Below are 72089 nucleotides of genomic sequence, written 5' to 3' on the forward strand. Positions count from 1 at the left end.
CTGCAGCGATGCGTGCAGGTGAGGATGAGCTTGGTCACAACAAGGAATCAAGAGGGGAATTGAGGTGTTGTTGGGAATATTGAGCTCGAGTGGAAGCAATTTTGGTGGAGCGAGGGGATGGAAGGACATGAAAAGGGGATTAGTCAAGAGCTACGTTTTTGTTTTAGAATAGTCAAGAGCTACGTGTGAGTGAGCTTCAAAAAAACGATCCTGTGCGGTTTCCACCAGAAAAATGTGTGCAGTCGGTACATCTCCGTGATCCTGCTCGGCTTCCACCAGAAGAAAAAAACCATTGGTTTGAAGACAACTCAAAAATTCCTACTAATCAGACTGTGTACAGGTGGAGTTCACATACGTGTGCTCGGCCTAAATTATATACTCCTATAATGCATATTACATCACCCTAGAAAAAAAACTCGAACCGGTAACTATCATTGTTATTTGGACTATGCATATGAAAGTATCATTTCATGTCACCATCACAAACTATCAACACAGTCGTGCAGACGTATCTGGCAAACCCACGGCTACAGCGAGGCGCCCCCAAAGTATCTCTGCTCCTAATGTCTCAGTTGGTAGTCTCCGTTCCAGGTTTATTTTCGTCCCACCTCACACGGTTTTTTTTGTACATATTTTGGTACCTCCTCCCACCTCACGCTGACCCGCCACTAGCCGAAAAAACCACGTACCGAGTCCTCCACCAGCCCCCGCGCTCTTCAGGACGTAGAAAAAATCTACGACGATTAACCAGCGATAAAAAAACCTACGAAAAATAACCAGGGAAAAAAAACCCCGGACGTACGAGCGAAGTCGCATGCCCTCCAGCGAGAACGACTCGCACGCTAGACTCCCTGCCCTCGTTCGTCGCCGCCTTCATCCCTTCGCCTCCGCCGCCCTTCATCCCTTCGCCGCCGCACTCGGTCTCACATCAAAGGCGCCCCACTCGCGGGAGAGGATGAGCTGATCTCCATGGCCAGATGAGGGAGGAATACGGGTGACGGGATGGATTTGGATCTCAAGGCGGGGAGGCCAACGTAGCCGCCCCTAGCGCGTCGAGCGAAAGCGAAGGATTTGGATCTCATGGATTTGGCTGCGTCGACCAGCAGAGGACCGCCGCCGGCTCAGCTCCTCCACCACGAAGCAACCTCCTTCCACCCCATAGCCGCCGCCCAAAACCCTAGCAATCGAGCCCCACCCATGGCGCCCTAGGTCAGATCCCCTTCCTTCTTCTTCCTCCTCTGGTTTTCTTCCTTGTTCCTGTGATGCGTGAGTGAGTGAGTGATGTGCAGGCGGCTTCTTCTTCCTCTGACCCTGCGTGTCTCTCTCTTCACTTGTCTCTAGGTGGTACAGCGGCCAGAGGAGAGGAGAGGAGGTGGAGCAGCCATCGCCTGGACGTGAGGTGAGCTTCCCCCATCCAATCTTATCTACCCCCACCACCAGGTGGCTCACAATATCTAGCACCTGCAGCAGCATGCATGCATCCATTGAGGACATGAGGTGCACACCACATTTTGATTCAGTTTTTCCCTTCTTTATTATAATTATGCCAAGGACATCTTATGCCTTACAGTAGTATTCAGATTCTCAAGTTTGTTTATTTATTTTTAGTGCAATACTGCTCTCTTGTCTGCAGGAGATTGGAGGAAAAAATATCAGAAATCGGAAACATGACTTTTTGGATCAGTTCTGGATCATTTTCTTTTTTGGTTCAGTTTATATAAGTGGTTGTTGTTTTATGTTGCTGCTAGCCATCAGAAAACGAGTTCACAGTAGGTTTCCATCCTTACAATTCATTTTGTGTTGCTCTGAACTGAAAAAATAGAGGGGATATTGTTGTGCCTAGCGTGAAGTTCACAGTAGGTTTGGCATCAATCGAGCAAACTTTGTTACAGTTTTTAGTGGATGTTGTATGTATTACATTTTTGCTTTTTCTAAAACCACATGTATCCAATAATCTGATTGCTTTTCTTTGTATGAGCACCAGTTTCTGAGCTTTCCCTCCACTATTTTTTTCCTCTCTCTCTTTCTCTCTCTCTCACTCAATCTCAACTTGGCAAGCGATGGCAGCGGTGAATGGGCAGCGCGGGCGTTGAGCAGGATCATGGGGGAGCAGGGGAGGCCAGAGGCTGCTCACCATATACATCGCCATCCATAGCCGCCCTCGTCCGCCAAGAAGCTGAGGAGGGAGGCTGACCTCCAGTGACCACTCTGCACCGCTCTGGACGACACCCTCCCCCACCAGGTTCATCCTCCTAATTCGTTTTAATCATCCCAAATTTTTTTGTCTTACCACAGTTAAGAAATATGATTCATGTTTGCTATTGCATTTGGAGCTCCATCCTTACAACTTATGGATAATATGAATACATCAAGGTGTTTTGGTTCTCCCCATTCCGTATGTTCGCAATGGAGTGTATATATTGTTGATTTATGTCATGGTGATTGAATTTGATTGCAGAGAGAAAGTGCAAAAGCTATGGGCAATCCTATATGACTGGCGCCATCAGTAAGGATTTATTTAAAGCTAGCTTACTTTTGGGTCTAAGCCAAGTTTATTTCTTTCGCAGATTTATTCACCTTATTGGGACGGTGGGGTTAATATATATACATCAACTTTGAGCATCAGCAACGCATGAAGCTTGCTTCTGAGGCTGCAACATACTTTGCAATCCCCCTGTGAAACATACTTTTGTCACTATGCACATATGGTTATTCGAACAGATTGATTTCGATTAGACTATCTTTTTCCTAATTACTTGTTATATGATGTTCTTTACTATTCAGAGGTTGTTGAAGGGAGATGGGGCTCTTCAGGCCCCTTTGGTGCAAAAGCACAAGCAACAACATCTACAGCTGACCACTTATAGCCTAGGATGTCCTGCAGATTTGATCTATTTTGGATAGAGTACATGGAATCAAACCACAGGTAATCAATTTGCTATATTCATGTGATTAGCTATAAGGAATTTATTACCTCTGTTTTATTTGCAGGATACCCAAGCAGTGCGTACAAATTGTAGTGGTGCTTGTAGCTTATCATCAATCTGCCATTATTATTTGTATGTATGTGTTCAAAATGACCACCTAGAGATTCTTGATTTGCTCCTGGCTGCACCGTTGGGTTTCTCGCGGCTTTGTTTCGTTTGAGTTCTATTGTTCAAAATTGAATTTGTTGATGCTTAGAGTTTGGACTGGTCCGTTTGATACGTCTGCACTCGTGATGCGGAACATTTTCCAACATAGTGTGGGTTCAGAAGTGAGGAAAACAATTGGCTTGCAGGGTTCAGGCTACTTTCTTGTGCTTGTTTTGCCTTGTGATTACTTGAAACTGCAACCTGCAGGTTGAATGGGCGCTTTATATTTTAGGGCGGAAGACTGAAGCAATGAAAACTGCGGCTCTTTAGTATATCTTCAGATTTGCGGCTCTTTGAGCCGTGGTACATTTGATTTGAGACCCGGATGAGGTCGGTTAAATTAGGATTAAAGTCCGCACAATAACTAGGAACACTGAACAAGCAAGGCTATTCAGATGAAGTCTGCACTTAATACTATAGGTTTCTTTTTGGGCTCTTGTACAGCTTCGCTAGCATCATGAATTAATTGTGGGATATGATGCACAGTAGTAGCTTCTTCTGTTTATTTTAGAAATCTTAGTTTATAGGTTTCCTTTTCGTCTCTTGTACTAATGTTCAGGGTAATGGAAATCTTGTATGATAATCTGCACATAGTTGATACTAACAATAGAATGATGACATGTTTGTTTTTGGGCATAAAGTTATGTGCTGATCCTCTTGCATTTGGATTCCGGTCTTACCCTGACTATGCGGATATGCTATTCTATGTTGGTTTTACGTTTCTTATTGGAAGAGTGAGATGCCCAGGACAGAATCCAGTTTGTATCAACGCCTCATTGGTAAGCACGCTCAGGTTTAATGTTACTGCAATTTCCTCCCTAATTTCAGCCCTAGGAACTATACCAGATCATCATAAGGGTGTGTGAACTCGCACCTGGTCTTGATGCTATTTTTGCTGCATGGTAGTCATTATTTTCTTATGTCTTGCCTGATGACCTCTTAAGTTCCTATTTTATTTTATTTTATTTCTCTTAAGAGTGGTGTCTCTTGCAGAATAGAATCATGTAGATTCTGCTTCATACAAGCTTCATAAAGAAATAGTTTTAAGGGAGGACTTCAAAGAGTATTTTGCCAAATTTGGTAAAGTGCGGGTAAATTGATTTTTGGTTGTCCTTTTTCTTTACAATTGGTTCTCATACTATTACTTGCAATGTTTGTTTACATACTATCCACCACCGTCTTCGCCCCATCTTAGCTTCTCCTCATCTCCACTCTCTCTCGTCGGCTAGGGATGGAGGGCAGTCAGCATCCACCTTGAGGCAGAGGGGTGGGCAGAAGGATGGTCGGTGTTCAACTCTCTACGGTTCAAAACCAAGTCCATCCAAGCCTCAAAGTATAAAGAAGGCGCCTAGACACTCGATGGGTGGTGTAAACCGTAGGGTGTCCATTGGTGGAGCCACGATGCAAGCATCCAAAACAGACATATTGTATACGAAGAATGTTCATGCTGCCAAGAGAAGTGAAGACATTGCCCATTTGTCCCCTGGTAAGCATCTATCAAGTTTGAGAGCTATTTGTTGTGCTACATATATGTCTTTGCTACAAGTCTCGAGATTTACGTAGGTGGAGTATCAGAAAATTAGGGAACCAGTTTCTGACATAAACTCTCTGTAAAACACTGTATATTCAATATTCAGACATAGAAGCCTTGCTGTGGTAGAGATCACATCAATTAGAGATAAGGGAACTTCTTAATCATGCTTTAATTTCTTAAACAAACAAGTTTTCTTTTCTAATTTATATCCAACCATATTTAGTGGGTTTTAACTATAGTTAATTTCTGACAACCAGGCTGGTGTTACACTTTTGTTCATAATAGAAAAGGTTGTTGCTACATTTGCATCCAATCCAACAATGAATTAAAAAGCGTGCATGTTATTTGGTTATTGGCCTTTGTAATTAAAAGAATCATGTTTATGCATTTAAGAAAAGGATATGTGCATGGTACTGAACAACGAGAAAAACACTGTTGACCATATCTCAAATCAAGTTATTTGGTGTATTTCAGGGTGGGCGTGTAACTAGAGAACAAAACACTATGGCGGCAAATGAGACTATCGAACCGAACTGATTGTACTGAAAACTAGGACCTAAACTTGTGCTGCTGGCCAACCTTTTCTTCAGGGAATGCCAAGATATTCGCCAAACAAAGCCATAGGATGGTATGTTCAAACATACACCTTTTACTCATCATGACATGATATTGTATTCTGTTGTGCCCTTACTCCTTTTCTATCTCCCGAGAATACTTTCAGGTGCTATACACAGAGGACAACCTATCAGGTGAGAATCGATTCGTGGCTGTTTCTCTTTTTGAACTGGTCGTTATGTGGTTCTTGGGGACTCGCACTCTGTTTTGTTTCTTTTTTACCTCCTATTTATGGGCTCCCTTCTGTTAGGGAGTCCACTAATGACCAGATGGGTATCTTGTCGCTCATCTACAGGAAGTCGGGCTCCAGTGTGTTTGGGTCAGCGTCCACGGAGGAGCAGATAACTGACGGCATTTACGCTGCCGGGCTCACTATCCTCATCACACGTGACCACAACCCACCCAACCAACTGTAATTCTTTGTTCTTACATTTCATTGCAACCTCATGGTTGACTGCACATCTTGGTTGTGTCATGTGATGGGAACATATCTTGGGTATTTGTTTTGTCATATGATGATGATTTCTTTCCAACAAGTAGTCACACTAATTAAATTCAGAAATTTGTTGGACAAGTCAACTTTGTAGATTCATAGTGTATGATTAAAGTTGGCATTAGACAAACAAAGAATGTGATCTGCCTCTCTAAATTTCCTCTAATTCTAATGTGGCACCGAATCGAGACGGAGTTGATGTGCAATTAGCTTGTTTTTTTAAGTGTGCAGCGACTTCTAGCGCTTGATTAAAATGGTCATTTGCTATTCATCATTTATTTTCTATTTTAAATCTTATTATATCTAATCAGCCCACTATTTCTTTTTTCAAGATTCTATAGTTAACACAAACTTGTTTGGGACTAAAGGCTTTGTTGTTGTTGTCTATAGTTAACACAAAATCCAATCTTAGAGTTAGCAATATAGTATACACTACCAGTCTGATACAAGCTTTATGGTAGCTTGTAAGAGCGGGGATATGTGAGCATATACCGAGCCATTCAATTATGTTACTGAAATCATTCCAAGAAAATATGCAGATTTTTAAAACATGTAAAAAGAGAAGAGAGTTGTTAATAATGATTTATAGGAAATTGGATTGGATAGTGCCGCTAGCTCGGATGGCGCCACTGAATTAATGACACTAATGCAGAGGATTGAAGTAAAATTGCAGAGATTAGAACTTGCTCTCGCCAAAGCCCCTTAAGTGATAAGGGAGACAACCAGCATAGACAACCGGCAACCACTAACCGACAACGATAATGTGCTTGTTGGATTGGTGTATTGGAATGGCTATGCATTTTAGTAGTATGCAAAATCCTTTTGCATCTATATACTTTACCATTAGGGCGCGAAACTACTAAAGAGTAGTATTGGAAAGATGCATCTGACTAGCTTATTCTGGGAGAGAAAACAACTACAACGTCACTGAATCTGATATATGTTTCCTCATTTTTGTAGGTTACAATGGTCGTGGAGCTTCTTGGATTAAACTTGCAAAGAGTAGTACTGGAAAGCTTCATTTTCGTAAGATGCTCTTGTAATTCCGAGTAGAAGAAAGCAAAGCCAACAAGGGTCGTTAGAAATTATTAGTACTCTACAAAATTTGTAACACATCATATTAATTGGGAACTCAAATCTTGGTTGCAAAAATTAGATATGTGCTATAAATGCAGGCAATACAAAAGGTAGGAAGACCATACGAAGACCAATACAAAAAGGAGGATGCATGAGCTTCAGATCTGATTGAATTTAGTCAGAAGATGGAGACTTGAAGGAGGAATTAGTGGAGAATGGGAAGGTGGATAGAACATGGGAACAAATCAAATACGTGTAGGTATGACATGGTGCTTTTTTTAATCTCTTGCGTATGTCAATATTTTTCTACAGTTACATATATACAACTGAATCACAAAGGATTTTTTTTTGATTAGGTACACCATATAATAGTCTCACATCTTGGTTTATTTATTACCCTGTTTAAATATCGACCAGCATGCTTGTCAAATTTATAATTTGTTATTTGCTTGCCTCAAGGCAATATTCTCCCAAGATATATATATATATATATATGTGTGTGTGTGTGTGTGTGTGTGTGTGTGTATACACACACATATACATATACACACATATGTGCATGCGTGCGACAAAACACTCCCATACCTGAGGTCTCAGTTAATGTTAATGTACTGCTGTTGAATTCTTCTGTCACTTTTGATACAAAGCTATAGCTAGCTATACTTTCATTTGCCAAGAAGATAAAATTGGTTATATACAGTGATTTAGTTACTTTCAGATTTTGGTTTTTTTAGAAGTGCTCCACAAATATCAACAAAAGGAGCTTGTATTTGAGGTAATAGTCTAGGAAGTTTCCGTGTCAACGAAAAATAGTACTACACGTGTGAATAAAGGGCACCTATGACATACAAAGTACTGCAATAAAATTGGAGGGCTGGGGAAGTGTTGGACTGGAGCCTCGCCCCCATGCGGTATGCTCTATCCAAGTATGTGCTCCTGTTTGCCGCATCTATATATTGGATGAAACCTGCGTGCTAATTGTGAATTATGTGCAAGTCAGTATTGAACGCTCTGTATTTCCAGAGAAGTAAGTTTCAACAGTTTCCATGACATTTCATGTATGTTCCATGCAGTAGTGTAGGTGGGAATTATATTGATGATTTCATTTTACCTTCAGCCAGCCAGGCCCACGTCTGCCAAGACTCCATCGTCGTTCCCATACAGCTGCCAGCCCAACCAGCTGGGTAGGCACCTGTGTGGTGACGCGCGGCCTCCAGGCCAACTCAGCAAGCACCTACATGGTGACATGCAAATCTTCGTGAAGACTCTGCAACCGCGCCAGCCCAGCAGCCAGCCAACGTGGCACTACAACGCCTCATCAGCTCGGACGCGCGTCGGAGCCAGGCGAGGCGGCGACAGCTGGGACGAGCTTCCTTGCCGTCCCCGATAAAGCAAGAAGGGCATGCCAGCAGCGCATTAAATGCGTTTGTCCGACGGTGCCAGAGGATAGACTTAACCACTGTGTACCTTTCCACCTCCCGTATGCAACTGTGGTGACCCCTTTTGACTATAAAAGGAGGCCCGAGGCGTACTGGAGAAGGATTCGGATCTTTTGGACTACGCACGCACCACAGCTAGTTCGAGAGCTCAAGAACACTCAAATATACACCAAAGCAGGATTAGGGTTTTACGCATCCTTGCGGCCCGAACCTAGGTAAACGATTTTTGTGCTGACTACCAGACCCGCTCTTTGCACAACCCCGCGCCTGCCAACCGTAGAAGGGATCCCAGTGATTCCATAGGTGTCGTTTTCACCGACATCTTTGGCGCGCCAGGTAGGGGGCGCAGTTGTGAAAATCCGGTCTAGCAGTTAGTTTAGCAGTTCTTCATCGCCATGGCTCCCAAGAAGAAGACGATCACGGCGATCGGTTTATCGGGAGCCGAACGGCCCGTACCAGTGCAGATGAGTGGTGGGGCGGTCGCGGACGGAAGCCGAGGCACGGCCCGCGAACACCCATATCGCTCTGGTAGTCAACGCCTGGCGAGCAGCGTCGTTCGTGCGCGAGAAGACGGGCCGCGCGCCGCCAAATCCAAAGACGGAGCCGCCGCCCCCCCCCCCCCCCGCAGGCGGCGCGGGCCCTCCAAGGGTGGCGTTCTGCCACCCATGGGTGGCGCGGCGACTTCCAAGACGCCTACGCCGGCGCCCACGACGCGCTATTCCCAGGTGACCCTGGACACCGCCATGGGAAGAGTCCTGTGCCTCATTCGCGGGACGTAGAAGGCCAGCATGCACGCCGAAGCGCTGGCGTAAATGGCGCACAGCCGCAAGGCCGTGATAGAGCTTCTAACGTGGTTAGAAGTCGGAGCGCGCCACGTTCCACGCAGCTTTCGCCGCCACCCACGTCAGCAGAAGCTTTGGCGCGCGCGCAGTTGCTCCTCGACTTTCCTCCTGCTGCGGAAAAGCTCGACGAGTGGAGAGCCACCATCCGGAGCCTCGTCGGCGTTGCCAACAAAGATGAGCCCCGACCAGCGGGGCCCTCAGGCCGGCGCTCCGTCGAGCCACCGCATGCCACTGGTGGAAGGACCGGAGGTGTTGCGGCCACGGTGCACTCTCCTCCCCCATGCCAGCCACCGCGGATGTCGGTCCGTCGTGATGACGCTTGTGATAACATTTCCATAGCATCGTCCGACCCACGGACCCACCGCGATCAGCGCCATGTTCTTCGGGAGCGAACCCATGAAGATGCTCGAACCACCATCGAGCGCCGGCGCGAAGCACGCCACCAGTCAGATAGGCGGGCGGGGCCCACTATGGACCACCCAGCACCGGGAGGCTCTGGCGGCCTACCCTACGAGGTGGGTTGCCCAGCCTTTACCCGTGAGCTGCGGCAGTTCCAGTGGCCCTCCCACCGCACGTTCAAGCCCGACGTTGGCGAGAAGTACAATGGCAAGACCCACCCGTTGGAGTTCCTCAGCATCTACACCATCGCGATGCAAGCTGCTGGAGCTCGCGACGACAAGGTGCTTGCAAATTACTTCCCGTTGGCACTTAAACCCAATGTCATGTCATGGTTGATGCACTTGCCGGCGGATTCCATTTCCTCTTGGTCGAATTTGTGTCATGAGTTTGTTGGCGCCTTCACTGGAGGCCACCAAGCTCATGGCCAGGCAAGCGATTTGCATATCATCCCCCAGAAGGAAGGTGAAAACCTGCGCAAGTACATACAGAGGTTCAGCCGGGTGCAGTACAACATCCCAGATGTTCATCCCGCCGCCGTGATCAGCGCATTCCATCAGAATATGTGCAACCGCAAGATGCGTGAAGAGCTGGCGATGAACAAGGTCAAAGATGTGGCCGAACTTTATGTTCTGGCCGATAGGTGCGCTCGAGCTGAAGAGGGGAGGAAGTACCCTAGCGAGGACGCCAGTGCGGAAACCGACTCCACAGACGAAGACACAGCCGCCCTGACGAAGAAGGGTCGGCGCCGCAACAGGAAGCGCAAGGGCAGGACCGTGCTTGCCGTTGAGGGATTCGAGGACACCGGTGCTCCCAAGAAGGCCAAGGCAGACGACCCCGACAAGGAAATTGCTGGGTGCGCCGCTTGCCGGGCCTTGGCGGCTGCCGACAAGCCAGGAGGCTCCAACAAGCAGTACTGCAAGATCCACCACACTAAGGGCCACGACCTCCAGAATTGCCGACAAGTTGAGCTGCTTGCTGAGAAGCAAAAAGCTGAGTATGAGAGGCGGGACAAGGAGAAGGGTCAGGATGGTGCCGAAGGATCCAGCAAGAAGCGTGGCGGCCAAGGAGGTCGCCGTGGCAAGGATAACCAGCAAGAGAGGCCCGCCCGGGGCCGCGACAAGAAGCAGGAAGACGACGGTCATGACGAGGATGACGAGTCCAGCGAGCATGAGTTACATAAAGCTACGGAGGCCATGTGCGTCGACGGTGGCGCCTCGCTGCACACCTCTCACCGCCAGCTCAAGCAGTGGGCGCGTGAGATAGCAGCAGCGGAACCATCATTCGATGCTCAAAAGCCACTGAAGTGGTCCAGCACGCCTATCATTTTTGACACCGAGGACCACCCTGATCGCACAACTGCGGTCGGGTGTTTGCCGTTGTTGGTTTCGCCAACAATACGCAACCTCAAGGTGACAAAAATGCTAGTTGACAGCGGGGCCGGTCTGAACTTGATCTCGCCTGTTGTGATCAAAAGGCTGCAGATTCCTGATGGAGACCTCGAGGAGACGGACACATTTCAAGGGGTCAACCCGGGAAGGAGTCAACGGAAGGGTAAGGTCACGCTGCCCGTGACGTTTGAAGGCGAGTTGAACTACAGGACAGAGAGGATTGTTTTCAATGTAGCCGAGATCCCCTTGCCCTACAACGGGATCCTCGGCCGCCCAGCACTAGCCAAGTTCATGGCGGCCTCACATTACGCCTACAACACGCTGAAGATGCCTGGGACAATGACCATCATCACCGTCCCCTCCGACAAGAAGGATGCGCTGATCTGCGCTGACCAACTCTACCGGGAGGCAGTCGCAGAAACTGCCGCCAAGGCACTTGCTCCTGCCACTGAAGCCCCGGGGGGAAGAAGACCGATAAGACCTCTCGCACCCTCTCCGGCAAGCGCACCTCTTTGGAGTGTAGTGCTCCCGTCGAGGACGTGCCAGAGAGCTCCACCGGCAGGAGCAAGAAGTCCAAAGTTGCACCACCAGAGACCAAGAAGGTGTCCGTCAAGGAGGATGGCACGGGAGGGGCTTTCACCATAAGCTCCACCCTCGACAGCAAATAGGAAGGCGCGCTCGTCACTTTCCTGCGGGCGAATGTCGATGTGTTTGCGTGGCAAGCATCCGACATCCCCGGCGTTCCCAGGGAGGTGATTGAGCACCATCTTGCTGTTTGTCCTCATGCGCAACCCATCAAGCGGAAGGTCGGGAAGCAAGCTCTGGAATGGCAAGAGTTCATCACAGAGGAAATCGGGAAGTTGGAAGCGGCAGGCTTGGTGAGAAGGGTACTCCATCCGACGTGGTTGGCCAATCCGGTGGTGGTGCGCAAGGCAAATGGGAAGTGGAGGCTGTGTATTGATTACACATACATCAATAAGGCTTGTCCAAAGGACCCTTTCCTGTTACCGCGCATCGACCAGATTGTTGACTCCACGACCGGGTGTGACTTGTTATCATTCCTCGACACTTACTCGGGATACCACCAGATCTTCATGTCGAAAGAAGATGAAGAGAAGACAACGTTCATCAGCCCATGTGGTACGTATTGTTTCGTATGAATGCCTTTCGGGTTGAAGAGCGCTGGCTCGACGTTTGCGAGAGCAGTCCAAATTGGTTTTGAGCCTCGGCTGCATAGAAATATGGAAGCTTATATGGATGACATAGTGGTCAAAATCAAGGACAGGGCAACACTCGTACAAGATTTAGAAGAGACGTTTGCAAATTTGCGCAAGATCAACCTCAAGCTGAACCCTGAGAAGTGTGTCTTCGGCGTTCCGTCCGGCAAACTTCTTCTTTGTGTCATAGCGCGGGATCGAGGCGAATCCAGATAAGATCAAGGCCATTGAGCAAATTGAGGCGCCTAGGCGGATCAAGGATGTGCGTCGGCTCATTGGTTGCGTTGCCGCCATGAGCAGGTTCATCTCCAAGTCTGCTGAGCGTGCCCTTCCCTTTTTCAAAATCTTGAAGAAGGCGTGCCCAATGGAATGGACCCCAGAGGCCGAAGTAGCACTGCAGAAGAAATACCTCTCCTCTACACCGATACTGGTTGTGCCTAAACCACAAGAGCCATTGCTACTGTATCTAGCGACAACAAACCAAGTGGTCAGCACCGCGCTAGTGGCGCAGAGGGAGGTCGACGAAGAGGCAGTGGCAATGGCAGGACTGTCAGATGGCAAACCAGAGCTCCCCCCGGCAGGGCCTGGTGCCGGTAAGGCAAGGCCCCCGGCAGAGTCGGACGCTGGCGAAGCAGAAGCGACGCAACCAAATGAAATGGTGCAGAAGAAGAAGATGATGCAGCACCCGGTTTACTTTGTCAGCTCCCTCTTGCAGGGGGCTATGTCAAGGTACTCCGGTGTGCAGAAATTGCTCTTCGGCCTCCTTATGGCCTCGAGGAAGCTGCGTCATTACTTCCAAGCACACGAAATCACCGTCATCACCCGCTTCCCGTTGCAACGAATATTGCATAACCCAGACGCAACCGGAAGGATTGTGGAATGGGCCTTGGAACTTTCGAGCTTTGGTTTAAAGTTTGAAAGCACTTCGACAATTCAGAGTAGAGTCTTGGCGGATTTCATTGCGGAATGGACCTCAACGCCCGACGAAGAGATTCAGGAGATCGCTCTTCCTGGCAAGGAAACAAGTCACGACTGGATTATGTACTTTGACGGGGCTTTCTCGCTGCAAGGCGCCGGTGCTGGTGTGCTGCTCGTCGCACCCACCGGAGAGCACCTCAAGTATGTAGTCCAGATGCACTTTCCCAGGGAGATGTCAACAAACAACACTGCTGAATATGAGGGGTTGCTTGCCGGTCTCAGGATTGCGGCAGACCTCGGAATCAAGAAGATCATCGTCAGGGGTGATTCATAGCTTGTCGTCAAGCAAGTTAACAAAGATTATCAAAGCCCATTGATGGAGGCCTACGTAGATGAAGTGAGGAAGCTGGAAGAGTGTTTTGACGGTATACAAGCGGAGCATGTTCCCCGAGTGGAGAACGGCAACGCCGACTACTTGTCGAAACGCGCTACCTTCAAATTGCCTGTGGAACCAGGTACTTTTGTGCTTCGATTAACTCAACCATCTGTTGAACCATCGACAGGGCAGAACAAGCGGAGGAAATCAGGCCCCGACAAGTACTTTCCCGCCGAGCTCCCAGGAGCCGCCGGCAAGGATGTTGCCATGGACACTGAGCCTGCCATGGGGCAACAGACTCCAGCAGGGCGTCAAGCCCTGGCCGTAGAGACAACCGCTCCCATGGAAAAGAAAATGTATTTGGTCCTTTTCGTCGAGCCCCAGGCTCCGGCATGGGCACAACATACCGTCCGATTCCTCCAAACAGGGGAACTCCCTGAGGAGCAGGAAGAAGCGGAGAAAGTAGCCCGTCAGTTTGCCATGTATCAGTTCATCGACGACGTTCTGTACAGAAAAAGACCAAACGGTGTGAAATTGAAGTGCATTCCCCGGGAGAAAGGACTGGAGCTGTTGGCAGAGATACACGGAGGCATATGTGGCTCCCACATAGGGTCGAGGGCCCTTGCCGGCAAGGCATTTCGGCAAGGTTTCTTTTGGCCCACAACCCTCCAGGATGCAACAGCACTAGTAACCAAGTGTGAAGCGTGCCAGTTCCATTCAAAGAAGCTTCATCAACTAGCTCAAGCTCTCCAAACAATCCCTCTTTCCTGGCCATTCTTGGTCTGGGGGCTCGACATACTGGGCCCCTTTCCCCATGCTGTTGAGGGCTTTGAGTACTTGTACGTTGCAATCGACAAGTTCACAAAGTGGCCGGAGGTGGAGGCAGTGAGAAAGGTGACAGCACAATCAGCCGTCAAAATTCTTCAAGGGGCTAGTCTGCCATTTTGGTGTGCCAAATAGAGTCATCACCGACAACGGCACACAGTTCACGAGCCACGTCTTCATGCAGTACATCTAGGACCTCGGCAGCAAGGTCTGTTTTGCCTCTGTTGCGCATCCACGAAGCAACGGCCAGGCTGAGAGGGCAAACACTGAAGTATTGCGAGGCCTCTGGACAAGGACTTTTGACAGGCTACACAGGTGCGGACGACGCTGGATTGATGAATTGCCAGCGGTTCTTTGGTCAATCAGAATGACACCAAATCGAGCCACCGGCCAGACACCTTTCTCCCTCGTTTACGGGGCAGAAGCAGTTCTCCCCACGAAACTCATGTACGGGTCACCCCAAGTGCTCGCTTATGATGAGTTTGAGCAAGAGCAATTGCAGCAAGATGATGCAACGCTCCTTGAGGAAGATCGTCTTCGGGCGGCTGTGAGAGTAGCGCGCTACCAGCAAGCCTTGCGCCGCTCCCATAGCCGCAAGGTTCATGCCCGAAGCTTTGAGGAAGGTGACCTTGTTCTTCGGCGCGTTTAATCGGCCAAGAATTCCAACAAGTTGACGCCGAAGTGGGAAGGCCCTTATCGGGTAATACGAGTCACCAGGCCTGGCGCAGTCCACCTGGAGACCGAAGATGCTATTCCAGTGAGCAACTCCCGGAACATCGAACATCTTTGCGAGTTTTACCCATAAGGCGCGGTTGCCGGGCTCCCCGACAGACCACCTTTTTGTACAAGCCTTGCCGGCGAGGCATGCAACCCTTTGTAGAATGCCAGGCGCAGACCCTAAGTATAAATAAATGAAGCACTGGCACCCTAAGTTTTAACATGCATGCTAGGTTGAGTCTCTCCCTCGGTTAGGGTTGATAGTGCTCAGCGGCGACTAACCCCTAGCATAGAGGTCGAGTGTGCATCTCTCTGTTCCTTCCCGTCCTTTTTAGGTTCGCAGGGTACATGGACATGTCTGCTGAGATGTTTGGAGGAAAGAGAACAGGCCGGTGCCCCCGACCCCGGCAAGCCAAGGTTGTCGGGGGCTGCGGGTCCAAAGGTCCGACTGCGGCAAGCCAAGACTGCCGGGGGCTGCAACATCAGATAAGTTTTTCATTCCCCACTCCCTACTTCCGTATGAAACTTGAACGTACGAGCCTTCGCTCACTCTTATACCATCATGCTCCCTCTTTCCCATGTCCAAAAAACCTTACTTTGGGTCGGGACTTGGTCGTAGCGCGGTGGGAAGGGAATGGGCGAAGGGCCCAATCCTGCTTTGCCCCTACCTCAGCCATGGGCGTGAGTGTAATCGAGCTATAGTGCAGGAGGACGGCAAGGACTGTTGCCGGGTTACAATGTTTATCTTAAGATAATGAGGACTCGTCCCTTGGTGTGGCCCCCGCCCACGCACAAAAAGAAACCCGGCAAACACCCTTCTTTTCATTCATACGTTGTTAACAAGTACAATTCGTACGGAATGTATACACGAGCGAGGGGATTACAAGGTATAAATTCTACTAAGGCTCGTAGGCTTACAAACTAAAAAAAGATAAGTGCCCCGTGATCCCCGTTGTTGCCCCTTTCCTACCAGGTGCGGTAGGTGAAGGCAAAAAGGGGGCGACGGGGAATGCGCCGATGGAGAGTTTGACGAGGAAGGCCCTCGGTAGGGCGCGTGGCCGAGGGAGGGGCGACGCGGTCAGTCGGAGTCGGAGTCCCCCCGCTCGACGCCCTCGTCGTCACTGTCGCTGTCCTCCTCGTCACTTCCGCTTGAGGAGTCTTCGTCATCGGAGGAGCTCTCCATGCAACACTTTAGGCGAGTTCCAAAGTCCCCAAAGACCTTGATGGAGAGCAGGTCGTTCTCCATTAATTTGAAGTAGAGAACGAGCCCCTCCGTCAGGCTGTGGACATGAGCGATGGTCTTCCATCCACGACGAAGATACATGACGTGAGGGGCGGGAAAGTCGACATCAACCTGCGTGCCGCCATTCCTGCAGCCCCTCATGTGCAACCTCAGAGTCTGTGGCGGATCGAGCTCCATCTCCCGAGCGAATGGAGCAAGGAGACGAAGACGACGGCGCACTGGCCGGTGCAGCCTGATGAAGACTCGCGGGGCTGGTCCCCGATGTGGCCCTCCATTTGGGGAGGGACCGCTGGCGGAGGCGAGGCCGGTGCACCGCCCTGTCCTCCTCTTCCCCGAGCGCCACGTCGACCTCGGCCTCGCCCCCTCCCCCTTCCTCTTGTGGTCGGCTCCGCCGCCACGAGCTCTTCGGAAGGAGAGGCGCGCTGTCGAGCGGAGACCCTCGTCGTCACCGTCGAAGTGCCGGCGCGCCCTCTCGCCATAGCAGAAGAAAGAAAGGAGCCAAGGTGGAAGGAGATGGATGATGAAAGATTGAGGGGTGCCATCCCCCTCCCCTTCTTATAAAGGGGCGGGGTCGGGGCATGGCCGCCCCACTCAACCAATCCGGCCATGAGGGGTGCAGGGAATCGAGACCGACCCGCTGCTCCAATCAGCGGCGACCCAGTTTCCCGCCTCGTCATTTAACGCCCGTGCCCCCCGCATCCGCCGCCTACCATCTTTGAGGCATGGGGAACACGTGGCAAGCAAGCAGAAATCGAGGGGACGAGTGAGGCGACTGTTTTCCACCCCGTGATTGTAGGGCACGGGCGCCTTGAAGGCCACGATCCGAGTTCACTCAGTAAATGAGCCGCGCCCCTGCGTTTTTCTCTTTTTATGGGGAAAGCGCGAGCCGCCTCTTTATCACGATGTGACGCATGAGGGCAGGAACCGCCCCACGCACGACCCTCCACGTTGCGCATTCAACACGGGTCGTGGGGAAGCGTAGCGAGCGAAGGAGTTACTGCGGTAAAAATCCGCCCGCCTGCCCATGCACCGTTCTGGGCCTAGCCCAACAACGCGTTGCGCTTATGTGTGACCCAGGCCCGGGGGCTCCTGTCGGTGTACAAAAGTGGGGGCCCTTTTTGCACCCCTTTACTTGTGCACAGGCAGTCAGAGTTGCGCCCGCGGCCACACTAAGTAGGGCAGAGGAGGGAAGCCAAAAGCACAAGACGGGCAAAGCAACGCCAAGACCAGAGACACAAAGAGCAAGAGGACGAGGTGGACTCCCCCGGCAAGACCCTTGACGGGGCGGCCTCCGCAGCCCCGACAAGTGCCTTGCCGAGGCAGCTTTCCCAACGCCAGCAGAGCGCGCCACCCTTGAGCCCAAGGGTTCCAACACCACCAACCACATTGGAACCAAGGCTCGGGAGGCACCTCCATGGTGGCATGCAGATCTTTGTGAAGATCATAAGCACACAAGATCAGATGAGGACCAGAAGACGACGATCCTCGGCAAGATCCTTGCCGAGGAAATCCACGAGACCCCCGGCAAGATCCTTGCCGGGGACGACCGCGATGCCACGGCAAGACCCTTGTCGGGGCCCCGGCAAGACCCTTACCGAGGACACCTGCGGGGCCATAGCCAGGCCCACGTCTACCAAGACTCCAGCTGCCAGCCCAACCAGCTGGGCAGGCACCTGCGTGGCGACGCGCGGCCTCTAGGCCAACTCAGCAAGCACCTACGTGGTGACATGAAAATCTTCATGAAGACTCTGCCACCGCGCCAGCCTAGCAGCCAGCCAACGTGGCACTACAACGCCTCATCAGCTCGGACGCGCGTCGGATCCAGGCGAGGCGGCGACAGCTGGGACGAGCTTCCTTGCGGTCCCCGATAAAGCAACAAGGGCACGTCGACAGCGCATTAAATGCGTTTGTCCGATGGTGCAAGAGGATAGACTTAACCACTGTGTACCTTTCCACCTCCTGTATGCCACTATGGTGACCCCTTTTGTCTATAAAAGGAGGCCCGGGGCGTATTGGAGAAGGACTCAGATCTTTTGGACTACGCACGCACCACAGCTAGTTCGAGAGCTCAAGAACACTCAAATATACACCAAAACAGGATTAGGGTATTACGCATCCTTGCGGCCCGAACCTGGGTAAACGATCTTTGTGCTGACTACCAGACCCGCTCTTTGCACAACCCCGCGCCCGCCAACTGTAGAAGGGATCCCAGTGATTCCATAGGTGTCGTTTCCACCGACACAAGCATACGATAAAAATATCGTATATCTACTTTGTTAGTTATTTGAACTTTTTTCACTATAGATTGCACACATCTCTTATTATAGGTGTCTAATTTTTGTGCCCGGCTATCTCTACTACCTAAAAGAATCGTAAGGTTCCGTTTCCCGTCTTATGGTAGTCCCTTCGTCCGACTCTTCCTTCTCCCGATTTGATTTTTCCAGCTTTCCATCGTTTTTTAATGAAAACCATTAATGGGGCTTTAATTTGTCTCCGTAATCTCCTCCTTAATTTGCGCCTCATCCCCCCGTACACCATCCACTCGCCCACACAACCTGTCAAGTCATCTGGCTTGCCTCTCCTCCGCCATACCGCCTCCGCACGCCAGCTGCCTTCCCCAGCAGGGCCGACCCCTAGCTGCCTTCCTCCGATATGTCGCCTTTCCATCGGCGACCACCAACGTACTACGCCGCGGCCCGGGCGCCTCCCACCACGCCCCTCCTCTCCAATCACAAGTACCATCCCACGATCCAAAGTTTCTCTCGTCGCCGGCTTTGGACGGAGCCGCCGCCATGGGTGGGCATCTTCTTCTACAAGATCCTCCTATCTCGACAGTTTGGATCCACTCATGGATTCTTACACGTTCGTTTTCATTGATTCGTGGTCACATGCGCGAGCTGTGAAGCACTGATGACCCACAAGTATAGGGGATCTATCGTAGTCCTTTCGATAAGTAAGAGTGTCGAACCCAACGAGGAGCAGAAGGAAATGATAAGCGGTTTTCAGCAAGGTATTCTCTGCAAGCACTGAAATTATAGGTAACAGATAGTTTTGTGATAAGGTAATTTGTAGCGAGCAACAAGTAACAAAAGTAAATAAAGTGCAGCAAGGTGGCCCAATCGCAGACTAAGGCATAGCCTAGTGGTGGGAAGGGGCTGATGCCTTCCCACCCACCCAGGTTCAAGGCATGGTACTTGCAATTTGGGGTTGTTGCACCAATTATACTATAGGGGGTTCCCTTACAGTCTTTTTGTCAAAAAAGGTGGCCCAATCCTTTTTGTATCAAAGGACAAGCCTGGACAAACTCTTATATAGAGAAAAGCGCTCCCGAGGACACATGGGAATTATCGTCAAGCTAGTTTTCATCACGTTCATATGATTCGCGTTCGGTACGTTGATAATTTGATATGTGGGTGGACCGGTGCTTGGGTGCTGCCCTTACTTGGACAAGCATCCCACTAATGATTAACCCCTATTGCAAGCATCCGCAACTACAAAAGAAGTATTAAGGTAAACCTAACCATAACATGAAACAAGTGGATCCAAATCAGCCCCTTACGAAGCAATGCATAAACTAGGGTTTAAGCTTCTGTCACTCTAGCAACCCATCATCTACTTATTACTTCCCAATGCCTTCCTCTAGGCCCAAACAATGGTGAAGTGTCATGTAGTCGACGTTCACATAACACCACTAGAGGAGAGACAACATACATCTCATCAAAATATCGAACGAATACCAAATTCACATGACTACTAATAGCAAGACTTCTCCCATGTCCTCAGGAACAAACGTAACTACTCACAAAGCATATTCATGTTCATTCAGAGGGGTATTAACATGCATATAGGATCTGAACATATGATCTTCCACCAAATAAACCAACTAGCATCAACTACAAGGAATAATTAACACTACTAGCAACCTACAGGTACCAATCCCAGACTTGGAGACAAGAATTGGATACAAGAGATGAACTAGGGTTTGAGAGGAGATGGTGCTGGTGAAGATGTTGATGGAGATTGCCCTCTCCCGATGAGAGGAGCGTTGGTGATGACGATGGCGATGATTTCCCCCTCCCGGAGGGAAGTGTCCTCGGCAGAACAGCTCTGCCGGAGCCCTAGATTGGTTCCGCCAAGGTTCCGCCTCGTGGCGGCGGAGTCTCGTCCCGAAAGCTTGCTTATGATTTTTCTTCGGACGAAAGACTTCATATAGCAGAACATGGGCACCGGAGGGCCAACAGGGGACCCACGAGGCAGGGGGCGCGCCCAGGGGGTAGGGCGCGCCCCCACCCTCGTGGCCAGGGTGTGGGCCCCCTCTGGTATTTCTTCCGCTCAATATTTTTTATTATTTCCAAAAATGACTTTCGTGGAGTTTCAGGACTTTTGGATTTGTGCAGAATAGGCCTCTAATATTTGCTCCTTTTCCAGCCCAGAATTCCAGCTACCGGCATTCTCCCTCCTTATGTAAACCTTGTAAAATAAGAGAGAATGGGCATAAGTATTGTGACATAATGTGTAATAACAGCCCATAATGCAATAAATATCGATATAAAAGCATGATGCAAAATGGACGTATCAACTCCCCCAAGCTTAGACCTCGCTTGTCCTCAAGCGGAAGCCGATAACGATAAATATGTCCACATGTTTAGAGGTAGAGGTGTCGATAAAATAAAATACGGACATGAGGGCATCATGATTATTCATAACAGCAACATATATGGATAATTTCATATGATTTCTTATGTTCAAGTAATAATCTATTCACAATGCAAAGTATGAATCAGAAACATTATTGAGAACTAACAAACTATAATCTCAGTCATTGAAGCAATTGCAATTTATCATAACATCAGAAAGAGTCTATGTCAGAGCTTTTTAGCAAGTCCACATACTCAACTATCATTTAGTCTTTCACAATTGCTAACACTCACGCAATACTTGTGGTTACGGAGTTTTAATCGGACACAGAGAAAGATAGGGACTTATAGTTTCGCCTCCCAACCTTTTACCTCAAGGGTAATGTCAACAATAATAGCTCATGCTAACTTACATCCAATTTGATATATATATCAGGATCTTTCCAACATACTATGCTTGCCAAAGGATAAAATGTAAAAAGGAAAGGTGAAGATGTAACACCCACGATGCGGCTATATCTCCCACGTGTCGAGGCACGACTTAGAGGCATAACCACATTGTAGGTTTTGTCGCAAGAAGGGTCATCTTCACACAATCCCATGTAATGAACAAGAATAGGATAAAGAGAGTTGGCTTACAATCGCCACTTCACACAATACTTAAAAAAATCATACATCAATCAGAGTACACACATAGACCGACTACGGTCAAAGCCAAAAGAAAAGAAGATAACCCAACTGCTAGATCCCCGATCGTCCCAACTGGGCTCCACTACTGATCAACAGGAAACGAAACATAGTAACGACCAAGGTCCTTGTCAAACTCCCACTTGAGTTCGGTAGCATCACCTGCACTGGTATCGTCGGCACCTGCAACTGTTTTGGTAGAATCTGTGAGTCACGAGGACTCAGCAATCTCACACCCGCGAGATCAAGACTATTTAAGCTTATATGAAGGATGGGGTAATGAGGTGGAGCTGCAGCAAGCACTAAGCAAATATGGTGGCTAACATACGCAAATAAGAGCGAGAAGAGGAGCAACGCATCGGTCGAGAAGCTAGAAGTGATCAAGAAGTGATCCTGAAACTACTTACGTCCAAACATAACCCAAAAACCGTGTTCACTTCCCGGACTCCGCCGAAAAGAGACCATCACGGCTACACACGCGGTTGATGCATTTTAATTAAAACAAGTGTCAAGTTCTCTACAACTGGACATTAACAAATTCCCATCTGCCACATAACCGCGGGCACGTCTTTCGAAAGATAATACCCTGCAGGGGTTAGCCCATGATAAGCTCTCACGATCAACGAAGGATATTCCTTCTCCCGGGAAGACCCGATCAGTCTCGGAATCCCGGTTACAAGACATTTCGACAATGGTAAAACAAGTCCAGCAAAGCCGCCTGAATGTGCCGACAAATCCCGATAGGAGCTGCACATATCTCGTTCTCAAGGCACACCGGATAAGTCAAGCTACGAGTAAAACTAGGCCTCGAGTTTCCCCGAGGTGGCCCCGCAAGCTGCTCGGTTCGGACCAACACTTAGAGAAGCACTGGCCCGGGGGGGGGGGGGCTAAATAAAGATGACCCTCGGGTTGGCCGACCCAAGGGAAGGGGTAATAGGTTGTTAGGCAAATGTAAAACCAAGGTTGGGCCTTGCTGGAGGAGTTTTATTCAAAGCGAACTGTCAAGGGGTTCCCATAACACCCAACCGCGTTAGGGACGCAAAATCCGGGAACATAATACCGATATGACGGAAACTAGGGCGGCAAGAGTGGAACAAAACACCAAGCATAAGGCCGAGCCTTCCACCCTTTACCAAGTATATAGATGCATTAATTAAATAAGAGATATTGTGATATCCCAACAAAATCCATGTTCCAACATGGAACAAACTTCATCTTCACCTGCAACTAACAATGCTATAAGAGGGGCTGAGCAAAGCGGTAACATAGCCAAAACAACGGTTTGCTAGGAAGGGTGAAAGAAAGGTTAGAGGCTATCATGGCAATATGGGAGGCATGATATAGCAAGTGGTAGATAGCGCGTCATAGCAATAGAGCGAACAACTAGCAAGCAAAGATAGAAGTGATTTTGAGGATATGGTCATCTTGCCTGAGATCCCGCAAGGAAGAAGAACGAGTCCAAGAAGAAGACGAACGGGCGTGTCGAACGAATCCTCACAACTCCGGAACGAAACCAGTAACGAGAGAAGCAAACCGGAAAGAAGCAAACAACCTAGTAAACAACCATCACATAAACATGGCATGATGCGCAACCAAGTACGATGCATGTCCGGTTTAAAGAGGCATGGCATGGCAAAGTGCACAAACAATATTACAAGTTAAGTGGAGCACAATATGCAACGAGTTGCATATTGACGAAACACCACATTTCAAACATTTAGTTCACTCTCGTTTATGTACCCAACAATATTAAATGTTGTTAAACATGGCAAGAGGTGAAGCATAATTAAACTAACTATTTAGGCAAGTTTAAATGAGGCCGGAAATAAGAAACAACAATTTCGGAAAATCCTCATATGCATATTTCAAATTTGCTACTGTTCTGCCCTAAACCATATTTTAGAGTTGTTAAACATGCAAAGTAATGCCACCATGTTAAACTAGACATTTTTCCAAGCAAGTTACATATATAGTTTATTCAAATCCGAGTTACGGTTAATTAGTTATGAATTAAATCATTTTAACATGGCATTTAAGAAAATTAAATCAAACAGCACATTTAAACATTTTTAACATGGATGAAAGTGGCATATTATGAAACTAGATCAAATTCTAGGCATTTTACATGTTTAAAACATTTCAATCCGATGCACGGTTGTTGAGTTATTATATGCATGAACATGAGGGTGCAATCTGTAAACATGCAGTTTTCGGGATAATTGGACAAATTCGCAGCAGCAGAAAAAAATACTACGGGCCGAAACTGGCTGATCCAACATGCACATGAGAGGGGCGGGTGCTGCTCACCATGGGCCATGGCCCAGTCGGTGGAGAGTTAGGCCGGGCCTTGGCGAGGAAAGAGGAGTCCCCGCACGGGGAACGTGGTTCTCGTCCACGCTGGCGCTGGAACAGGTCAACGAGGGTGCGGTGCTGGTCTCCTCGATCGTGAAGCAGGGGATCTAGGGGTCGACGGCTGCGGCCGGGCTTGGCGACGCAGACGGCGTGGAGGCGAACGGATCCGGGCGGAGCCTCGCCGGAATGAAGCAGGAGCGGCGGCGTGGGACTTGAGGCGCAGGGGCGAGGCGAGCTCGAGCAGATCCGGCGGGTGGCACTGCTCGAAGGTCACCGGACGAAGCAGGACGACGCGGCGGCGCCATGGAGCTTGGGCGAGCTCCTGCTCGTTCCTGGGAAGGAGAGGGGGCCACCGTGAGAGGGAGAGGGGAAAAACAGGAGGAGGAGAGGTCGCGGGGTTGGCCTGGACCTTGTGACGACGGCTGCGGCTTGTCGTTCGGTGCAGGGTGAAGCAGAGGAGGCAGGAGTCGGGTCACGGCAGGCCAAGGCGGGGCACGACAGCATGGCGCAGGGGCGTCAGCGGAACAGGGTCGCGCCGGGGAAGATCGGGGGTACCGCGGGCGGCGTTCTCGTCGAGGTCCTCCGGGAAGAAGATGGCGGCGACGCTGTTACAGAGAAAAGAGAGGGAGTCCAGTGAGACAGAGAGCTTCAGCGAAGGAGGGAAAAGGGGCAGGGCGGTGAGGACGGCCTGTTGGTTCGAGCGAGGAACGGAGCAGCTCCGGCGATGGCGCTCGCCGGCGCGGGGAGGTGGTCCTAGATGAGGAGGCGTGCTGGTTGGCAGCGAGTGGAGGCCGAGGGGATTTGGATCGGGGGCGCAGCCACTGATTGGATGGGGATGGATTTTGGATCAGGGAGGATACCGATGTAGATGGTGGCGGCGCTAGGGTAGGATCCCTAGAAATTAGGTAGTTTGTCTAGGTTAGGTTAGGGGGTCTATATATAGCAAGTCGATTTTTGGATAAGGGCATTTGGTCCCTCCGATCTTAATCGGACGGGCCCGGATAAATAGGCTAGGGAGACCAAATAAGAAAACGGAGATGTTTTATAGATGTTTGGGGATGATCCGGATCCAATGGTCACGACTGAGCGGTTCGAGTTCGGGACAGCTTGACGCGCACGCAAGGGGGTCTATGCACTGTGCAGAGAGATAAGGCGGACAAAGAAGAGGGAAACAAGAACCCGGTTGGTCTCGAAACGGTCAACGGAGGCAGGGGACGCGACAACTATGAACGACTACGAGTTTTAAGAAAAGATGTGGATGCAATGCGCATGATGCTATGAGATGAGATGCAACAAACAAATAAATACACGCGACGATAACGAAAAACATGGAAGACGTCTGAAGCGTCGGTCTCGGGGCGTTACAACACTCCTCCACTTACAAGAGATCTCGTCCCGAGATCTAGAGATGGCACCGGAGAGAAACGAAAGAGGAAGAGGTAAAACAAAGTTACTTCTTTGACAAACGAGTGAAACCAAAGAACCTTGAGAGGTCGCAAAGCTTGAAGAAAAGACACGACGAAGGTGAACAAAATTTAAAACACTCCGTTCAGCAAGAGGAACAAGGAACATTGCGAGAACCTTGTAGGTTGAAGGACATGAAACAAGAGCTTAATGGACCAAAAAGAATATGAAAGCACACCGGTAGAAAAAAGAAGCAAGGAACAAGAATGACATAATTTGGACAGCACTCCGGTAGAAAAGAGAAGGAAAACTTGATAAGATGGAAAGAACTTGCAAAGAGAACACCACACTCCGGTTACATGGATTAGCAAGGAAAGAACATGATCTTGGCAAAACAAGATGATGAGTCGAAGAGAGTAACATCACAATACCTCCGGAACGAAAGAATGGAAGTTAGATGGTTGGAAGAAAAGAACGGAGAAGATAATGACAACTTTAACCGCAATTGAATTTGGAAAGCATCCTTGCAAGAAGGTTAGAGCGGAATTGTTGGAAAAACAACAACGAAAGGATATGATCCTCGTGGGCTTATGGAGATATCTCAAAACTTGAGGTGAAATCCTACCACTAACGAAAACAATTGCTTGCTTGAGATCAACAAAGAGATGAAAACTTCTTCCACCAAGAGGATAGGAGAAAACTTGGATCATTGATAAGAACCATAATAGCAACATTCCTTAGGGAATGCTTTAGGTGAAACATGACACAAGATAACTCCAACAAAGAAATTGGTGGATTTAAAATATCTCATTCTTGACAACATGTGGATCATGAAACATGAACTCAAATTGTTAAGAATGACATAACACCACCTCAAATGATAAGGTAGAACAAATTGTACTTCGGAATGCGAGATGAAGAATGCTTGAACTCCTCAAGACAAAACATGTGTTGAACACCATGTTTATTTTAGAGTATAACTTGGCGGATCTTAGCTTCGAGAGAATTCTTGAAGAACACTTGAAGAATGAAAGGAACCCTTGACGAACCACCATGTAGAGCCTCCATGAAGAACTCCGGTAATAAAGGATGATAAAAAAGAAAGAAAAGTTGAAAACACAAGGTGAAGCCTTGCAATGATTTAGATGGAGCTTCGCGACGAGATAATGCAGAAAGCTTGGAACTCCGGAAAAGAAAAAAAATGAAGCATCTTGAACCGAGAAATGTGACATGATGAACAACTCTGAAAAGAAGAAACTAGATCACTTGGATGAAACCATAACAAGAATTACGTTATGCATATCCTTCACCAATTTAAATTGATGACAAGGAACGGATTTGGCATACTACTTATTCTCGTAGAAAGGATTAAGAGAGATATAGCGCAAACTTGAGAAAATTCTTCAACGATCCGCCGGTAGGATTGGAAAGAACGAATGAATTGATATGATAACCAAGGAATAGAACTCTTGAACGAACCACCGTAAGAATTGGAAATGAAAGTAGCAAAGGCGCAATTCATCGGGAAGAATTAGAAAACGAATAAAGATACTTGACAGAATTTAAATACGTGAGAACGAAGAGATCACGAGCTGATTAAAGAAAACTTGAATGATGCACCGGTAAGATTTGGAGAACGGGAGCTGAAAGCTGAGAATGAGGAATTATGAAATGATGGCCTTCGGAGGAAAAAAATGGAAACAACTAATGAAATGCTCCGGATGGGTATGAAAAGAATTCTCGCAATAGAAAACAATTATGAGAGGATGGCATAAAGCTAGAACTATGAATCTTCAAGAGAACGGATATGATTTGGAGGAAGCTCTTCCTCGGTCTTCAAAATCTAAGAATGACGACGAGAAACACCACCATGAATTGTTGAGGCACTCTGTAATGAAAATTAGAAAGGTTGAACCAACGATGAAAAGAATATGAAAGCAAACTTGGAGGATACATTTGACTGATGAGAAATCATTCTTATGTCAAACTTTGAAAGAATTTGGGAATCGCCCTCCGGATAAATTAGAAGAGTCAGGTAAGATCCTGGAAAAGACTTGTGGGTTAGGGCCCACTCAAAAGATACACCATTGAACGATTTAGAAGAGAGATTACGCCGGTTTAATAAAATGGCTCAAAAGGGGTAACAACTTCGAGATATCTTGAACGGATTAGGAATGAAAACACGAATCTTCTGAGATATCTTCAACACTCCAGATAACATGAATAGCAAGAGGTGGATGATTAAGAGATGCACCGACATGAGAAAGCATTTGAAACGAGGAAAGATATGATCGACAAAGCTTGAATTGAATCCACCGGAGAAGAAAACGAATGAAGAATAATAAACTTGAAGCTCCGTTAGTATCTTCATGGGAAATCACCGGATAAGAACATTGAAAGAAAAGAATGAAGAGACTTCGCATCAATAAAAAGGATACATGATTGAGAAATCTGAGTCCTTGAAGAAAAGGGTGGGAGGGCGGGAAAACAAAGGCAACTTGGGCAGATGGAATGGATACCGTTGAGAAAACTTAGAATTGATCTTGCGAATGTTGGGATGACTGGATGCACCTGAAGAGAAGCACGCCGGTTGGAAAGAATTGGGATGACAATCTTGATGATCAAGAAGGATTGGTATTCACATAGAAGTATGAGTCCACCGCTTAGGAAAGGTAGGGAATCAACACCTGACAATGAAGCAACTCGTATACCACAACTTAAAACAAAACAAAGGATTGGCTCGCAGAATAAGCCAGAAACAAACATATGATAGAGATTTCGCCCAAAGTTTTCGTGATGAGGCCCCACGGGCACGGCGTACAACGGACGTCACGAATGACAAACAAAACGTCCCCGAATCGGCATAGCCAAGGATTCTTTAAGACGCCTCGCGACCACTGTAAATCGACCGTGAAAAGCGAACCACTAGACGTTGGACCCCAATCTCAAATCATACATCTGTCAAAAAAATATTCTAGGAGCTACTTGAATTCCCACCTATAAACTCCCGAAACTTTCTGGTTATGCAATCTGGTGTTGGGGATATAGGGGACGCAATATATCTCACCCAAACTAACAATCCCTAGATCCAGCTATATCCATCCGTCAACACATAACCAAGAAAACTCCGGAAATCATGTACCTCAACCTTCGAAAAGCATCCGTTATACGAGTTATGGCAATACTCCCAAACTCCCACCCCAGTACTGGGTGGCGTCGAGGTAATCTCACCAACAACTGCATAAAAGAGATTTTTTATGTCGGCGAAAAAACTCAGGTATTCCAGAACTGCAACGATAAAATTGTGATGACAACACCTCGGAGCTCAACTCCCCGGGACACTGCCACAACCCCTAAATGTCAGGAGGCACCAAGAACAATGTTCTCGTCACAAGAATATCGGAACGATCCCAAGATACCCGCGTGATCTAAAAAAAATTAGTGAAATTTGAGGAGAGGAAAGTCAAAACATCTACGTCAGGAGGCCTCACCAGAGCGACGAAGGGACTGACGAGTAAAAAGAATCCTACTCTCCGATATATATAATCCTAAGCCTCAAAACATAGACTCAACAACTTCAGCGATTCGATCAAGCAGGGGGCTCCTAAGTCGGGGATGGCTCTGATACCAACTTGTAACACCCACGATGCGGCTATATCTCCCACGTGTCGAGGCACGACTAAGAGGCATAACCGCATTGTAGGTTTTGTCGCAAGAAGGGTCATCTTCACACAATCTCATGTAATGAACAAGAATGGGATAAAGAGAGTTGGCTTACAATCGCCACTTCACACAATACTTAAATAAATCATACATCAATCAGAGTACACACATAGACCGACTACGGTCAAAGCCAAAAGAAAAGAAGATAACCCAACTGCTAGATCCCCGATCGTCCCAACTGGGCTCCACTACTGATCAACAGGAAACGAAACATAGTAACGACCAAGGTCCTCGTTGAACTCCCACTTGAGTTCGGTAGCATCACCTGCACTGGTATCGTCGGCACCTGCAACTGTTTTGGTAGAATCTGTGAGTCACGAGGACTCAGCAATCTCACACCCGCGAGATCAAGACTATTTAAGCTTATATGAAGGATGGGGTAATGAGGTGGAGCTGCAGCAAGCACTAAGCAAATATGGTGGCTAACATACGCAAATAAGAGCGAGAAGAGGAGCAACGCAACGGTCGAGAAACTAGAAGTGATCAAGAAGTGATCCTAAAACTACTTACGTCCAAACATAACCCAAAAACCGTGTTCACTTCCCGGCTACACACGCGGTTGATGCATTTTAATTAAAACAAGTGTCAAGTTCTCTACAACCGGACATTAACAAATTCCCATCTGCCACATAACCGCGGGCACGGCTTTCGGAAGATAATACCCTGCAGGGGTGTCCCAACTTAGCCCATGATAAGCTCTCACGATCAACGAAGGATATTCTTTCTCCCGGGAAGACCCGATCAGTCTCGGAATCCCGGTTACAAGACATTTCGACAATGGTAAAACAAGTCCAGCAAAGCCGCCCGAATGTGCCGACAAATCCTGATAGGAGCTGCACATATCTCGTTCTCAGGGCACACCAGATAAGTCAAGCTACGAGTAAAACCAGGCCTCGAGTTTCCCCGAGGTGGCCCCGCAGGCTACTCGGTTCGGACCAACACTTAGAGAAGCACTAGCCTGGGGGGGCTAAATAAAGATGACCCTCGGGTTGGCCGACCCAAGGGAAGGGGTAATAGGTTGTTAGGCAAATGTAAAACCAAGGTTGGGCCTTGCTGGAGGAGTTTTATTCAAAGCGAACTGTCAAGGGGTTCCCATAACACCCAACCGCGTTAGGGACGCAAAATCCGGGAACATAATACCGATATGACGAAAACTAGGGCGGCAAGAGTGGAACAAAACACCAGGCATAAGGCCGAGCCTTCCACCCTTTACCAAGTATATAGATGCATTAATTAAATAAGAGATATTGGGATATCCCAACAAAATCCATGTTCCAACATGGAACAAACTTCATCTTCACCTGCAACTAACAACGCTATAAGAGGGGCTGAGCAAAGCGGTAACGTTACCAAAACAACGGTTTGCTAGGAAGAGTGAAAGAAAGGTTAGAGGCTATCATGGCAATATGGGAGGCATGATATAGCAAGTGGTAGATAGCGCGGCATAGCAATAGAGCGAACAACTAGCAAGCAAAGATAGAAGTGATTTTGAGGATATGGTCATCTTGCCTGAGATCCCGCAAGGAAGAAGAACGAGTCCAAGAAGAAGACGAACGGGCGTGTCGAACGAATCCTCACAACTCCGGAACGAAACCCGTAACGAGAGAAGCAAACCAGAAAGAAGCAAACAACCTAGTAAACAACCATCACATAAACATGGCATGATGCGCAACCAAGTACGATGCATGTCCGGTTTAAAGAGGCATGGCATGGCAAAGTGCACAAACAATATTACAAGTTAAGTGGAGCACAATATGCAACGAGTTGCATATTGACGAAACACCACATTTCAAACATTTAGTTCACTCTCGTTTATGTACCCAACAATATTAAATGTTGTTAAACATGGCAAGAGGTGAAGCATAATTAAACTAACTATTTAGGCAAGTTTAAATGAGGCCGGAAATAAGAAACAACAATTTCGGAAAATCCTCATATGCATATTTCAAATTTGCTACTGTTCTGCCCTAAACCATATTTTAGAGTTGTTAAACATGCAAAGTAATGCCACCATGTTAAACTAGACATTTTTCCAAGCAAGTTACATACATAGTTTATTTAAATCCGAGTTACGGTTAATTAGTTATGAATTAAATCATTTTAACATGGCATTTAAGAAAATTAAATCAAACAGCACATTTAAACATTTTTAACATGGATGAAAATGGCATATTATGAAACTAGATCAAATTATAGGCATTTTACATGTTTAAAACATTTCAATCCGATGCACGGTTGTTGAGTTATTATATGCATGAACATGAGGGTGCAATCTGTAAACATGCAGTTTTCGGGATAATTGGACAAATTCGCAGCAGCAGAAAAAAAATACTACGGGCCAAAACTGGCTGGTCCAACATGCACAGAGAGGGGCGGGTGCTGCTCACCATGGGCCATGGCCCAGTCGGTGGAGAGTTAGGCCGGGCCTTGGCGAGGCAAGAGGAGGCCCCGCGCGGGCAACGTGGTTCTCGTCCACGCTGGCGCTGGAACAGGTCAACGAGGGTGCGGCAGTGGTCTCCTCGATCGTGAAGCAGGGGATCTAGGGGTCGACGGCTGCGACCGGGCTTGGCGACGCGGACGGCATGGAGGCGAACGGACCCGGGCGGAGCCTCGCCGGAATGAAGCAGGAGCGGCGGCGTGGGACGTGAGGCGTAGGTGCGAGGCGAGCTCGAGCAGATCCGGCGGGTGGCGCTGCTCAGAGGTCACCGGACGAAGCAGGACGACGCGGCGGCGCCATGGAGCTTGGGCGAGCTCCTGCTCGTTCCTGGGAAGGAGAGGGGGCCACCGTGAGAGGGAGAGGGGAAAAATAGGAGGAGGAGAGGTCGCGGGGTTGGCCTGGAACTTTTTTCGATGGCTGCGGCTTGTCGTTCGGCGCAGGGTGAAGCAGAGGAGGCAGGAGTCGGGTCACGGCAGGCCAAGGCGGGGAACGACAGCATGGCGTAGGGGCGTCAGCGGAACGGGGTCGCTCCGGGGAAGATCGGGGGTACCGCGGGCGGCGTTCTCATCGAGGTCCTCCGGGAAGAAGATGGCGGCGACGCTGTTACAGAGAAAAGAGAGGGAGTCCAGTGAGACAGAGAGCTTCAGCGAAGGAGGGAAAAGGGGCAGGGCGGTGAGGACGGCCTGCTGGTTTGAGCGAGGAACGGAGCAGCTCCGGCGAAGGCGCTCGGCGGCACGGGGAGGTGGTCCTAGATGAGGAGGCGTGCTGGTTGGTAGCGAGTGGAGGCCGAGGGGATTTGGATCGGGGGCGCAGCCACTGATTGGATGGGTATGGATTTTGGACCAGGGAGGATCCCGATGTAGATGGTGGCGGCGCTAGGGTAGGATCCCTAGAAATTAGGTGGTTTGTCTAGGTTAGGTTAGGGGGTCTATATATAGCAAGTCGATTTTTGGATAAGGGCATTTGGTCCCTCTGATCTTAATCGGACGGGCCCGGATAAATAGGCTAGGGAGACCAAATAAGAAAATGGAGATGTTTTATAGATGTTTGGGGATGATCCGGATCCAATGGTCACGACTGAGCGGTTCAAGTTCGGGACAGCTTGACGCGCACGCAAGGGGGTCTATGCACTGTGCAGAGAGATAAGGCGGACAAAGAAGAGGGAAACAAGAACCCGGTTGGTCTCGAAACGGTCAACGAAGGCAGGGGACGCGGCAACTACGAACGACTACGAGTTTTAAGAAAACATGTGGATGCAATGTGCATGATGCTATGAGATGAGATGCAACAAACAAATAAATACACGCGACGATAACGAAAAACATGGAAGACGTCTGAAGCGTCGGTCTCGGGGCGTTACAGAAGATCACCATGACTCTTGCATAAGGTAGAAGATAATAATAAAAGATAGGCCCTTCGCTGAGGGAAGCAGAGGTTGCCATGCGCTTTCAGGGTAGGATGCACAAAATCTTAATGCGAAAGAACGTCACTTTATATTGCCACTTGTGATATAGACCTTTATTATGCAGTCCGTCGCTTTTATTTCTTCCACATCACAAGATCGTATAAATCTTATTTCCTCCACACCAATCAATCATACATATTTAGAGAGCAATTTTTATTGCTTGCACCGATGACAACTTACTTGAAGGATCTTACTCAATCCATAGGTAGATATGGTGGACTCTCATGGCAAAACTGGGTTTAAGGGTTTTTGAAAGCACAAGTAGTATCTCTACTTGGTGCAAAGAATTTGGCTAGCATGAGGGGGAAAGGCAAGCTCACCATGTTGGATGATCCATGACAATATACTTTATCTCAGATATAAGAAAACATAACCCATTACGTTGTCTTCCTTGTCCAACATCAACTCTTTAGCATGTCGTATTTTAATGAGTGCTCCCAATCATAAAAGATGTCCAAGATAGTATATTTATATGTGAAACCTCTCTTTCTTTATTACTTCCTATTAGTTGCTACGATGACCAAAGCTATGTTTGCCAACTCCCAACAATTTTTAATCATCATACTCTTTCTATGTGAAGTCATTACTCTCAATAAGATCAATATGATCTCTTTATTTATTTTTATTCTTTTCTCTTTTCTTTTATTCACTCAAGATCATGGCAAAATAATCAAGCCCTTGACTCAACACTAATCTTTATTATATAGCTCACGGAGTCGATTACATAGAGGGATCATAAGGAAAAACTCAAAACTAGATCACACTAAAAACTTTATTCTACTGAATCAAGATACTACTAATAGGATCGAACTAAGAAAAATGGTAAAGATAGGAGATGTGGTGGTGATACGATACCGGGGCACCTCCCCCAAGCTTGGCAGTTGCCAAAGGGAGTGCCCATACTCATATGATTATATCTCTTTCTTCGGAGGTGAAGAAGATGGTGGTGATGATGGCTAGTCGCACATCGAGCGTAAGAGATCCTCCAACTTGTGGATAATGCCCTTGAGTGCAACGATACACTCCTTCAACAAAATATTTTCACGTGTGAGATACTTGTTTTGTATACGAGCTAACTCAATCATCTTAAAAGCTTTGATCTCAGTTGCAGTAAGAAGATTGTGATCAAATTGAAGGATGTCTTCTGTTGCCGGAAGTTGGTCCTTCGTGGCCTTCTTGATCCCTTCATCCTTGTTGATCTCCAGGGGTTCTTCCCTCTTCAGCTCTATCTTCATTAGCCAAGCATCGTTGTCACCATTGTTGGATGAGGGGGACGACATGATGCCTGGCCTTGACAACCCTGACAGGAAACAACTCGAAACAAGAACAGAGGACAATTGCGTGATACGGGAGTCAAAACCTTTGGGAGATTATATAATGAATTTTTGCCGACCAAAATACGTATCGTGCAAGAAAACGGAGTCCGAAGAGCGCACGAGGTGCCCACAAGGCAGGGGGCGCACCCAGGGGGTAGGGCGCGCCCCCACCCTCGTGGAGCCCTCGTGTCCTTCCCGGACTGCTTCTTATTTTTCTATTTTTCTAAATATTCCAAAACGGAGAAAAATTGCCTTTAGAACTGTTTTGGAGTCGGTTTACTTACCGTACCACATACCTATTCCTTTTTCGAGTCTGAAGCGTTCTGGAAAGTGTCCCTTATGTATTCCTCCGGGGTTACGGTTTCAATAACATTGGTTTCAACATTTATAGGATTACCTGAGATATAATGTTTGATCCTTTGACCGTTCACCACCTTCGGATTTGTGCCTTCGAAGTTGTTGATTTTTATGGCACCGTAATGATAGACCTCCTCGATAACATAAGGGCCTTCCCATTTAGAGAGAAGTTTTCCTGCAAAAAATCTTAAATGAGAGTTGTATAGCAATACATAATCACCTACATTAAACTCACGCTTTTGTATCCTTTTGTCATGCCATCTTTTAACTTTTTATTTAAACAATTTGGCATTCTCATAGGCTTGGGTTCTCCATTCATCAAGTGAGCTAATGTCAAATAACCTCTTCTCACCGGCAAGTTTGAAATCATAGTTGAGCTCTTTAATAGCCCAATATGCCTTATGTTCTAGTTCGAGAGGTAAGTGACATGCTTTTCCATAAACCATTTTATACGGAGGCATACCCATAGGATTGTTATATGCAGTTCTATAGGCCCATAATGCATCATCAAGTTTCTTGGACCAATTCTTTCTAGATCTATTAACAGTCTTTTGCAAAATTAATTTGAGCTCTCTATTACTCAATTCTACTTGACCACTAGACTGTGGGTGATAAGGAGATGCAATTCTGTGATTAACATCATACTTAGCAAGCATTTTACGGAAAGCACCATGAATAAAATGTGAACCACCATCAGTCATTAAATATCTAGGGACTCCAAACCTCGGAAAAATAACTTCCTTAAGCATCTTAATAGAGGTGTTATGATCAGCACTACTAGTTGGAATAGCTTCTACCCACTTAGTAACGTAATCAACAATAACTAAAATATGTGTATATCCATTAGAGGCAGGAAAAGGTCGCATATAATCAAAGCCCCAAACATCAAATGGTTCAATAACAAGTGAATAGTTCATAGGCATTTCTTGACATCTACTAATATTACCAATTCTTTGACATTCATCGCAAGACAAGACAAACTTACGGGCACCCTTGAAGAGAGTAGGCCAATAAAAACCGGATTGCAATACCTTATGTGCAGTTCTATCTCCAGCGTGGTGTCTTCCATAAGCCTCGGAGTGGCACTTGCGTAGGATCTGTTCCTGTTCATGCTCAGGTACACTACGTCCAATAACACCATCTACTCCTTCTTTATAAAGATGTGGGTCATCCCAAAAGTAATGTCTCAAATCATAGAAAACTTTTTCTTTTGCTGGTATGTGAAACTAGGTGGTATAAATTTAGCAACAATGTAATTAGCATAATCAGCATAACATGGAGTAGTTCGAGAAGCGTTTATGACATTTAATTGTTCATCAGGAAAGCTATCATCAATAGGTAGTGGGTCATCAAGAACATTTTCTAACCTAGACAAGTTGTCTGCAACGGGGTTCTCAGCTCCCTTTCTATCAATAATATGCAAATCAAATTCTTCTAGCAAGAGAACCCATCTAATAAGTCTAGGTTTAGCATCTTTCTTTTCCATAAGATATTTAATAGCAGCATGATCCGTGTGAATAGTTACTTTGGAATCAACAATATAAGGTCTGAACTTATCACAAGTAAATACAACTGCTAAGAATTCTTTTTCAGTAGTAGTATAATTTCTCTGCGCATTGTCTAGAGTTTTACTAGCATATTGAATAACATTTAATTTCTTATCAACTCTTTGCCCTAGAACAGCACCTACAACATAATCACTAGCATCACACATAATTTCAAATGGTAAATTCCAATCAGGTGGCTGAACAATAGGTGTAGAGATCAATGCTTTCTTAAGTATTTCAAATGCTTCTACACAATCATCATCAAAGACAAATGGTATATCTTTTTGTAATAAATTAGTCAGAGGCCGAGAAATTTTTGAGAAGTCCTTAATGAACCTCCTATAAAAACCGGCATGACCAAGGAAACTTCTTATACCTTTGATGTCCTTGGGACATGACATCTTTTCAATAGCATCAACCTTGGCTTTATCAACCTCAATATCTCTTTCAGAAACTTTATGCCCCAAGACAGTACCTTCATTAACCATAAAGTGGCACTTTTCCCAATTCAAGACAAGATTAGTTTCTTCACATCTCTGCAAAACTCGATCAAGGTTGCTCAAGCAATCATCAAAAGAGGATCCGTAAACGGAGAAATCGTCCATGAAAATCTCACAAATCTTTTCACAAAAGTCAGAGAATATAGCCATCATGCATCTTTGGAAGGTAGTAGGTGCATTACATAAACCAAAAGGCATACGTCTATAAGCAAAAGTACCGAAAGGGCAAGTAAAAGTGGTCTTTGATTGATCATCGGCTGACACAGGTAATTAAGAGAAACCAGAATAACAATCTAGAAAGCAAAAATGTGTATGTTTGGATAATCTTTCTAGCATTTGATCGATAAAAGGTAAGGGGTAATGATCCTTTTTAGTAGCTTTATTTAATTTGCGGAAATCAGTTACCATCCTATAACCTGTAATAATTCTTTGCGGAATCAATTCATCTTTATCATTAGGAACCACAGTAATACCTCCCTTCTTAGGGACACAATGGACAGGACTTACCCATTGACTATCAGCAACGGGATAAATAATACCTGCCTCAAGAAGCTTTAGTATTTCCTTTCTTACCACTTCTTTCATCTTAGGATTCAGCCGTCGTTGGTGATCACGAACTGGTTTGGCATCTTTCTCCAAATTTATTTTGTGTTGACATAGTGTGGGACTAATGCCCTTAAGATCATCAAGAGTATATCCAATAGCAGCGCGGTGCTTCTTCAGAGTTTTCAATAATCTCTCTTCTTCAAGCTCTGAAAGGTTAGCACTAATAATAACAGGATATATCTTTTTCTCATCAAGATAAGCATATTTAAGAGTGTCAGGTAACGGTTTAAGCTCAAACACGGGATCACCCTTGGGTGGAGGAGGATCCCCTAGGATTTCAACAGGAAAATTGTGTTTCAGGATGGGTTCCTACTTAAAGAATACTTCATCTATTTCCCTTCTTTCATTCATAAACATATCATTTTCATGGTCTAGCAAATATTGTTCTAAAGGATCACTAGGAGGCACGACAATAGAAGCAAGACCAATAATTTCATCTTTACTAGGCAATACCTCTTCACGGTGTTGTCTACGAAATTTAGAAAAGTTGAACTCATGAGACATATCACCTAGACCAATAGTAACAACATCCTTTTCGCAGTCTATCTTAGCATTAACTGTATTCAAGAAGGGTCTACCAAAAATAATGGGACAAAAGCTATCTTGTGGGGAACCAAGAACAAGAAAATCAGCAGGATATTTAGTTTTCCCACACAGGACTTCAACATCTCTAACAATTCCCATTGGTGATATAGTATCTCTATTGGCAAGTTTAATTGTGACATCAATATCTTCTATCTCAGCAGGTGCAATATCATGCATAATTTCTTTGTATAAGTCAAAAGGTATTGCACTAGCACTAGCACCCATATCACATAAGCCATGATAACAATGATCTCCTATTTTAACAGAAATAACAGGCATGCCTACCACGGGTCTATGTTTTTCTTTAGCACAAGGTTTAGCAATTCTAGCAGTCTCATCACAGAAATAAATAACATGCCCATCAATATTATCAGCCAAGAGATCTTTAACAATAACAATATTAGGTTCAACTTTAACTTGCTCAGGAGGTGTATAAGTTCTAATATTGCTTTTACAAACCACAGTTGAAGCTTTAGCATGAGCTTTTATCCTAACAGGAAAAGGTGGTTTGTCAACATAAGTAGTAGGAACAATAGGATCATTATAAGTGATAGTCTTTTCTTCAACTTTAATAGGTGCAGCTACTTTTACTTCTATGGGAGGATGATATTTAAACCACTTCTCCTTAGGGAGATCAACATGAGAAGCAAAAGATTCACAGAAAGAAGCTACTATCTCAGAGTCAAGTCCATATTTAGTGCTAAATTTACGGAAAACATCGGTATCCATAAAAGATTTAACACAATCAAACTTAGGTGTCATACCTGACTCCTTACCTTCGTCGAGGTCCCAATCTTCAGAGTTGCGTTTAATTCTTTCCAATAAATCCCATTTGAATTCAATAGTCTTCATCATAAAAGAGCCAGCACAAGAAGTATCGAGCATGGTGCGATTGTTATCAGAAAGCTGAGCATAAATTTTTTGAATAATTATTTCTCTTGGGAGCTCATGATCGGGGCATGAATATAACATTGATTTAAGCCTTCCCCAAGCTTGAGCGATGCTTTCTCCTTCGCGAGGCCAAAAATTATATATATAATTGCGATCACGATGAACAAGATGCATAGGATAAAACTTCTGATGAAATTCCAATTTCAATCGTTTGTAGTTCCATGAGCCCATAACATCACATAGCCTATACCATGCCAATGCATCTCCCTTCAAAGATAAAGGGAAGACCTTATTCTTAATAACATCATCAGGCACACCAGCAAGCTTAAATAATCCACAAACTTCATCCACATATATTAGGTGCTCATCAGGATGCATTGTTCCGTCTCCTGCAAAAGGATTAGCTAGCAGTTTTTCTATCATACCTGAAGGAATCGCAAAGTAGACATTTTCATTTTCAGTAAGTTCAGTAGGTTGAGGAGAAACTCTTTGCTCTACTGGTCAGGGTGAAGATACCCCGAACAAGCCCCTCAGAGGATTACTTTCCATAGTAACAAGTGACAGTAAATTTCAGCACACTATATAAATTTTTCCTTACCAAATTCCACCTACCAAAGGCGCTTCACTCCCCGGTAACGGCGCCAGAAAAGAGTCTTGATGACCCACAAGTATAGGGGATCTATCATAGTCCTTTCGATAAGTAAGAGTGTCGAACCTAACAAGGAGCAGAAGGAAATGATAAGCGGTTTTCAGCAAGGTATTCTCTGCAAGCACTGAAATTATAGGTAACAGATAGTTTTGTGATAAGGTAATTTGTAGCGACCAACAAGTAACAAAAGTAAATAAAATGCAGCAAGGTGGCCCAATCCTTTTTCTAGCAAAGGACAAGCCTGGACAAACTCTTATATAGAGAAAAGCGCTCCCGAGGACAAATGGGAATTATCGTCAAGCTAGTTTTCATCACGTTCATATGATTCGCGTTCGGTACTTTGATAATTTGATATGTGGGTGGACCGGTGCTTGGGTGCTGCACTTACTTGGACAAGAATCCCACTTATGATTAACCCCTATTGCAAGCATCCGCAACTACAAAAGAAGTATTAAGGTAAACCTAACCATAGCATGAAACAAGTGGATCCAAATCAGCCCCTTACGAAGCAACGCATAAACTAGGGTTTAAGCTTCTGTCACTCTAGCAACCCATCATCTACTTATTACTTCCCAATGCCTTCCTCTAGGCCCAAACAATGGTGAAGTGTCATGTAGTCGACGTTCACATAACACCACTAGAGGAGAGACAACATACATCTCATCAAAATATCGAACGAATACCAAATTCACATGACTACTAATAGCAAGACTTCTCCCATGTCCTCAGGAACAAACGTAACTACTCACAAAGCATATTCATGTTCATAATCAGAGGGGTATTAACATGCATATAGGATCTGAACATATGATCTTCCACCAAATAAACCAACTAGCATCAACTACAAGGAGTAATTAACACTACTAGCAACCTACAGGTACCAATCCCAGACATGGAGACAAGAATTGGATACAAGATATGAACTACGGTTTGAGAGGAGATGGTGCTCGTGAAGATGTTGATGGAGATTGCCCTCTCCCGATGAGAGGAGCATTGGTGATGACGATGGCGATGATTTCCCCCTCCCGGAGGGAAGTGTCCCCGGCAGAACAGCTCTGCCGGAGCCCTAGATTGGTTCCGCCAAGGTTCCGCCTCATGGCGGCGGAGTCTCGTCCCGAAAGCTTGCTTATGATTTTTCTTTGGACGAAAGACTTCATATAGCACAAGATGGGCACCGGAGGGCCAACAGGGGACCCACGAGGCAGGGGCGCGCGCCCAGGGGGGTAGGGCGCGCCCCCACCCTCGTGGCCAGGGTGTGGGCCCCCTCTGGTATTTCTTCCGCTCAGTATTTTTTATTATTTCCAAAAATGACTTTCATGGAGTTTCAGGACTTTCGGAGTTGTGCAGAATAGGTCTCTAATATTTGCTCCTTTTCCAGCCCAGAATTCCAGCTGCCGGCATTCTCTCTCCTTATGCAAACCTTGTAAAATAAGAGAGAATGGGCATAAGTATTGTGACATAATGTGTAATAACAGCCCATAATGCAATAAATATCGATATAAAAGCATGATGCAAAATGGACGTATCAAGCACGAAGCAATCGACCAAAGATGAAGTTTGTGTAGCGGCCGGCTCGTGCGGCGTCTCGGCTTCGGGGTAAAGCAGGTTTGGTTTCCCTCTCATGTCACACCCTCCCTTGTGTTCTTGGTACGATTCCAAGGATGGCCACATTACATGTGTGTGTGATTTCTTCCTCGTATCTAATCTTTCTATGTAGTAACGATAGGATCAGAAGATCTGCTCTTTTTTCTGTACATTAAGCAACCACCATATGGATTTTACAATGTGTTGCAGGAAAACATAACCCCTTTTGCTTTGCTCCTATTAATTTTTGGTATCCAAGGAAAATATGGTGGTAGCAAATATTTGTCTTGGATCCACCCCTGTTATTAATGTCTCCTATCTTGTACAACAAATATTTGAAAACATTGACATATTTTGCGATGGATGCAGAGACACAAGCCTCTGCATTGACATCTTAATTGCAAGTTGCAACAAATATTTCAAAACTGGGGATGTATCGCAAATATTTGTTGCACGGTAAGCCTCTGTATTTGAAATAGCTGCTATTTGTTGATAACTTTTTCAGCCAACAAGAGTGTTATTTCCTGTACAGTAGGCGTATGCATAAGCTTATACTTTCCTCCATGTTGCTGTCTCATATGGTTTTGTGAATTAGTTACTTCTCTGCGCATAAGAAATTACATTTTACATAAATCAAACAAAAAGAACCACATCTCATAGCATCGTCTCCATTTGGGATTCTAAAATGGGCATTGATGGTCAAGAAATAATCTTTAGAAAGTAGCAGTTTGATCAAGAGACACATATTCTAGAAGTTTAGGTGCTAACCTTTTCTTAACTCGTACTCGCATGCAGTCTAAAGTTTATGAAATAGGTGGTGATGATTGCAGAATTCCAGTCCTTGAGTGTGTCTACAAGTGGATTCAGATACCCTTTCAAAGCTAAACCATCTAGCGTAGTTTGCCATTTATAATTATTACTACCCACCGTTCCAAGTTTTTCTTCTATCTAAAATTGCAAATCGTGATATGGTGCCCATCCCACTTCAGTAGTTGAGCTCCATGATGTTAGAATGTTCTGTGTAGGCTTAGCCTGTTATACTCGGTCTTCAAACTAAATGAGAATGCACTGTTAATGTAATAGATCTGTCACCTTCATGTAGGATGCTCCTCTTCCTTCATTGGCTGCTTCTCATTTTTCTCTTAATGTATCTTATCAGGTCCTAGGAAGATTGGGAGTGACCTTAGTGCAAGAAAATAACAGCCTTAGGGGTGTAGGGTGGACCATTGGAGCAGGTTGTAAACACTAAATCCCTTCCAGTGAAATTGATAGCTTCGTGGCCAGCAAGTTTTTCTTGTGATGGTAGGACTGATTGCTCTGCCTACACATACCCTTTTTCAGTTGCTGGTATAGATTTGAGGAGGCAACTGAGTTTGATTTTTTATACTGGCTACTGTGTACAGAACCAATGTTGCATTATGGCCATTTTGTTCCATTATTGATTTCAAACGAGTATTTTTATGCTAATACACACTCATCCCCCTAGCTCCGGACATTGTGGCACATGTGCGAGTAGGGGCTGCTGCTTATTTCAATTGTAGGTATAGATTTGAGGAGGCAACCGTGCTTGATTATTTTAATACTGTCTACTGTATACAGAACCAATGTTGCATTATGGCCATTTTGTTCCATTGTTGATTTCAAATGAGTATTTCTATGCTAATACACACTCATGCCCCTAGCTGTCACCATTGTAGCTGTATAGATGGTCTAGCTAATGTTTTTGGTTCCTATTTACAAGAGATGTTGGGTATGAATAGTGGCAGAGCATGACGAGCAACTAGGGGGTGGCAGTTTTCAAACTAGAAGAGAAATATGCATGAAAAAGTCAAAAACAGGCATATCTCGCAACATATAATTACGAAAGATAATAATTGTTACCTGAAACAATAATTCAATAATTATTGTTGCTTCTCAGTTTCAAGTGTCTTTAATTGATATAACCATAATGTGGTTGACTGGTTTAACATCTGATGGTCTGAATCATGTTTCTTTAGTTTATACTTTACATAAAAATAACAGGTTAACCCGTGCGGCTAAAAAAAGTACAACAGGTTAACCCCCATGGGCCATGGGCCAACAATTAGAAACATGTGAATCAAGTTTCCATGGCAATCAAAATTCACATGTAGCTTGCTTATGTCCTTCGGCAGGATTTCACTTTTTAGTTGATCGGTCGTCATCGCCCTGGGCTTCGGCCGTGGTGTACAACACAACATCAACATGAGAAGGAAGCAACTCTTGCCTGTATATGTAGGCGCAACAACAAGCAACCGGCGTGATGGTTGGTTGGCAGTTCAAGACTCAATGAAGCAGTCCAGAAAGGAGCTAACACTGCTGGGGGAGAAACTGGACAGAGGAATTGGGACAAAACCTAGAGAATAAATCTCCATGGAGGTGAGTCGTCGGAGACACAATTTCTATCTATGTATTTGGGGGGAAAAGAGATGAGCATGAAAGGCTATGGCTGCATTGGTGAGAGAGGAAAGTTATCTATCCAAGAGGCTCCGTCGGTGGGTATGAACAACATATGGGTTGTTCAACTTGCTGGGGATTGAAGGGGGTTGGCCCTTGAGTCAAAATCCTCTCCAATTATTCCTAGACGGGATTGCAGGGGGCATTAATCAAACAATCACTCAAGAGTGAGAATTGTTTAAAAGGAGAGTGTGAATAAGTAGCAAAACAACAAAAAGATTGATCTAACGTTGCAAAAATAAGTTGACACTAGCCAAACAAGAAAAATAAAATAATGATCTCACGATACAATATATATGAGCAATGTTGCTTGACGTGCAAGAATATCCTAATAGTATATGTGGTACGATTGATGTTGTCCCGTGGCAACGCATGGGCAATTAACTAGTTTGAGGATAAAATATGTGTGTTCGCAATCACATCAACAACATCCAATATATCCATCGTCAGACCATAAAACGATGGTATAGACATTGGTGTGAACGTATCATATGTGGACAGATATGCCACATGCTGAAAAGAAAGAGTTAGATCATATGCATGGAGATGTGATCATCTTGATGAATCAATTCCTTTCCAATCTCCAAAAAATCGGGAGATCAGTGAGGTCAAAGCAATATGTGCAAAGCTGAACATGAATAGAAGAGTAAGGTTGTAAATAAAAAATAATTATTGTTGTAGTTGGATGACCAACATAGTCGTCTCATTCACTTCTAGGACACCCCAAATTTCCAATCATTTATATTATGAAATCTACGAGAAAGAATAAATATATGTACAAAAATTAGGCAGATTTTAGAGATTAAGGCTTTATTACTTGCCCATCCTCTCAAAGGCTTATGTTAGGTATTTTTGTAAATATTCTTCTATCACATACCCTTTATTTCAACAAGGAAAATAATGGTATAGGTGTTTTAATGCTGTCAAGAGTTAGCTTATAAACAAAAAAAATCTACACATCTTATTCAGGTAAATATAATAACCTTTGTACATTATATCCACATAAGACTATAATTTACTTCAAATCGAATTTGAAATTTTAAAAGCTTTGCCCGCGCTTCTCAAATTTTATCTTCATAAAATCCTAGCCCGCGCATCGAGCGGGCCACTCTGCTAGTTTTTGTATAGCTAAATACTACTAAAAATAAAATAAAACAGTAAAAGAAATATAAATAGAAAGATAAAATTAAAAGTAAAACAAAAGGACCCCCTTCCCCCGGGCCACATGGCCCAGTTGGCCGAAGCGGCCCAGCCGCCAGGCCGGCCCACTACCCCTGCCCCCTCCCTTAGCTGTTCATGGGGAGGGGAGTGGACACAACAGATGACCGCCACGACTGCGGCCGTCGCTGTGGCGGCCATCGACCGGCCGCTCCCGCCTATAAACCCGGCGCCCCTTCCCCCACGGCAAACTCTAGCTGACCCCTACCACTCCTCCTTGCCCCCTCTACCCCATGGACGCCTCGGTGCCCCGACGCCAGCGCTACGCCGCCCTTCGCCGCCTCGTGGTCACCCGTCGCCGTTGACTCCCCGCCTTTCCCTCGCCGGACCTCCCCATGCCTCGACGCCCCCTTCTCACAACGCCAGTGAGCGCCTCCCCTCCCCTTCTCTCTCCCATCCGCTCGCCGCGTTCACTGTCTAGCCCTGCAGTTCCGCTCGCCCTCGTCACCACGTCATCCACGTGCTGGCCTCGTCCCACCACGCATCGGCTCGTCGCCCGCGCCACTCCGGTCGCCTGCCCCATGTTACCCTGCTGCTGCAGCTTCTACAGCTGCTGCCACGCCGTGCCCTCGGGCCCCTCGCCGCCGCTCATACCCCTCTGTTCCTCCCGTGCGCCGCGCCGCCCCCGCTGCTGCTGTGGCCTAAGGCCACGGGCGCGTCTGCGCCGTGCTCCACCAACCGCAGCCGCGCCGCCATTGCGCAGCTGCTGCCCTCCTTCCCCTGCGCGCGCTGCTCTGTCGCAGCCCCGCGGCTGCTACCCTCCGCCACCTCCTGCCGCTGCCTCGAGCCGCCGCTCCACCTGCTGCTCTTGCTTCCCCCTCTGCCCCCACCATAGCCACTTGTTGCTTCCGTCGTAGGCCGCCATCGCGATTGATGCTCGCAGCCCCCTGGCGCACTTTCGCACCCATGCCCGCTTCGGCTACTACTGCACATCTCCGTCTCCACCTATCGGTGCAATAAACCCTGGGTATGTTGCCCTGACTGTGCCAGGCACGGGATCAAGATTGGAGCACCAAGCCAAGTCAGAGTACAAGAAATCAAGAGATTCGAAGGACCAACAAGCAGATCAGAGGGACCAAGACCAAGCCAGAGAAGCAAGATATCGTCAAGAGACAGGCCTCCCTTGCCGGGCAGGCGAGCCTAGCAAGGGGCAAGGCCACCCCTAGAAGAAGACAACCAAGGCGTCCCGGCAGGGCATGCCGAGACTCACGGAGGCCAAACCACTTTAGCAACCACTCCACCACGACCCACGTCGTCGATCAGTGCAGTGTCAAGCTGCAGAGTGACTAAGTGGCAGCCATTCGCCACATGGCAGCCTTTCCCTACACGAAAAACCCACAGGTGACACCCGTCCTGCAACGTGTCAAGCGAGCAGGCGCGGAGCTGGCAAGATAGCCCGGCAAGCCTTGCCGGGCAACCAGTGATGTGACATTGAGTGGTGCATTTAATGCGCCCCTGTCAGCCCGCAGAGTTAGGTACGATAGCACTGTTGCTATCTTATCAGTGCGTAATGACTACTTTGCCATTGTGGTAACCCCTTGATCTATAAAAGGAGGCCCATGGCAACCGTAGAGAGGGTTAGAAGGCTGGGTAACTCACACCCCCGTACGCGCGTAGCCACTGCCGCCCTGAGGCAACCCTTGTCGGGCAAGTGTACTACGCTCCACCACCTCATTTCCACCATCAATCCACCAAAGCAGTAGTAGGGTTTTACGCCTCACGGCGGCCCAAACCTGGGTAAAACTGCATGCGTGATCTCTGCCGTGCTGCCCCATGCTCGTCTGCTCTTTGTGCAACGCGACGTCCCCCTGCCGAAGCAGCAAGGGGCCTCCTGGCCCCATAAGTGGTCGTGGTTTCCCGCAACATCTTTGGCGCGCCAGGTAGGAGACTCGCTTGCGCGAACCTGAAGGCGTGTGCAGCACGTCATCTTCATCACCATCTTCTTCTTCGACGACGCCATCGACCATGGCGCCCAAGAAGAAACCTGGTCCTTCAGCTCACCCATCCACCTTAAAGGCTCCGCTGCCCGCGGCCTCTAACGCCGCAGGTGGCACGGAGACGTACGAGGACGTGGACGCCGCTGCGGATGTGGTCCGGGCAAGCGGCACCGTCACCACTTCCCCAGCGGCTGATGCAGGAGCAGGAGCACCGGAGGAGAGGATCATCAGCAACGTCCCGACGACCACGCTCCCCAAGGTACGGGTGAGGGGGTTACTCCATCTGCGCTCCTCTCTCCCATCGAAGGGCACAACCGCAGCAACGATGCTTGGACCGGGGCGAATCGCCGCCCTCCGGCCGCCCCCACCACAGGTATGGCCACGGTGCATGCACCTCCCCCGGGACGGGTCGACCAAGCCGCTGCACCCGACGGAGCCGCTGGCCCTCGAGCGCCTTCGCCGCACCACATCCAGGTGGTCGCCCTGCAGCAGCAGCAGGGGCACAGTGCTTCCACCGCTGGCACCGTCAGCAGTCGAGCGACGGTGGGATCGACTTCATCATCACCCATGCCAAATACAGCCTCGAAGGCCATGGCGCAGGCTCAGCTGCTGTTGAGGTTTCCGCCAGCGGCCGAGCAGATGGACGAATGGCGTGCCACCATCCAAAGTCTGCTCGGTTTCGCCGAAGCTGGGGGCTCATGGGGAGCTAACCCACCGCGGCCTCCCCAAGCGACAGTAACGGCTCGTGCTGCTGACCGTACAGAGGGAGCCGTCCCAATAGTGCAGTCCCAACCACAACAGTCAGCACGAGCGCAACAGAATCAAGATCCCGACAACGCCTCGATGGCCTCTTCTGACCCTCGAGCGCGTCCAGGCCAACGACGAGCCCCGGAGGATAGGCGGAGAGGAGACGCACGTGCCGTTGTCGAGCAACGCCGCGATGACCTCCGCCGAGCCGTCGGGTGCGACGGCCCCAACGTCCACGAGCTCGCGCTCGGTATTGGCGGGTGCCTATCTTTCGAGGTTGGCTGCCCTGCCTTTACCCGTGAGCTGCGGCAAGTCCGTTGGCCGTTCGTTCGCACGTTCAAGCCAAAAATACCTGAGAAGTACGATGGGAGGCTGAACCCGGCAGAGTTCCTGAGCATCTACACCATCACTGTTCAGGCTGCTGGAGGACGAGATGAGAAGGTGTTTGCCAACTACTTCCCTTTGGCCCTCAAGTCCAATGTGAGGTCTTGGCTGATGCACCTGCTAAAGAACTCCATGGGCAGACCTGTGCCACGAGTTCATTGGCGCCTTCACTAGCGGTCATCAAGAGCCCGGCAGGCCCAGCGACTTGCAGCTTCTCCAACAGAAGGAGAAACCCTCCGTAAGTATTTACAGAGATTTAGCAAAGTTCGTAGAAATATCCCAAATATCCATCCGCCAGCCGTAATAGCCGCCTTCCAGTCCAATGTGCGCAACCGCCGGGTTCGTTCTAAAATGAACGTGCGGTTCCCCAAGACTGTGAAGGAGCTCTACACGCTGGTGGATAAGTGTGCTCAGATGGAGGAGGGAAGGAAGTTGCCCAGAGAGGAAGATTGCATCAATGTTGATTCAGCGGATGATGATGAGTCAACCAGTTAGAAGAGCAAGAAGCGCAGCAAGAAGCGGAGAGATAAGGCAGTAATGACTGTTGAAGGATTGGGTACACCTAGTACCGGCAAGAAGGCCAAGGCTGAGGCCCCTGGCAAGGAAGCTGCCATGTGCACTTACTGCCGGGAAGCCGCTGCTGCCGAGAAAGCCGGGAAAGGTGATGGGCCATACTGCAAGATTCACCGGACCAAGGGCCACGACCTTCAAGAGTGTTATCAGGTTGAGCAGCTTGTCAAGAGATAGAGAGCAGAGTATGAGAAGCGTGATAAGGAAAAGGGTCAGAATGTTGCTGGTGGTAAGGGCCAAGGTGGTGAAGTAAATCGCCCCGGCAAACCCCTTCGGAACCAAGGAAAGCCCGCCAGAGGTCAAGAAAAGGGAACATGTGATGATGAGAGTGATGGGGGGGGATGAAGAGGAAACCATTGAGCAAGAGTTTCAGAAGGCCGTTGATGCCCTATGCATTGACGGGGGTGCATCCTTGCACGCCTCTCACCGTCACCTCAAGAGGTGGGCGCGAGAAGTCAATGCCGTGGAGCCAGCGCGGGAGGCCCGGAAGCCACTCAAATGATCTCGTACGCCCATCATCTTTGACGAGGAAGATCATCCTAGCAATACCACTGCGGTAGGACACTTGTCGTTGTTGGTCTCCTCAACAATTCACAACCTCAAGGTCACAAAGATGTTGGTGGACGGCGGGGCCAGGTTGAATCTGATTTCCCCAGTAATTTTCAGCAAGCTTCAGATAGCAGAGGAAGAGCTAGAGGTTACCGGCACGTTTCAAGGACTTAATCCCGACAGGAGTCATCCTAAGGGAAAGATCACGTCGCCGGTAACGTTTGGGGGAGAACTGAACTACCGGACTGAGAGGATTTTGTTATATGTGGTTGATCTCCCCCTGTCGTACAATGGGATTCTTGGACGCCCGGCTCTTGCTAAATTCATGTCGGCATCCCACTATGCCTACAACACCTTGAAGATGCCTGGGCCACTGGGAGTCATCACCATCCCATCAGATGAGAAGGATGCAATCATTTGTGTGGACAAGATGTACCGAGACGCGGTCACGGTAGAGGCAGCGGCAACATCAGTTCCCGCCAAGGAAAGTAAAGGAAAGAAGAGGGACTGTAGGAGCTCCGACAAAGAGTCCGGGAAGCGTGCCACCACTGAGTGCACGGCACCCGTCGACGACGTGCCAGAGTGTTCCAACAGCAAGAGATCCAAGGTCATTGCACCCCAAGTGTAGAAGTTCCCGGCAGGGCTGGCTGGCATTGATGGTACTTTCACGATCAGCGCCACCCTCGATGACAAATAGGAAAGCGCACTCGTTGCCTTCCTGCGGGCGAATATCGATGTGTTTGCCTGGCAACCATCTGATATCCCCGGTGTTCCCAGGGAGGTAATCGAGCACCACCTTGCTATCTGCCCACATTCCTGACGTGTCAAGCAGAAAGTCCGGACGTAGGCCTTGCAGAGGCAACGGTTCATTGCGGAAGAGATCAAGAAACTTGAGGCAGCTGGTTTGGTTAGAGGAGTGCTACATCCCACATGGTTGGCAAATCCAGTGGTAGTCCATAAGGCTAATGGGAAGTGGAGGCTTTGCATAGATTTCACAGATCTCAACAAGGCTTGCCCAAAGGACCCGTTTCCCTTGCCGCGCATAGATCAGATTGTGGATTCCACTTCAGGTTGTGATTTGCTCTCCTTTCTTGATGCATATTCTGGGTATCACTAGATCTTCATGTCCAAGGAAGATGAAGAGAAGACATCGTTCATCACCCCATGTGGTACGTACTGCTTTGTCCGCATGCCATTTGGATTAAAGAGTGCCGGATCCACTTTTGCAAAGCCACAGCTGCACAGAAACATAGAAGCCTATATGGATGACATTGTGGTCAAGACCAAGGATAGAGCCACCCTTATCCAGGATTTGGATGAGACATTTGCTAATCTGTGAAAGATCAATTTGAAGCTCAACCCGGAAAAGTGTGTATTTGGTGTTCCCTCTGGCAAGCTGCTTGGGTTCTTTGTATCCCATCACGGGATTGAAGCCAACCCCGACAAGATCAAGGCTATCGAGAAGATCCAAGCACTAAGGACAGTTAAGGATGTGAGGCGTCTGACAGGATGCGTCGCCGCGCTAAGCAGATTCATCTCCAAGTCTGTCGAGCGCGCCCAGTCGTTCTTCAAAATTTTGAAGAAGGCAGGGCCCATGAAGTGGACCCCAGAGGCAGATATAGCTTTGCAAGAGTTGAAGGCATACTTGTCCTCTGTGCCTACCTTGGTTTCTCCCAAACCCCAGGAACTGTTGCTGCTGTACTTAGCGGCAACCAACCAAGTGGTCAGTGCAGCCTTGGTAGCACATCGAGAAGTGGATGAGGCAGAGAGTGAGCAGAGGCCGGCAGAGTCAAACACTACTGGGGAAAAGCTTATAGGCAGACGCTTACTAGTAGGCGGGTTTATACCCCTCGCTACTGCTACTTACTAGTAGCGCGGGTTTTTACCCCTCGCTACTACTAAGTTGATAGTAGTAGCGCGGGTTTTTAACCCTCGCTACTACTAAGCGATATCTACTGTGCCCCCTCGGGACATGCCATTGTAGTAGCGAGGGGTATAAACCCGCGCTACTACTAAGTTGATAGTAGTAGCACGGTTTTATACCCCTCGCTGCAACTAAGTACGAGGTAGGTGAAGTCCTCATATCCTCGGCCGAATCCCTCCTCTCCCTCACTCCCCCTCTCCCCCACTCCCCCTCTCTCCATAGGCTCTCCCATGGTGCTCCTCCCCAAGCTCATCTCCTCCTCCATGGCGCCCAATGAGTCCGCCTCCTCGCGTCGCTGGCATCCAGGAGCTCGCCCGTCTTCCCCCTCGCCTCCACGCCACCACGATGGAGCACCTCACCACCAGTGACTAGCCCCGATGCGCCCTCCATCTCCTTCCCTTCTCCCTTGTTTCTCTTTTTCCCTCTCCCTTTGGTGTTACTCACCTCCCATGTCGATGCTTGCGCAGGTCATCGACATGGCTAACCAGGAGCTCTCCGCCTTGGCCGCGAAGAGGATCCTCACACTATCTTCTTGCTCTTCACTGGATCCGGTCCCTCTCCAACAACCGTCACCGGATCTGGTCTTCCACTACCCGTCTGCACCTCCAGCAACCCCTGTCATCGCTGGATCGAACCATTGACTCCATTGACAACATGCATGGGGTCGAGATTTTTTTTGGTTTTTGAAATTAATAGTAGTAGTGCGGGTCACAGACACGCGCTATAGATAGTTAGTAGTAGCGCGTGTGGAATCCGCGGTACTACTAACACATGTACTAGTAGCGCGGGATGAACCGCGCTACAACTACCGGTTAGCTGTAGCACTGTAGTAGTAGCGCGGGTACCCTCGCTACTACTAGTTGTTTAACCCGCGCTACTACTAGGCTTTTTCCTAGTAGTGAGAGAAGGATCAGGACAGCAGTAAGCACGGCAACGAGAGCAACCCCAAGGACACGGCAAGGAAGAAAGTGGTGCAGCGCCCAGTGTACTTCGTTAGCTCCTTATTACAGGGGGCTAGATCGAGGTACTCTAGTGTGCAGGAAGTTGATTTTTTGTCTCATCATGGCCTCAAGGAAACTGCGCCACTACTTCCAAGCCCATGAGATCACGGTTGTCACTCATTTCCCATTGCAAAGGATACTCCGAAACCCTGAGGCTACCGACAGAATAGTGGAGTGGGCTTTGGAGTTATCCAGCTTTGGTCTGAAGTTTGAGAGCACATCAACCATTCAGAGTAGGGCATTGGCAGAGTTTATTGCAGAATGGACGCCAACCCCTGATGAGGAAGTGAATGACACAGTTATCCCCGGCAAGGAATCGCCCCAAGAATGGATTGTGTATTTTGATGGTGCTTTTTCCCTACAAGGTGTAGGAGCTGGCGTGCTTCTTGTCGCCCCCTCCGGGGAGCACTTGAAGTGCGTCGTCCAACTACATTTTGCCCGTGAAGAAGCAGCCAACAATACAGCAGAGTATGAAGGGCTCCTTGTCGGGCTGAGGATTGCAGCTGAATTGGGAATCAAGAAACTGATCATTCGAGGAGATTCACAGCTTGTGGTGAGACAAGTTAATAAGGATTACCGAAGTCCATTGATGGAGGCATACGTCGAGGAAGTGAGGAGATTGGAGGAGCACTTTGACAAATTGCAAACAGAGCACGTACCCCATGCGGAAAACAGCATAGCTGATCATCTGTCAAAGTGTGCTGCATAGAAGCTTCCTATGGAACCAGGGACTTTTGTTCTCCATCTCACTCAGCCCTCCGTATCCCCAGCAACAATGGCGCGGAAAAGGAGAAAGTTGGACACCGGTAAGCCTCTCCCGGTAGAGCCGTCCGCTCCTGGCAGAGACCCAGCAGGCAACAAGTCCTCGCAGCCTGCTGGACCACCCCCTCCAGCCGGGCCCATGGACCCCGCGAACGATGCTTGTGCTCCTGCAGCAAAGGAGGTGCCGCTAGTCCTCGTTGCCGAGCCCCAAGCTCCAACTTGGGCAAGGCACATTGTCCACTTCCTCCAAACTAGAGAGCTTCCCGGCAACCAAGATGAAGCTGAAAAAGTAGCCCGGAGGGCCAGTATGTATCAGTTTGTCGATGACACTCTGTACAGAAGGAGGCCCAATGGTTTGAAATTGAAGTGTGTCTACCGGGAAGAAGGAAAGGAACTGCTGGCTGAGATACACAAAGGCATGTGCGGCTCCCACATTAGATCAAGGGAATTAGTTGGGAAAGCATTCCGGCAAGGATTCTATTGGCCCACAGCCCTCCAAGATGCAGTCGAGCTAGTCACGAAATGTGAAGCCTGCCAGTTCCATTCCAAGAAAACCCACCTGCCTGCCCAAGCTCTTCAAACAATCCCTCTATCATGGCCATTTTCGGTCTAGGGGCTCGATATCCTCGGCCCCTTCCCCCGAGCAATCAGGGGCTTTGAATTCTTGTTCATTGCTATCGACAAGTTTACAAAGTGGCCGACAGTTACTACTGTGAGAAAGGTGATTGCTCAGACATCTATCAAGTTCTTGAAAGATCTAGTGTGTCATTTTGAAGTTCTGTCAAGGATCATTACGAACAATGGCACCCAGTTCACCAGCTGCGCCTTCATGCAATATGTTCATGCCCTCAGATGCAAGATCTCATTTGCCTCTGTGGCACACCCCGGAGCAATGGACAAGCTGAGAGGGCGAACGCCGAAGTGCTGCGTGGACTCAAGACAAGAACCTTTGATACGCTGCAGAAGCACGACAGGCGGTGGATCGAGGAGCTGTCGGTAGTTCTCTGGTCCCTCAGAACGACACCAAACCGAGCTACTGGGCAGACTCCCTTCTCCCTGGTCTATGGGGTAGAAGTAGTTATCCCCACGGAAATCATTTACGAGTCGCCTCGAGTGCTTGCCAACGATGAAGTAGCGCAAGATCAGCACCAGCGTGACGACGTTGTGCTACTCGAGGAGAACCATCTCCGGGTTGCTACGCGTGCTGCACGCTATCAGCAAGCCCTGCGTCGCTACCATAGCCACAGGGTTCATGCCCGGTGTTTTGAGGAAGGTGACCTTGTCCTTAGGTGCGTTCAGTCCGCCAAGGGTACAAACAAGTTGTCACCGAAGTGGGAAGGCCCGTACCGGGTAGTACGAGTCACCAGACCTGGCGTAGTCCGTCTGGAGATCGGAGATGGCACTCAGTTGCAAAACTCATGGAATATTGAGCATCTCCGCAAGTTCTACCCGTAAGGCGCGGCTGTCGGGCCCTGCCCGACAGCCACCCTTTTGTACAGGCATTGCCTCAGCTGCATGTAACCCCTTGTACAAAGCTGGGGCGATGAACCCGTGCAAGAGAAAATAAAGAAGCGTTGTGGGGGGCGCCCGGCCAAGATTGTGCATGCATGAGCATTCCAAGATCAGTGCATAAGCATTTCATGAGCACTTGCATATGCATATAGATAGGATTGCATCCAGCATTCATTCTCATCCGCGTGAAGCTGCAGGTTCCTGCCATGAACTTGGCTTCGACAAGAAGTTGAGAAGATTGCTCGGCACTGCGATCCCCGGCAAGCCAAACAGATAAGTTTTACCTCCTGTCCGTTAGTGTTTTGTAAGCTATAACTTGTGCGTAAGAAAACCTCGCCACTCTTTTGAGACTTAGGTGCTCCAACCCCTGACTCGAACGTTGCTTCGAGCAGGATGGTTGTAGTGGCCTTTGGTAAAGAGAAGTTGGCGGGGGGCTGGCCCCTTTGTCTGTTTCCCGGCAGATGTGATTCTCCGGCAGACAAAAAGGGTGTCGGCAGGATAGCTTGCCGGGAAAACTCGTTTATTTACATTAAAGAGGCATCTCACCTCTGCATGGAGATACACGTGCACGGGTTCACTGGCAGGGTTCATCTTTTTCATTAATATGCTGATACAAGTACAAGCATTACAGAACACAAACATGGACTCGAGGGATTCCATTATTTGAATTAAAATTTGGCAAGCGCCTATAGGTTTAAGATTAAAAAAAGATAAGTGCCCCGTAATCACCTCTTTTTGTTTTCCCTCCTTCAGGCACTTCAACGGAAGGAGGAAAAGACGAGAAAAGGAGCACCCAAGCAGGAGCCCACCCCGGTCCCGTCAGGACCCGCTTGGCGCGGCCTGACAAGACTGGGAGTGGCGAGGCTGCGAAGGAGGAGTACGGAGGACGCGGCGGCGCTCTCTGGACGCCACCTCCAGAGCCAGCAAGAAGCCCCGGCTTGAGAGCCGGTGGAGTCATCCACCAAAGCTCAGCCGGAAGACTGCTGGATGGGAGGCGAAGGCGCCAAGAGAACATCCCTCCCCGGCTATCACCCTAGGAGGCTGGTGATGATGATGCCGGGGGGGAGTGCGGGAAGACGAGGCGGTAGGTTGCCGTTTGGAGGCGAAGGCATCCACACCATCGTACTCCGACCTGACCCCCTGCCACCCGCCTTCTCCGTCTTCCCTCGCTTTCTCCTCACTACCGCTGCTCCCGAGAAGCGCCAAGACTCCAGTCCGGCTCCTTACCCGGGAAGACGGTGAGCGGCCGAGATGGCCAGGGGGCTCGAGGAGCGCCGCTCCCTAGCGGGCAGGAAGGCACGCTTCTCGTCGACATCAGCCCCAAGGCTTCCGGGAGGGGCAGTGCTCACTCCCCGAGCGTCAGCACCAGCATGTGGCAACACTTGCACTGACCAAGAGCCCGAGGGCTGACCCCAGTCTCTCATCTTCAACATGACCAGCAGAAACAGAAGACAGAGGAGGAAAAATGCGAGGATGAGTGACTCCGTCCTCCTCCACCCCTCCTTTTATAGGGGAACCGGGGAGGGGAGCCACTCCCTCAACGGGCGGCCATCGTCCCCCTCCGCCAATTCAGGACGACCGGGCCCTCACCTTGATGCTCTCCCGCGCCACGCGCCTCCGTTACCTACCCCGTGCGATGCATGCAGCATATGTGGATAAGGATAAGGGCATGGTGGGAAGAGTGAATTTGCAGTTTCTACCCCGTGCGTTAAAGTCCTTCACGGGCCATTACTGGAGCGGCCCCACCACTATTGGCTTTACACGACGCGTGGAGAAACCAGAAACTGTCCCAGAATCAAGACTAATGAAGAAGCAAAGAAGACCTCAAGAGACCAGCCTCTTCAGCAACCCTGCCTGTGCACTTATTAGGCCCTACCCCGACGACGCTCGGCAACGCGTTCGGGGCAGGCCCGGGGGTTTCTATCGGTGCAACAAACCCCAGGTCTGTTGCCCTGACTGTGCAGAAGCACGTGATCAAGATTGGAGCACCAACCCAAGTTAGATTACAAGAAATCAAGAGATTCGAAGGACCAACAAGCAGATTAGAGGGACCAAGACCAAGCCAGAGAAGCAATATATCGTCAAGAGAAAGGCCTCCCTTGCCGGGCAGGTGAGCCCGGCAAGGGGCGAGGCCACCCCAAGAAGAAGACAACCAAGGCGTCCCGACACGGCCTGCCGGGACTCACGGAGGCCAAACCACTTCACCAACCACTCCACCACGACCCACATCGTCGATCAGTGCGGTGTCAAGCTGCAGAGTGACTAAGTGGCAGCCATTCGCCACATGGCAGCCTCTCCCTACAGGAAAACCCATAGGTTACACCCGTCTTGCAACGTGTCAAGCGAGCAGGCGCGGAGCTGGCAAGATAGCCAGGCAAGCCTTGCCGGGCAACCAGTGATGTGACATTGAGCGGTGCATTTAATGCGCCCCTGTCGGCCCGTAGAGTTAGGTATGATAGCACTGTTGCTATCTTATCAGTGCGTAATGACTATTTTGCTATTGTGGTAACCACTTGATCTATAAAAGGAGGCCCATGGCAACCGTAGAGAGGGTTAAAAGGTTGGGTCACTGACACCCCCGTACGTGCGTAGCCACTGCCGCCCAGAGGCAACCCTTGCCGGCCAAGTGTACTACGCTCCACCACCTCATTTCCACCATCAATCCACCAAAGCAGGAGTAGGGTTTTATGCCTCACGGCGGCCCGAACCTGGGTAAAACTGCCCGTGTGATCTCTGATGTGCTGCCCCACGCTCGTCTGCTCTTTGTGCAACGCGACGCCCCCCTGTCGAACCAGCAAGGGACCTCCTGGTCCCATAGGTGGCCGTGGTTTCCCGCGACACCACCACTCCGGCCACCCCCCGCTCGAACCATCGCTAACGGTCGACGAGCGGTGGTACGCCCATTCGAAAACCCCCGACCGCGTCCCTAGTGGACGCCTATGCAGCGATCCGGGGGCTCTGACGAGGAGCCACCATGAATCGGCTCGCCGTCACACCCCGGCGCCTCCGCCTACGTGTCATCGCCCGGGCCCGCCTCCAGTGACGTTGACAGCTAGGTCCCGCGGGCCCAGCTGGCCATTGACCCCCGGTCAGTTAGTTAACTGGGCAACACCTAGTCACTGCTAGTGGGGCCCGCACCCTTTTAGACAAAAAAATTAAAAAATAAAATAAATAAAAATAAATAATTAATTAATTTGCTGAATTAATACTAGATTAGGCTAAACAGTCAATGACAGGGGGGCCATGCCCTGTTGACTAGTCAAAGTTTGACTGGTCAACTGGGACCCCCTGGACCCACATGTCAGCCTCTGTGTACACTTCGGTGTACGCAGAGCTAGGTGCCCATAGCTATTTGCGTTTGTTTTTGAATAAAATAATTTTGAAAATGATTAATACTTTGAAAATTAATATATAATAATTCGTAACTTGGATGAAAATATTTTATACAGGAAGGTTGCTCAGAAAAATATGTCGATTCTGAATATGCCTTCCGTTCGTCCGTCACGTGCCTCTAGCATAGCGAACATGGAGCTGTCCCCTCCGATTCCTCTGTCCAAAAAATGTCAAACTTCGGGAAAGCATTCCCGGATGTTTTCCCTCTTCATCTGTATAACCTAGCACTGCATCTTGTCATGTCATGCATCGTGATGCATCTGTTTGCATTGTATTTATTGTTTCGTCCCCCTCTTCTCTCAGTTAGACACTGGGACTGACGTTGCTGCTACCTAGTACGACTAATGTGATTGACGACCCCTCCTTCTCAGTAGACCTTCGAAGCAGGCAAAACCCCCTGGACCATCCCAATACCGCCTACTCCTTCTCTCTACTGCTTGCGTTAGAGTAGTGTTACTGTTACAGTCTTTCCGGTTGATTCTATACTACTGCATAGCCTGTCCTTGTTACTACTGTTGTCTATACCTTACCTGCTATCCTAATTGTTAGTATAGGATGCTAGTATTCCATCAGTGGCCCTACCTTCTTGTTCATCTGCCACACTATACTATCGGGCCGTGATCCCCTCGGGAGGTGATCACGGGTATATACTATATACATATTATACATGATACAATGTTGTGACTATAGTCGGGTCTGCTCGTAAAGTACCCGCGAGTGATTCATGGACTGGGGGCTGAAAGGACATGTTTCCCGACGGCCCTCTAAGTGGATATTTATGGCATAATGATAGGCAAGGTTGAGACACCTAGAAGAGAGGTGGGCCTGGTCCCTGGTCGTGTCCGTGGTTATTCTTAATAAGAAGCCTAACGAGTTTGGATATTTGATCTGAGCTGGTCATTGACCTATATGCACTAACCACCACACGGGAACAAGTTGATATTAGAGCTGACCGCCTATAGGATCCCCCCTTTCCAAATCCTTGGCTGAAGTTAAGTCTAGCCCTTGAAAAACTTTTACTAACATTGTTGTGTGGCTCACGGCCCCACATCTCAATTGGGTGGTATTAGGATCTTTTATTCCTCGTATATATTCTGGGACTCTGATCTCTCTTCTACTCAGGTTAAATGATTTTGCTAACTCTAAGATTAGGTTCTCGTGATCACATCCATCCGAAGAGCTGGATTATCTGAAATTTCCGTTGAAAGTATACTGAATGATGCACACACTGTCATTTGACATCTTTGAAATATTTTTGTTTCAGATGCGTCCCGCAACGCAGGTCGTGCGCCATACCATTGCTATTGGGGCTACTGGGTTCCCGACCATTCTGGTCAATCTCTTGACCCAGCTAGGATACCGTTGGTATCCTTAGTACATTATGTATGAGGATTACCACGAGTTTGACCAGGAGCAGTATCGCACTATGGTCGACATTTATGATTGGCGGGATCGCTCCATCACTGAGTTGCACACCTCTGAGGGTGTTGGAGTGTCTGTTGAGATGGCAGTTCATGATGCTGCCTTTGTGGCTATCACCCGTCTTCATGGAGAATACCCTTTCTTGGAGGAGACTGGGTTTAGATACATTCTGTATGTCCCAGAAGGGGATGTGACTAGATTCTACCCTGTTATCCGCACCCCCTATGTGAGTCATCGTTGTGACCCACAGGTGATGATTCGGTACAATGAGGCTCTGGATCGCACCGTTCGAGCTTATGATTTTGAGATGTACGAGACTCATACTCGTCTCTACGACGCTCTGACACTGTTGCTGCCAGTAGTCAGGGCGAGGACACATCCAAAGTTCATCACTTACCCGCGCAGGACAGTGCTGCCGACAGGGCTTGATTGGTCTACTCTTGGAGGTAGTACCCCGGTACGTGGACCTCTTCTTCTGCCCCAGGACCAGCTCCTGCACCAGAGTCTCCACGGAGCGCAGGCCCCTCATATCGAGCGCCATATGCAGCTTCGTCACCTTCATCTACCGGGCTTCAGAGGTTTCCCCTGAGGTTGATGTAGAATATCACTATGTCGCATTTTTGTATCCCTCCACCGTGTGCCTGCGCGCCGCCTAATTGGTCTAGACTATTTCCCTTTCAGCACTTGTACATATGTATGTCGTGTTTGACTACTATGTTGTATCTGTCGTACTTATTTCGCTGTGCATGTTACATCATAAATTATTCCATGTCCTTGCAATTGCTCAATGCTAAACTACCCCTGTTGCGTTTAAGCAGGATGGTTAGACCCGCTGGTCGTGGCCGTGGTGCCCATGCTCCACCATCGCCTGAATACATGGCCGGAATGGTACAACAGTTTGCACTGAATCGCCAGTTCATGGAAGGAGTCATGGCTCAGTTCTTGTGCCCCAATATGAAGCAGTAGCTAACCCCAATAACTCTGCGGGACTTCATGCGCCTCAACCCTACCATCTACCGCAGCTCAACCCAGCCCCTGGATGTTGATGACTGGCTCCGTGACATCACCTATGAGATGGAGTCTGCTAATGTAGCCGCTGCCACCTATGTCACTTTTGCATCCTTCTTCCTCAAGGGCCCCGCTGCTCAATGGTGGGACAACCATAGGCGTACTCAACCCGCTGGAACCATCATCACTTGGCCGGATTTCCAAGCTAGCTTTCGTGCCCGCTTCATTCCTCACGGAATCATGGGATAGGAAGAAGCGCGAGTTTCGCAACCTCACCCAGGGCAGCAAGGCCTTAGATGCTTATCAGCAGGAGTTTCTGGACTTGTCCCGCTATGCTGAAGGGGACATTGCTACTAATGCACGTAGACAGGAAAAGTTCTGTCACGGCTTCAAGCTGATATCAAGCTGGCACTCCTTGTGCATGACTTGCTGATTTCGCCACCTTGGTGAACAAGGCCATTTAGGTCGAAACTGGTCTGCAGGAACACCAACGATCCCTCAGGCGCAACTGTGACACTGTCTCACCTTCGGCCCCGGCCTCGCAGAAGCGTTGTATTTGGATCCCCAACAACATGTACAGTCGAACTGCACTTGTTCTAAGGCAGTTCTATGTTGCACCTCGTCTACCTCCTCCACCACCTAGGCAGCCAAGACTTCCAGCTACACCACCTCAAGCTCCTGTTTCCAACCCCAATGATGGGTTGTGTTTCAAGTGTGGCCAACCAGGTCACCGTGCTAGAGAGTGCTACTAGAATCAGAACCAACCAACTCTGCCTTCAACTGGCCGTAGCAACGTCCGTGGAAACAATCAGCCCCGCAACAACAATGCCAGGCCTTATGGTCCTATTCAGGCCAACCACGTTGATCTGAATGAAGCTCAAGACCATCCTGCTACTATGATGGGTACACTCCTCGTTAATTCAATACCTACATTTGTTTTATTTGATTCAGGAGCATCACATTCTTTCATGTTAGAAGATTTTGCATTCATGCATGGCATTAAATGTGAGGACATGAATGCTTCGCTATTAGTACACACCCCTGCGGGCCAATGTCGAACCTCCATGGTTTGCACCAACGTCCCCATTGAAATCGAACGATTGGAGTTCCATGTCTCTCCCATCGTACTGAAGTCTTGTTGCATTTATCTCATTCTGGGAATGGATTGGTTGAAAGCACATACTCCTTCTATCGTTTGAGCCACTAAAACAATCCATCTCCTAAACCCTTCAGATGAAATAGTAAGCTACCATGCTTGTCTGGTTCAAAATGCCGAGGCATGACTTTATGCCTTGAATGCGTTGAACGCAGCACCACTTGAGGGCATTGAAAACATTCCCATCATCCACGAATTCCAAGATGTCTTTACTGAAGAACTTCCAGGGATTCCCCTTGTTAGAGATGTCGAATTCGTCATCGACTTGAAAGCAGGCACCACTCCTATAGCCAAGCGACCCTACAAGATGCTGCCAAATGAACACCTTGAGCTTAAGGAAGAAATTGACAAATCACTTCGCAGTGGTTTCATTCGTCCAAGATCCTCTGATTGGGGAGCACCTTCTCTCTTTGTCAAGAAGAAGGATGGAACAAATCGATTGGTCCAAGATTATTATCCTATCAACCAAGCAACTATTCAGAACAAATACCCCTTCCTCGGATCAATGATCTATATGATCAACTGGCTAGCTCATCAGTCTTCTCTAGACTCAACTTGAGGTTTGGTTACCACTAGATTCGCGTTCGTGAAGAGGATATTCCAAAGAGCACCTTTGTTACTCGATATGGTTCATAAGAGAACACCGTCACGTCTTTCGGCTTAACAAATGCTCCAGCTACCTTCTCTCGTCTGATGAACTATATATTCATGGAATACCTCGACAAGTTCGTCGTGGTTTATCTGGATGATATCCTTGTATATTCCAAGAATAAAGAAGAACATGTTGAACACCTTTGACTTGTTCTAGAAAAGCTTCGAGAGCATCAACTCTATGACAAGTATTCCAAGTGTGAATTCTGGCTACCCGAAGTTACCTACCTTGGTCATGTGATCTCCAAGGATGGTAATGCCGTCAACCCAGAGCGAGTTCAGGCTATTCTCGATTGGACTCCCCGAAGAATGTCAAGCAAGTCAGAAGTTTTCTCAGACTCGCCAGCTATTGTCGTTGATTCGTTGAGAACTTCTCCAAGATCGCCAATGTCGGCATTCTGGGAACGGGGGTCCCCAGACATGCCTGCCTGCGGCCCACGGCATGGCTAAGCTAGCGGGCCGTACGGCCCGTCTTCATCAACAAAGCATTCAAGACCCTCGCGAGGGGCCAAGCCTCGGGAGGTGGACGACGCAAGACTTCCTCAGGAGTGGCCTAGCCAGGCGGGCTCACGAGGAGCGGAGATATCAAGGCGGGGCAAACCTCACGAGGCTATCGTGACGTGAGCCATGACGATCGGCGCCAGGCAGGCGCCAGCGCGCGCAGCGTCCTTGTTTCCTCTTTGGTGCTAAGGAGGCCAGCGCAGGCGAGGAGTACCGAGGCATCAGGCAAAGGTTGCCATATCGGTGCAACGAGACCAAGACCAGAAGGACGACAGGACGGAGGTCACCGTGGAGCCCAAGACGGCGTCACCACCAGAGCTTTTCGCGGGCGAAGACCACTTTTGTCAGGATAGCTTGTACTAGCTGCCCCCCTTCAAATTCGCCCGCCGTTATTGGCTCCCTTCCCGCTCAATATTTGGGAAGAGGACCAGGGCCTATATAAGTAGAGCTAGCTACCACAGTAGAGGCATCGAGTCCTCACTCACACAAGTTCGGCAAGCACAAGAATACCTCAACCTCAGGAGGCTGTTCTTCCCCTTGTACTGTTCATCATCAGCCCAAGAGGCAATCCACCACCACACACACTGGAGTAGGGTATTACACCACAACGGTGGCCCGAACCAGTATAAATCTCGTGTCCTTCTGTGTTGCGAGTTTGTCGAGTTCGTCCGCGAGATCTTAGCGAGCTAGGACGTGGATCGGTAGGAGGGAATGACTTCGCGCGCACCCCAGAGTTTGAACCTTAAGGGTTTGCCGGAACCCCACATCCGACATTTGGCGCCAGGTAGGGGTGCGCCGTAGCTTCCCTTCCATCAATTCGTCGCTCCGTCGTCTCCATGGCGGACGCTCGCCGCGCTCGGGCTGAGCGCCGGGCTGCCCTCACCGCCTGCGTTGCTCAGACGGCTCCCGTCGGCGGGCCACCTCGTCGTTCTCCGTCTCCCGCCGCCAACGCCGCCATCGGCCCGGCGGGGAACGAGCAACAAGCGTCCTCGCTGCATCCATCGGTGCGGCAGGACGGCCGCACCGCCACTCCGTCGCTGACCCCGGCCGGTTCGTCGTCTCATGCACGCCGCGCTCCCATGGAGGCGCGGGCCACACTCCTCGCCGCAAACGAGTTCCTGCGCTACCGCCTGGTGGACGACCTCTACGAGGAGTGGCTCGACCGCGTCGCCGAGCTCGTCCGCGCCGCAGGGGGCTCCCCGACGCCGTCCCCCTCTCTGCCTCACCCTTCGCCAGCCATAGGCGATGTGGCTCATGGCGCGCCTCCACCACCTTTGCCCCAAGACTGCGCCTTGGCGCCAAGGCGCGCGGCCCCACGACGTGACCCGCCACGTCCGGCGCCCGCGCGCGAAGAGAGAAGCTGCCAAGAAATCCCTTGGCCGCGAGAAGTTGCGCCTGCGCTCCCCGCGCCGCCTCGTCAAGACCGCGTGCCGCCTGCAGCGGCGCCGCGCGGACCTCATCAAGACCAAGCTCCACCACCGAGGCGGGCCCCGGCAACCACGGCCGGCTGCCGCGCCTTCACCCCCGAGCTGCGTAGCGTCGCCTGGCCAGGCAAGTTCAAGCCGGATCTGCCTCCTTGCTACGACGGCACCGCCGACCCCGCGGAGTTCCTGCAGCTCTACGAGCTGAGTATCGAAGCGGCCAACGGCGATGAGAAAGTCATGGCGAACTGGTTTCCCATGGCTCTCAAGGATGGAGCCCGCTCCTGGCTCCTGAACCTACAGCACGGCTCGATCTCCTCCTGGGATGAGATGCGCGACCGCTTCGTCGCCAACTTCCAGGGCACTCATGACCGCCCGCCGGCCGCAGGTGACCTGCGCCGCATCAAGCAACAACCAGGAGAGACCCTCCAGCAGTACATCCAGCGCTTCAACAACACTCGCCTCAAGATCCCCAAGGTCATGGACGAGGCCATCATTTCCGCGTTCTCAGACGGTGTCCGTGACGTCAAGATGAAGGAAGAGCTCGCTATCCATGAGGAGCTATGCACATCTCAGGAGCTGTTCAACCTGGCGACCAAGTGCGCAAGAGCTGAGGAGGGGCGCCTCTCTCTCCTCGAGCTGCCAGCCGCTGGCACGGAGGAGAAGAAGGCCAAGGCAAAGGACGTGAAGCGCAAGGAAGTGGCAGTGCTAGCAGCGGAGCCCGACACCAAGCGGGGCAGAGATCAGCCCGAGTCGTCCAAGAACAGCCGACCGTTCTGCGCCTTCCACAATCTGAACACCCACAACACCAGTGACTGTCAGGAGCTCAGAGCCATTCGCGAAGGATGTTTCATTCGACGCCCCGAGCGCAGCGACCGGGGCTACGGCCGTGGAGGAGGACGTGGAGGCGGACGCTGGGACAACCGTGGCCCGCGCCAGGAGTGGCGCGACAGGCCTCGTGAGGACCGCTGGTAGGACCATCCTCGCGAGGGCGCCTGGAGGGACCAGCCTCGTGAGGATCACCCCCAGGGCAACGCCGGTCTTCCCCCGCTGCCGCCACCAAGAAGGAACGACGATCACCATCAGGACGAGGGGGCTAGGGGCTTCCAGGAGCCGCGTGCAATCGCCTGCATCTTGGGCGGCGCGCAAGCCCCAGCTTCTCAATGCATCTTCAAACAGTTCGCTCACAAAGGGAACGTGGTGCTCCCCAAGCTTGAGGCCACGCGCCCGCTCAAGTGGTCCCAATGCGCCATCGCTTTCAACTCGGCAGATCAGCTCAAGTGCGCAGCCACCGCTGGCACCCTCCCGATGCTGTGCTCCCCAGTCATCAGCAATGTGCAAGTTACCAAGACCCTCATCGACGGCGGCGCAGGGCTCAACGTCCTGTCCGTCGACACGTTCGACAACCTCCAACTGCCATATGAGCAGCTTCAGCCTACCAAGCCTTTCTCAGGAGTGACCGACGGTTCCACCACACCGATAGGGCATGCCCACCTGCCTGTCACCTTCGGAGAGTGCTAGAACTACCGCACTGAGCTCATCGACTTCGGCGTCGCTCACATCCGCATGCCGTACAACGCCATCCTCGGGTATCCGGCCCTGGCCAAGTTCATGGCGGTCACCCATCATGGCTACAACGTCCTCAAGATGCCAGGAAGCGGCGGAATCATCACGGTCCCATGTGAAGAGAGAGATGCGGTGTGCTCCCTCGAGCGCGCCTTCCAAGCTGCAGCAATCAACGACCCCGACAGCAGGAGTGAGGGCCCTCCGGAGGCCACCCCAAGAAGAAGCAGCTGCGCCGAGGATCTCAGGAGGGTGGCGACGCAGCTGCAGCCTCGTCAGGATCAGCGCCCGCTCCAGGGGCGCCTCCCTCTGTCGCATAGGAAGGCGCGCCCGGCGCCCTCCTCGGGCAGGGCTCGGGGGCTCTCTTCTAGAGGGCCTCAGACCTTGCCAACCTCACGAGGGAGGCGCTTGGGCACCACTTGGAAGCGTGCTTCGCGACACGTTTCCCTCAGGAGAACACAGGGCAAGGAGTGCCCACCACTCAGGAGTTCATCACCAAGACCACTCAGGAACTGCAAGACGCAAGAGCCATGCGCGGCGACAGCCGCTCACGAGGCACAGCTCCCCATCCAGGCGAGGATGCTGGGCTGCGTGTCTGCATCGACGTCCCAGGGCTCAACATGGCTGCATCTCAGGAGCATTTCTGGCCTTCGCGTGTGGGCCGTTGCGAGGGCCCGCCGCACCGCTACGTTCGCATGCCCTTCGGTTTGCCGAGCGTGGCGTCAGCCTATCAGCGCAACATACGGCGTGTCCTGGCGGCTCAGGAGGCCAGGTACCACGCCGTCCTGGAAGAGATGGAGACGGTCTTCAGGGAACCTCCCGAGCCCCCAGAGCCTCCCGAGGCTCACGGCCCCGGTGGCTCGTGAAGAGTCATTCCTTCGACGCACGCCTTCAGCTGCAACAACTCTACTTCGTCTACAGAACCAGGTGACACTTTCCAAGCTCGTTTAGCTGGGAGCGCCCCTCGGGCTGCATTATTCCCAGGCCGCATGGGTCCGTCCCTGTGGCATGTATCCCTTTTGCTTATGTCTTTAGCTTACCTTGCTGGGGGCGCCCCTCGGGCCGCATCATCCCCAAGCCGCTCGGGCCGGACCCAGTGGCATGTATCTTCCTGCATTTACCCGAGCTAATTTGCCTTTCCTGCTTAACCTACCTACGGTTATTACCTGATCGATCGCCACCCGCCGCGGGTCCATTCACCCCGTGCAATTCGCTTGCACGTTAAAAGGGGGGCTCCTAAGCATCGCGACTCAGGAGCTCTTACTGGCTCTCCAGCCCTCACCCCCTGGCCTTGACCACGGCATCGCGACCTAGCATACCAGCGGCGGCTGAGCTCGCTCGAGGGCCGGGACCTGAGGATGTAGAGTTCTTGCACCTAACCGCCTTGCAGGAACATACAGTCACCAAGACTCAAGACCAGGCGCAACCCGCCTTGAGGTAGGGCCTCGTGAGTCCCATGCTGGCTCACGAGTGCCTAGATACACCTCGCAGCCCTGCCGTGCAAGCCACGTGTCAGGGCGGGGCTGTACACGCCCCGGGGGCTCCTCCCGGAGGGCCCCCCCATCCCACGCACAAGTGGAAGCACCATGCTCCATGCTGGCCGTCGACACTGCCGAGGAGCGGCTATGCCTGTGCACAAGCGGAAGCACTATGCTCCGCGCTGGTGATAAACAACTAAGGGTGGCCCCACGGTCGTACCAACCTCAGGGAGCCCAGAGCTCAGCGTCCAGCCTCACCGCAACGCCTCCCCTCGGGAGAGCCGCGCGAGGGGGCTGGGCACGGGGGCTGCGCTCGGGTCATGCCCAAGCGCACGCCGCCCAACCAGGTCTCCCGGACCTGGGCGTCGCGCGCCCCTCCTGAGGCCTCGGCGAGGGCAGGTACGGAAATTGTTTGCACGTCAAGGGGGACTCCTGAGCATCGCGACTCAGGAGCCTAACTGGTCACATAGCCCCTCACTCCTTGGTCCGTCCTGGTCTCCGGTCGGCCCAATGGCGGTTGAGGTATGCGCGGGGCCGGGCTCTGCCGACGTAGAACATTAATCTATCCTCGCGTACTCTTCCTATAAGCTGTTTGCGCATCAAGGGGGACTCCAGAGCATCGCGACTCAGGGCCTAACTGGTCACGTAGCCCCTCACTCCTTGGTCCGTCCTGGTCTCCGGTCGGCCCAATGGCGGTTGAGGTATGCGCGGGGCCGGGCTCTGCCGACGCAGAACACAAAGCGGATAGGAAGAAAATCGCAAAATCTCGAAGCAAATATTACAAACATATTGTCCTCACAATATCAAAAGAAAAGTCTAAACGCCTTCACGAGGCTTGATGCATGGTGCAGGAACAAAACAGGAAACTAGCTGCAGGTGACCCCTGGACACCGCCGTCGCCTGCAGAAGGTGCTCCATCCCGGGTAGCGACGCCTAAACCTGCACCACCAGCCGCAGGGTCGGCGGCATCGCCAGACAAGGGCGAGGAGGCAAAGTCGCGGAACTTCTCCAGCAGGGCCTCCACCTGACCTTGCACAACTGCGGCGGCGGCCTCGCAGACATCCTCAGCCACAGGCTCCAGCAGCTCCTCAAGGCAAGCGTTGGGGTTGCGAAGGTGCAAGTGGCTGAAAACGCGGGTCAATGCAGCTGAAGACAGGACACGAGCCTCTGCCTCTGCCATAGAACCGACACCGTCAACGACTTCCTCGAGCGCCTTCGCCAAGAGAGGAAGCAACCGGGCGGGGCCGTCCTCGTCGGTGGCCAGCGACTTTTCCAGGCCGTGCTCGTAGAGCGTCTTCAGTGCCTTGCGAGATCTCTTCTCAAGATCGGCAAAGGCCACTCGGTCTTCGGCCAGGACTCGCGCCTTGGCATCAAGATCAGCCTCCCTCGCCTCCACCTTCCGCTCCAACTCTTCCAACCGGTTGCGCTCGGCGGCCTGTGTCTTCCCCAACTCCGCCAGCTCAGCATCACGGTTCTTGACGGTATCCTCCCGGGCCTTCATCTCCTCCTCCTTCACTTGGTGGCAGCGTGCTTCTTCGGCGTGCTTATCGCGCAGGCTCTGCAACTCGTCCTCTAGCACTTGGCAACGGTCATGGGCGGCCTTGGAGTCTTTCAGCGCCGTCTCACGGTCGGCGGCAGTGTCGGCGGCACTCTGCTTCTCCTTATCGGAAGCCGAAGCGGCCTGGCTCAGCTTCGCGCGAACCGCCAGGTCGGAGTGAAGCCAGCCAGAGGCCAGCTCCAGGCACCCGGCCACCAGGCGTGGGTCCTCGCCCAGGAGATCTGCCTGCAACTGGGTCATTTCCGAAAGAGCATGTTCCAGAACAGCAGCAGGAGCAGAAGAACCGGGGAGTGGAGGTGCACCAGTGGGAGGAGCCGACGTCGCCAGGACCTGGGAGATTGCGGGTTCCGGAACAGCTGGGATCTCATCCACCGCGCCAGACGCCGGCGCTCCCGGAGCAAGCAGGGCCATAGGGGCTGATCCCACACGGCGATGTTCCTCTTGGCCTCGCAAGGACGACCGAGTAGGGGAAGTGCGGGCGCTGCTGCCTCCATTCCCTGCGGAGGAAGGCACGGCCGCCATACCCTCCTTCCTCTTCTTCACTGAAGGAACCGGCCTGGCCGACCAATGGCGAACGTCAAGAAATAACAAGTACAAATAGGGACAAGGCGAAGCTTAAGACACTTACTGATCCACCGCAACATAGTTCCGCTTGGGGAGCTTGAAGCCTGACAGCATCGGGACCTGAGGAACAGGCGTGAGGGCTCCGGCAGGTGGTGCGGAGGCAGGGCCGGAGCCTGCCCCAGGAGGTGTCGGGACGGAGGCGGCATCGCGAGGCACCAGCGACGACCTACCCCTCGTTGGGATGAGGGGCTGCTCCCTCTCCTCCTGGCGGGTGTCGGCCTCGGCATCGTTAGGAAGGGCGCGGAGGATCTCAGCCTTGCTCAGAGGGGAAGTCTCCCCCACCTCTTCAAGAGTCTTCTCCGAGTCCACCTCCTCTTCCTCCTCCCCACAGGACTCGTCAGAGGACACCTCCACCGGCTTCGGTGCCGCAGGGGCTCCTGGGAGCGCCGGCGGCACCAACCCGCGCGCGTCAAAGGTCGGCCTGGAGGCGACGAATTCCTCCCGGTCCCTGCGTTGGAACAGGGGAACGAAGGCGCTTGGCGGGTACTCCTGGTTGTCCCCAACTATGAGACGCAGGACAGCGGCCAATTCATCGTCAGGCAGGGCCCCCGGCCTCAGGCGGGTCTTGTTTCCCTCTTCTTCAAGCTCCCACAGGGGGCGCGCGCGTGCCTGGAGCGGGGCAACACGCAGCGTCAAGAACTCCCTCAGGAGCATGACCCCCGTCACCTTGGCCGCCTGCGCGTTGCCCGGCTTCAAGTCGGTCATCATCTGCCCCAACACTAATGGTGCCCGCTCATCAGCAAGCTCCGCCTTGGGCCACCCCCCGTTGGAAGAGGGCACCACCATTGGCAACAGCACACGCGGATCGTCGCGCTTGGCGTCCATCATGACCCATTTGGATCGAATGTTGTTGGCCCTCTTCCCGGTGCTCGAAATCGAGTTGGCCTTGCCGGATGCAACGAAATTAGCGCATCCGGAGATGTGCCCCTCGCTGACATGGAGGAAGAAGAAATGGCGCAGGAGCGCCACGGATGGCATCACGCCCAGATACGCCTCACAGTAGTAGGCGAAGATGGACAGGAGGAGGACAGAGTTGGGATGGAGATGCAACGCCTGCAGCCCGTAGTGGTCGAGGACTTCATAAAAGAAATCGGAGAAGGGAGGAACCAACCCGACGACAACGCTGCTCGAGAAGAAGGGGAAGAAGGTGCTTTCCTCAGGCTCCGGCACGTCGGAGGCAAGCCGGAGCTCGGTCTCCCCCCACTCATTGCTCTCACCCGCCGTCAACAAGCGCACGGAGGCGAGGCTCTTCTCCGTGACGGTGGGCGCCTCAAGGGCCGGCTCATACCAAGCCGGTGCTGAGGAAGTCCTGACTTTGCGCGGCGCCATGGGTCGCAGATGCAGAGCGAGATTGGAGTAGATCTGAAGGTAGCGGTGGCGAGGAGCGAGAAAGGGGATCTGGAGCGAGGCGAGGAAGAAGCAATGAAGGCGAGTACTGCCTGCGCCAGCCTTTTGTCAGGTCAAGCAGTTGCCAAGGCAGCATGGGGAAGTGGAGACGCCCACGTCCAATCAACCGCCACGCGTCAACCGAGGCCGCATGCTTTTGGGGCTCGCGGCGCTCCGCACTTGACCCCTGGCTTCGTCGCGAAGCCAAGCCTGAGCGCACCTTGGGCCCGGGGGCTACTGTCGGCATTCTGGGAACGGGGGTCCCCAGACTTGCCTGCCTGCGGCCCATGGCGTGGCTAAGCTAGCGGGCCATACGGCCCGTCTTCATCAACAAAGCATTCAAGACCCTCGCGAGGGGCCAAGCCTCGGGAGGTGGACGACGAAAGACTTCCTCGGGAGTGGCCTAGCCAGGCGGGCTCACGAGGAGCGGAGATATCAAGGCGGGGCAAACCTCACGAGGCTCTCGTGACGTGAGCCATAACGATCGGCGCCAGGCGGGCGCCAGCGCGCGCAGCGTCCTTGTTTCCTCTTTGGTGCTAAGGAGGCCAGCGCAGGCGAGGAGTACCGAGGCATCAGGCAAAGGTTGCCATATCGGTGCAACGAGACCAAGACCAGAAGGACGACAGGACGGAGGTCACCGTGGAGCCCAAGACGGCGTCACCACCAGAGCTTTTCGCAGGCGAAGACCACTTTTGTCAGGATAGCTTGTACTAGTTGTCCCCCTTCAAATTCGTCCGCCGTTGTTGGCTCCCTTCCCGCTCAATATTTGGGAAGAGGACCAGGGCCTATATAAGTAGAGCTAGCTACCACAGTAGAGGCATCGAGTCCTCACTCACACAAGTTCGGCAAGCACAAGAACACCTCAACCTTAGGAGGATGTTCTTCCCCTTGTACTGTTCATCATCAGCCCAAGAGGCAATCCACCACCACACACACTGGAGTAGGGTATTACACCACTACGGTGGCCCGGACCAGTATAAATCTCGTGTCCTTCTGTGTTGCGAGTTCGTCGAGTTCGTTCGCGAGATCTTAGCGAGCTAGGACGTGGATCGGTAGGAGGGAAAGACTTCATGCGCACCCCAGAGTTCGAACCTTAAGGGTTTGCCGGAACCCCACATCCGACAGCCAAGCCCCTAACTAACCTACTTCATAAAGGCTTTAAGTTCGAATGGACAGAAAAGTGTTAGGAAAGTTTCCACACACTCAAGGACAAGTTGACTTCTTCCCCAATGCTTTCTCCCCTAGATTCTAGAAACGATTTCATCATTTACTCCGACGCATCCCGTCAAGGATTAGGCCGTGTCCTAATGAAGCGCGCAGAGTGATTGCTTATGCATCTCTTCAGTTGCGCCGTCATGAAGATAACTACCCAGTTCATGACCTCAAACTTGCTTCAGTCATTTATGCACTGAAGTTGTGGCAATGTTACCTTCTCGGTAATCGTTGCGAGATCTTGACCGACCACCAAGGTACAAAGTACCTATTTACTCAGCCAGACCTGAACCTCTGTCAACAGAGATGGATGGAGACCTAAGAGATTTTGACTTGGGTATTTCCTATACCCCAGGCAAGGCTAATGTAATGGCTGATGCCTTGAGCCGCAAGTCAGATTGCAACCACCTCCAGGTTTGAAAAGTCCAGTCCTCTCTTTATGAAGAATTCAACAAGCTGAACGTACATATTGTTCCTCTGGGTTATCTCGCTCCCCCTACTGAAGAATTTCAAAATATGAACCTCTGTGTTGTTCCCAAGGGTTCCCTAGATGTACTGGCTATCGAACCAGATGTTGTGGGTGACATCAAGACTATTCAGCACTATGACTCTCAAATCGAGAAGATTAAATGCTATCTCGCAGAAGGAAAGCCCTCATTCTTTACTATAGATGATAGTAG

General features: G+C 49.9%; 1 long non-coding RNA gene across 24 annotated transcripts; it reads left to right on the forward strand.

The window, feature by feature from the left end:
• The first annotated feature begins 809 nt into the window (after positions 1-809).
• LOC123097340 (uncharacterized) lies at positions 810-43479 on the forward strand. Of its 24 annotated transcripts, XR_006447085.1 has the most exons (12): positions 810-1209; positions 1342-1399; positions 2068-2242; positions 2459-4620; positions 5143-5296; positions 5390-5417; positions 5579-5695; positions 6737-6802; positions 6952-7112; positions 41327-41413; positions 42117-42259; positions 43111-43479. It is a non-coding gene; the product is annotated as an uncharacterized lncRNA (long non-coding RNA). The 24 variants fall into 24 exon arrangements; XR_006447071.1 differs by having other exon boundaries at positions 6737-7112; XR_006447069.1 differs by lacking the exons at positions 41327-41413; positions 42117-42259; positions 43111-43479 and adding an exon at positions 7971-8484 and having other exon boundaries at positions 812-1209; positions 2459-3913; positions 4128-4225; positions 4364-4620; positions 6737-7112.
• The last annotated feature ends 28610 nt before the right edge of the window (positions 43480-72089 follow it).

Source organism: Triticum aestivum, chromosome 4D (genome assembly GCF_018294505.1).
Source record: "Triticum aestivum cultivar Chinese Spring chromosome 4D, IWGSC CS RefSeq v2.1, whole genome shotgun sequence".
Taxonomy (NCBI): domain Eukaryota; kingdom Viridiplantae; phylum Streptophyta; class Magnoliopsida; order Poales; family Poaceae; genus Triticum; species Triticum aestivum.